At 40.9% G+C, this 72,089-nt stretch overlaps 2 protein-coding genes across 7 annotated transcripts in view; both read right to left on the bottom strand.

The window, feature by feature from the left end:
• Positions 1-18,956: 18,956 nt before the first annotated feature.
• Positions 18,957-43,763, bottom strand: FBXO30 (F-box protein 30). Of its 5 annotated transcripts, none has more exons than XM_034765479.1 (4): positions 42,289-43,674; positions 38,011-38,116; positions 22,384-24,481; positions 18,957-21,383 (listed from the first exon to the last, which is right to left on the bottom strand). In XM_034765479.1, the coding sequence occupies exons 3-4, from the start codon at positions 24,463-24,465 to the stop codon at positions 21,180-21,182; spliced, it is 2,286 nt and encodes a 761-aa protein (XP_034621370.1). In that variant the 5' UTR covers positions 24,466-24,481; positions 38,011-38,116; positions 42,289-43,674; the 3' UTR covers positions 18,957-21,179. The 5 variants fall into 5 exon arrangements, with proteins under 5 accessions (XP_034621370.1, XP_034621371.1, XP_034621373.1 ...); XM_034765480.1 differs by lacking the exon at positions 42,289-43,674 and adding an exon at positions 41,825-41,896; XM_034765478.1 differs by lacking the exon at positions 42,289-43,674 and adding an exon at positions 43,715-43,763 and having other exon boundaries at positions 19,460-21,383.
• Positions 43,764-47,870: 4,107 nt separating this feature from the next.
• Positions 47,871-72,089, bottom strand: part of LOC117874865 (alpha-tectorin-like) — a 35,750-nt gene continuing 11,531 nt past the window's right edge. The window contains exons 3-10 of one of the 2 annotated variants that reach the window (XM_034765483.1): positions 64,694-64,782; positions 62,515-62,619; positions 61,296-61,456; positions 58,826-58,961; positions 57,255-57,349; positions 54,816-54,984; positions 50,154-50,274; positions 47,871-48,245 (exon numbers count right to left, since the gene is read on the bottom strand). In XM_034765483.1, the coding sequence (XP_034621374.1) occupies positions 48,073-48,245; positions 50,154-50,274; positions 54,816-54,984; positions 57,255-57,349; positions 58,826-58,961; positions 61,296-61,456; positions 62,515-62,619; positions 64,694-64,782 (1,049 nt within the window). In that variant the 3' untranslated portion in view covers positions 47,871-48,072. The remainder of the gene's footprint in view (positions 48,246-50,153; positions 50,275-54,815; positions 54,985-57,254; positions 57,350-58,825; positions 58,962-61,295; positions 61,457-62,514; positions 62,620-64,693; positions 64,783-72,089) is intronic. The other variant, XM_034765484.1, reaches the window with a different exon arrangement.

The following is a 72,089-nucleotide window of genomic DNA, read 5'->3' as shown; positions in this document are numbered from 1 at the left end:
CAAATTGTGTGTGTCACATAGCCACAGTATATCACCTGTAGCAAAAAATAAATAAAAAAAATCTCCATCATCTAGAAACAACCATAGATAAGTTTGTGATAAGAACCAGCAGATTACAAAAAGAGGTAATTGATGAAAAAATTGCCCGGTTTGTTTATGCAACAAACTCTCCTTACCGTATGATTGAGGAACCATACTTCATTAACGTAGTTCAGTCATTAAGACCAGGATACAGTCCACCCAACAGAGCAGATGTTGCAGGCAGATTGCTGGATAAAGTCTATGAAAGAGAAATTGAGCAGTGCGCAAAAAGTCTAGAGGATAAAATTGTTAACCTGAGTCTCGATGGGTGGAACAATGTCCACAATGATGCTGTTGTATGTGCTTGTGTGACAACAGAAGAAGGGAATGTCTTCCTTACAGAAACAATTGATACATCAGGAAATGCACACACAGTAGAATACTTACAAGAAGTAGCAGTAAAAGCTATAACAAACTGTGAAAAAAAATTCAAATGTCTGGTACGCAGCTTGGTCAGAGACAATGCTGCAAATGTATCCAAGATGAGAAGAAATTATTTTGAAGAGAGTCCCAAGCTAATAACATAAGGTTGCAGTGCTCATTTGATGCACCTCCTAGCCAAAGACTTCAGTGTTCCAGAAATAAAGGCTAATGTTGTTGAAATTGCAAAATACTTCCGGAACCACCACCCTGCAGCAGCTACTCTGAAAAAAAGTGGGAGGAACCAAGCTAACTCTCCCACAAGCCTGCGATGGAACTCAGTAGTGGACTGACAAGAGTTAAATTACAAGCATTAAAAAAACGAATGGGACAAGCATGATCTCCAGCTCATTTTCTTGCAAATATTCTCAATACTCAGTACTGCTGAAGAAGAGGAGTTGGCTATGACATGGACATCCAGCAATCATCCCTCCATAATGCCAACTGTAATAAACTTCAGAGCTAAGGGTGAACCATTCAAGAAATATGTTTGCTGATGATGTTTTAAAGAAAGTCACACCCGTGAACTGGTGGAAGTCACATAAGCACTTGGATTCAGAGACTATTGAAGTGATAATCTCACTTTTAACAGCAGTAGCTTCTTCTGCCAGTGTAGAAAGAATATTTATTCCTATGGACTAATTCATTCCAAATTGAGAAATTGTTTGGGACCTGAAAAAGCAGGAAAGCTTGTTTTTCTTTTCCGGATTATGAACAAACAGGAAAATGAAGGTGAAGAAAACTGAGTTAGCTGCAGAAGCCAATATTTTAAGTTTCTTGTGTTGACCTGGCTGACATAGTTGATTTAATTTTGGGGTTTTTTAAAAAAAATATTTCATTTAACTATTTGAGTTAAAAACAGTTTTAACAAAAACAGATCTGATTTTAAAAATCTTGAATGTTTAACTAAATTCAAAAATTCATATACTTGTTTTGTTAAATTATTATATGTTTGCTATTGAAGAAAAAAATCCAGAATACATAACGTTGTTGTTTTAGTTAAATAAAACAATTTAAATGCCTGTCTGGTGATGGTCTCCTCCTAATACAGCATGGCAAGAAAATCCTCCAAATATTAATGATTTACCTGTGGAATTGGAGATAGTTCACCTTCCAATGACTTCATAAATATCTGCTTCAATTACCTTTGGTAAATGAAATAACCAATCAGTAATTCATTTTCTGATATAGCTGTAAACCTAATCTGAAAAGTTTTCAAAATAAATCACAAAAAAAAATGTATAGTGTGTACCATCTAAAAATGAAACCTACATCTATCTTTGAGTTGTGAAGACTATGTATTAAGGTTATAGCAACCAAGAAGAATGCACTTTTATGTAGAAATCCATAACTGACTAGTGATTTAAATCAAATCCACCCTGGTGTTGAGACTTAATTAGTGTTTGCAAAGTACTTTGAGATCCTCAGGTGAAAAGTGCTGCAGAACAATAAGTGCAAATTATTATTACAAAGTCAATCTAATTATAACAATTGGGGTCTTAAATTAACCTATTACCACACCTGGAATGTCAAGCTTCCCATTAAACATGAATCTTAGAAGAAAAAAAAGATTCAGTTGTTTGAAATGAGGCACAAAACAAAAGAACAACATATTTGGCTGTATGTGACATCAAAACACTATTCCATTAGTTAGAGGAGGGAGTGGGTGACCCAAAGTTCATGTGACACACACCGTATGAGTGTTTACAAAGAAAAAATGTTTCCTTTGTAGAAACAAACCTAATATAAACCTTTCATTTTTCAAAAGCAAACACTCACAAACCATAGTAACAGACCCACAATGGTACCCAATTAATGTAGTATCTGTAACAGTGCATAGTTGCAGTGTCCTTAGGAATGAATGCACTTTAGCAACTTCTACCAGTTGGCAGAAAATTCCTATATTTTACCTTCCTGTCACTTGCTTTAAGAAAGAGTTACTGCTTAGTTTTCACTATTATGTGGGGTTCTCTGTTGTAAATGCATTATGCATGACTAACAACACTTCAAGAAGTCCAAGCAGCAGAGGGCAAAACATTAGGCACTGAATCATCTGGAAGATCTGAGTTTCACTTAAGTAATATTAATTGTGCTTCATTTGCCTTCTTTAGAATAATGGTGGCCGCAATTTTTTGTCTTGAATTCAGGAACAAACCAAAATCCCCACTGTTGTATAAAAGGGGATGAGGGGCATGGGAGTGCCATGGTCAGTTTCCAAGCAACCATGGGAAACAGAGTGAAATTAGAAAAAGAAGATTTTCACTATGCTCTCCAGCACCCGATGTTATGCTTTTAGCATAGCTACAGCTCCATAGTTTTATTGGAAGTTATAATTGTATCAGAAAAATGAAAGGGATTATGTATAGAATGGGAATATGCTTGAGACTAGATCCAGCTGACCACATTGTAACAATTAATATAGCAGCTGTAACCCATTTCCTGTTCAAAAATTAAAGTTAATAATGGTAATAGCAGGAGGGGGAGAAGAGTCAGGCTTTTCATAACCCTGTACTTCTTGGATCACTTAACTGTATTTCCATCAATCCTTGGAAATGGTGTGGAGGAGGGAAATATAGTTGGACTGGTTTAGCATCATTGTTATTAAACATACAGTGCCCAGGTGCTCTTTGGTGTGCAGCATAAAAAAATCAAATCATGTTTGGAGGTGGTGCAGGTGGACTCTCATTTCACCCCTTGACAACCTCCTCCAGTTCTGTAAAAATCCAAGCTTCTAATCTTCTCCTGTTGTTGTTGCCTTTATATTGACACAGGAGAGTGACCAAGCAGCTTGTAGCATTGATCACCATGGAAGGAGAAAAAGGCAAAATAGAAGAAAATTGGATGTGTGATTAAAAACTGGGATTAGAAAGCACCCATCACACCTGAAAAGCAAATCTAATTAGCATCCATTCAGAAGTGAACAGATAGGTACCCTGAATACACTCTTATCCTTAGAAGGTTATTCCTGTGTCAATACAAAGGTCACTGGAGGGGCATCCAGAGAAGTTATGGAGTCCATGAAAGACATCATACTGTATCCTGAATCTTTTATTTCCATAGTTAAACAGCAGGCCACGACCACACTAAGGCTGATTACATGTTTCTCTAGAGTCAAGCCGTCAAAGATGAGGCCTAAAGGAATTGGATATAGCTTCTGCTAATTTGAGTATTTCACGACAGTTATCAAAATAAGACTATACATTGATGATAAGTATCCAATAGCATTTAATATTTCTGTATTTTAAAAAATCACAAGTTTTATTCCATAATCTAGAGGTGAATGGAATTATATAATATTATATATTTAAATAAACTTTAATATTATTTCTGTACCTGTCTACTGAACACATTCCTTCATCATCTTCTTGGCTCCGTGTATTCAGTAATTCTGCAGCCACAGAATTGTGCTCCAGAATTTCATCTTTCATTTAAACAAAAATTCTGGAGCATATCCTCAGCAGGGATAAATCAGCATGACTCTTTTTTAACTCAATGGACTTACATAGACTAATACCTGCTGAGGATTCTATTCAACATGGCTGCAAAGAAAAGCCTGAAAATATGAACCAAGTGTAAATCAAGCAGTGATGTCTGATGGAATTTGCTAACAGCCTGAAACAATAGTTCTGGAGAGGTGTGACTCGTCCCATTTATATCAATAGACCGTTAACACTGAAATTTAAATATGACAATCTGTGGTATACTGAAAAATGAAAATGTAGGAAGAGTGTAAAGTAAACTGAATAACAAAAACAAACAACACAGGAGCTACTGCACTGACTATATTATTCTTTTTCATATTTAATTCAATACAAAACCTATATTATAGGTTTATCTGAAGCAGTCACAGATGGAATCTAGCAATCTTGCGACTGAATTTAGGCAGCAACCCTTTCAGAAATTATGACTCGGTGCAGGAAGTATTGTTTGAAATTTTTGGTCTGTATTATGCAGGAGAACAGATTGGATTAACACAATAGTTCCTAATGTCTTTAAAACCCATTAATTTAAGTCCACTTGTCAGAGAGAACCTATGGCTTTGGTTATCATACTAAAAGCATTAATGACATCTCATAGCTGATATTCTGATTTTGAAGTCCTTTATGCACAGGTTACTCTGAATTCCCCAGAAAAGTCCTTACAGCTTCAAATTTAACATGAGTGGTTTGTGGCAGTGGACAATTTTTTAATCAAATCAGAGGTTGTTCAAACATGCCACTGAGAAGGGGCGATGGAAACTAGCAATAAAGGGCCAGAGAGTCAGTAAAACTGCATGGCTCTTTCAGGGAAGTTGAGGGAGTGATGTGGAGGAGATCCACAGGAACAGGATATAAATATGCATGACTATAGAAACAGGAGCCACTGGTGTGGACTTACTCTGCATTACTCTGCTAATTCCCCTTTTTTGCTTGCCTGGTTCCATCAGGGCAAGTGGCTGTGTTCCCAATAATAGCCACCAAGGATACCATCTTTGTAGCTGGTAATCCCGCTGGAAAGTAGCAACAGGAGCTACTTGTCCCATTTAAAGTTGCCTTTTCAGTTTATCTACATACATCAATTAAAATCATTCACATATCCACATAGTTATCCACAGAAGAAGATTGTCATGTGTTATGGAACACAAATTCCCAAAGTCTTTTTGAATCTGGGGTAAACTGAAGTTGAAGAATTTAGGGATTTGAAGATCTAGTGCGAGACACTAATCTGACCAACATTGGCATAATCGAGAACCATGTAGTTATTACCTCAAGTACATTTTTATAGTTATGTGGTTTTCTGAAACCCCCTTAATCCCACTCCCTACATATAACTGAAAATCAGTAGAGTTGCTTTCTTGAACTAGCAGTTCATCAGTTTCCCAGACCAGGTAACTTTTGATCTGATCTTTCTCCCTTCAAGAATTTCTACCAGTAGAATTTATTTAATTTGACTGAGGTAAATCTCTTGCTTATTTAGTAAGATATTTTGCTTGCATGGGTATAATTGTATGTAAATTGTTACAGCTATTTTTATTTACCCCTGCAAGGGTTTTGAATACCAGCCAACCATTCTTCTACTTAGTTCTTAATGAATTCTTGTAGTGGAACATTGAAATTGCTTAGTAGTATTTTGAGTACTTAGCTTCATTTTCATTGTAGTCCATTTTCTTATGCTACATGTACTTAATACAATTCCAAAATTAGTCATTCACAATTACAGCTAATCTAGTGACTAAACAAAATATTAAGGAGGAAGGAGTGTGAATGTAGTATTCATGAAAAGTGATATTCTGACAGCCAGAATTGGGCTCGTAGAGGACATCAAGACTGAATGCTAACTATGGAGCAGCTATTATTGTTCCATAATAAATATCATCATTTGAAATAATTTTAACAAACAAGCAACCAAAACCAGCCATCTTATTTACCATTTGTGAAGTTCCCCTCCAGTGTTATCTGGACCGTGATCTGCTAGGTCACTCCAATCTTGACTCTGGGAGCCAGCCTTACCCTGCTCTGCTGTGAGAACTCCCACTCCCTTGTTGTTCCCCCACAGCCTCTAGCATGTAAGCTGCTCCTTGGATTGTGCAATCGAACGACACTAGCCAATATCTCTGGTCCCAGGCACAACCCTAGGAACTTCCGTCTTTCAGTGTCCCATTATGCCCGCTGGACGCTGCAAGCTTATATGAGTTCATCAATTTAACAAAGAAATTTATATGCACCAGGCTTGTTATCTCAAGGGGAGTTTCTGACATGCTTCAAACCAAACGCACTGCTTCAGGTAGAATAAACAAATTTATTAACTACAAAAGATAGATTTTAAGTGATTATAAGTTAAAGCACAACAAGTCATATTTGGTCACATGAAGTAAAAGCAAAACACATTCTAAGCTGATCTTAACAGTTTCAGTGCCCTTACAAACTTAGATGCTTCTCACCACAGGCTGACTGGTTGCTCTTCAGCCAGGCTTTCCCCTTTGATCAGCGCTTCAGTTGCTTGGTGTGGTGTCTGTAGATGTAGATGGAAGAGAGAGAGGAAGAACATGGCAAACATCTCTCCCTTTTATCATGTTCTTTCTTCCCTCTTGGCTTTGCTCCCCACCTCCTTCAGGGTCAGGTGAGCATTACCTCATCATAGTCTCAAACTGACCAAGAGTAGGGGGGTAACTCACTTGAGAGTCCAACAGATCCTTTGTTGCTGCCTAGGCCAGTGTCCTTTGTTCCTGTGAGGCTGGGCTGGGTTTGTCCCATACATGCCCTGATGAGGAGTGAACTGCCCCTCTGCTCTTGGAGAGTTTTTGCCTGGGCTTGTTTTAAGTCGTGAGGACACATTTTCAGCCTCATAACTACTTACATGAAATTACAACCTATAACATCACTATAACATTACTATAACATAACTATAACAACAATGCTCAGTGCATCATGAGCCTTCTGAAACATGACAAACTTTGCATTAGATACCACACAATGATATTATAAGGATGAACATGGGCGTGTAGGGTGTTCCCCTGAGGTACAGAGTGTCACACCATTATACCCTAATTTTTTGAGTTTGAGAATGTAAATTAGAGTAAAACTCTCTCATTTCTACATTATCAACGACTCAGCAATACTAGTAATATCTACATTCACAGCCCTAATGATTGGTGTAAATAGTTGCAATAAAACAAGTTTACCCGATGTATATCTGAACCTACAGGCACTCCCAAATATCTAAGTGTCCCAAACAGGCCCCCTAGGACTTTATTTCAAGAAGCAGAACTTCTAAGAATATCAGTGCCAACCAATGAATGCTTCCAGTGCTATTACTGCAGAATTAGATGAGGAACAATAAAGAAAAGAGCAATGCTGACCACATGATTTAAGTGTAAAGAACACTTGCTTTAGCATGGGCTTCTGATGGGGCCATGCTGGAGCCATGAGGATGACTCTTACTCCATCCTGTTTGATTTTCACCAGGATCAATGGATCAATGGCACTGGTGGAAAGGCATACAAGACCTCGATAGGGGCAGCCGGAACGGCTTATGTGCCAACTGTGGATACCCAACGAATGGAGGGTCACCTTGGTGTCCTTCACCCTGTACAGCCTCGCATCAGTCTGCTCAGAAAACAAACCATTCCCATCAAAGGGAAGGTCTTGGATTGAGGTCTGCATCTCCTGGGAGAGACCAGTGACCTGAAGCCAGGAGCTGTGCCTCATAACCACCGCAGATGCCACCACCCTGGCTTCTGAGTCCACTGTGTCCCATGCCATCTGAAGAGCATTTTGGACCACTGAGGTACACCAGAATACTCAACCAGAGTAACAAACTCCTGAGCTCAGGCCTGTGGGAGGGAGTCCTTGAATTTATGGAGAGAGTCCCATAAATTTAAGTTGTAGTGGTCCCGGAGGGCCTGGTGGTTCACCACCCAAAATTGTAGATTTGCAGTGGAATAAATTTTTCTTCCAAACAAGTCAAGTTTTTTGGCCTCCTTATTTTGGGGGGGGGTTGGTGCCTCTGCTTCTCTTTTTCATTGGCCGTGAAGACCACCAGTGAGCCAGGAGGAGGGTGAGTATAGATGTATTCAAAACTTTTGGCCAACATGAAGTACTTCTTCTTAGCCCGTTTTGAGGTGGGAGGGATGGAGGAGGGCATCCGCCAGATTCCTCTGGCAATTTTCAGGACCCCTTCATGCACGGGTAGTGCAATATGGGTAGAGGTGGAGGCTGACAGGATGCTGAAGAGAGTGCACAGCCATCTCCTCCACTTGCAGGCCCAGGTTTTCAGCCACCCACTGGAGCAAGGCCTGGTGGTCCTTTAAGTTGTCAGGTGGGCTGGCAATGGAGGGCCGCCTCATTAGGGGACAAGGAGGAGTGAACCGTAGAGGGGGGCTTGGTCCTCCTCCTCCATTGGGGAGGATGGCTTAGGCATAGGTGCAGCCTCCTGAACCTTGGACACTGGGTGTGCCTCTGGCGCCAGACCTGGTGCCGACAATTGCTGCTCCATGGCTGCGGCCGACGATTGAGCTGAGGGAAGACAACGCCATGACCAGATCCCCCCAGGTGTTCCAACATGGCCACTGAGCAGGCCACTGTCCTGGTTGCCACTATCTCGATGCTGCCACTGGCTTGGATGCCCAGTCTCGCTGCTGAGGTTGGGGCAACAGGCTGAAATGCCCCTCTGTTCTGGAGGAGCCCCCTTCCAGAGACCACGGAGCGGCTGTCAAGGCCTGAGTTTGCCTCGAGACCACCAACACCAGAGACCGGAGTCCCACCTGAGGGGATTGGTACGGATGGCATGGTGAGCGAGTGCGGTGCCGAGGAGATCGGAATCAGGAGGGAGATTGTTCCCATGGTGTTGGTGACCGGGAACGGCATTGGGACAAGGACCTCTGGGACTGTGATCAATGTTGATAATAGGGGGACCAGTGCCTTTCCCTCGGTGAATCACATCGCAATGGCGGTGACTGTAATGCTGAAGACCAACGGTAAGTTCACAATGATCTAGACGATGGTACGGTTTGTCAGTGTGGAGGTGGAGAGCGCGCCATTGTCTTGAGCAATTGGTGGCACTCCACCACTCCCTGGGAAGCCTTATCGACTGGCTTGCCCTCTTGGAGAGCCTTCATCAAGACCTGCGGCACTGGTTGTGCTGTCAGCACGGGCAGCGGCCTGAGCTCCTTTGGCACCTGAGTTTGCAAAGGAGTTGGTGCCAGCAGGAGAGTCGGTCCCATACAGCTCGTTGGAGTTGGACCTTTCCCCGGGCTAACGGTTCCAGCAAGAGATGGTCGACTGGGGCTCCAGTGTGGGTGCGTGACTTGGGGCAAGCTCCTTGCTCACTGCCGCCTTCTTTGTCGGTGCCAGGGAGTTGTGTTTTTTAGCCCTCTTCTTAGGAACCAGCGATGAAGAATGGTGCACTTTGCACTGGTGTCGAGGTGCTGGGCGACTCATGCCGGACCGGCTCGGAAGCCGGGTGGAGGGCAGATTCTATAAGAAGATCCTGAGCCTGATAACCCTCTCCTTCTGGGTGCAAGGCTGAAAGTTCTTACAAATCTGGCACCTCTCTTTAACGTGCACTTCCCCCAGGCACTTGACGTAGCTGCCATGGGGGTCACTAACAGGCATAGGCCTGTTACAGGAATCGCAGGGCTTAAAGCCCGGAGATTGGGGTGTGCCCCGCTGGGGGCAAAATCCCCGCTGTGACCTAACTCTAACTACGACACTTAACAGGTACTAAAGATAACTATGTACAAGCCTAACGGCACAAAGTCCAAGATAAGGAAAACTGCAAATCCATGACGAGCAAAGAAAGTGACCACCACGGGCAGTAAGGAGGAGCTGTAAGGGCATAGGGCTGGCAGCACCTGATATACCAGTGTGTGAGCGCGGCACTCAAGGGGGCGACACAGCCCCTACGATACCACTAAGGCAAAAATCTCCGATGACCGCGCATGTGGGCATGTGCACACCTACAATGGAATCGACGTGAGCAAGCACTTGAAGAAGAATCAACCTGTCAAGTTTCTAATAGTCTAATTAAATTCCAGATACTGATGTGAATATTGTATAAATGTAATTCTTGACTGCTTTTCTGAAAGTATGGCAAATATTGTAACTTTTCCTTTAGGGACATACCATCCCTCACGATTCCAAATCAAAATATAAAAGGGAAAACTATTGAACTATTTATTACCTGTCAGCTAACAAGAGTGATGGATGGATTGCACATTATTACCTATCGGAATTCATTTCAGATTTTCAGAACCACTTAATGGCTTTTTAATTGAGAAACATTCTGAGCAGCAAACAGTTTGACTTTGATTAGCAAATTTTGAAAATTGCATGACAAACCATTTGAATCCACTTTAAATAAAAGCTCTACTAATTTCTTCCAAACAACTTTATTATTATTATTATTTAATATTCTACTGTTGTCATCACACAGCTGTCTGAACATGGAAGTGAACAACAAACACATTTCTTTAACTGCCATTTTTAAAAAGCTGCTCTTCTCCTAATATAGTTCTTGGTGCTAAGAGAGGTTATAAAGGTTAATTTATGTAATAAATCCAAGAGACCTCACCTTTCACTCAGGAATGTTCTAGTTAATAAAATAATTCAGTCATTAACAAGGTTTCTAACTGTGAACAAGTTTATTATTAATAAGAGATTTGTCCATGTTGCTGGAGAATAAATGTCTTTGTCCTAGACAGCTTTATTATTCTATGAAGCATTCATTTATATATGCTGCACTATCCCACAACTTGTTTTTAACATTGTTGCCAACATAAATTCAAGGAAACAAAGCATCTTTGATGTATTGATCAAACCAAGGCTTGAATGAACTCTAAATGAACTCCACATGATTAATCTATTCACACTAATTGTTTAGCATCTCACTTCACTGATTTTAATGTGATTATTTCTATAGGATCCATGCTGAACAATAAATAAATAAATAAAACAGTGATTTTTCTCATACAACTTGTATTATGGATGAGGTTGCCAAGGCAACCCCCCCCCAAAGCATGATAATAGCTTTAAAGATCATTATGGTTGGCTTATGAAGCAGTATTTTGAAAAATGATAATTTTTGCCCCAGTGGAATTATTCCTGGTTTACACTGGTACGAGATCAGAATCAGGTCCAGATAGAGGAACTGCAGAGTAAAGAGTGACAATGACAAGCCAGGGACTAGTGCCAGCAGGTGGAAACAGAAATGGCTGAGCAAGCTAGGGGAAGCCATAAACAGCTGATCAGTTTGACACTAAGGGATAGATCCTGGTTTATGCTATGTCCCCCTCAAACTACCACTAGCTGGGATCTGAGATTACCCTGGCACCAGGGAATCTCTGCATGATGTGGAGCCTCTCATGTTCATCCTGCTTATTTCCGCCTTGGAACAATAATAATTTAGTAACAAATTCTAAGGATGAATCAGACAAATGATAAACAATATCCACAGGTCTAGTCTTATTATGGAAGAGATAAGGGACTTCAGCAGTAAAGCCCTGGATGAAGCAGGTACTACCTGCTCCTAAAAGGGATGATCCTCTCACACAGGAGAGTTGGGGCAGGAGAAGAGGGGCTTTTATACTCAGTTCTAGAACACTAGACTGAGAAACAGTCTTGCCCCACTAATGGTAAACCACTGAAAATAATTCTGTGGCTCATGTTGCCAGCCATCACTCTTCCAGTACAGATTGGCAGAGTGAAGGAAAACATAAGTTTCCAGTCTGCTCTGACCTTTAGACCAACGCTGTCTCCAACACTATTAGCCATGTATCATTTAATTTATGTAATTTCATCTCTTTGGGATTCTTAGAATTTTGAATACAAATATAATATTGAATCTACATTTCAGGGGAAAATGTAAACTAGAGGTAGAAAACTTATTTCACTTCTGGCTCTAGAAAGAATTTAATGAACAATAGTACAGGTGGGAGGGATAACTCAGTGGTTTGAGCATTGGCCTGCTAAACCCAGGATTGTGAGTTCAATCCTTAAGGGGGCCACTTGGGGATCTGGGGCAAAATCAGTACTTGGGCCTGCTAGTGAAGGCAGGGGGCTGGATTCAATGACCTTTCAAGGTCCCTTCCAGTTCTAGGAGATGGGATATCTCCATTAATTTCAATTTCATTACTTGTAATTCCTGATTCTTTGATCCAAATAGTTATCAGGAATGCCATATTCAGATGCAAATTAAAAAAAAAAAAAATACAAAGGCCAGATTGATGTTATCTGCATAGTTTACTATGCAAAGGAAGTTCAAACTTTTACATGAAGTCTATTGCTAGGTCTCTAAAAATGCTGCATAGTAATTACAGACCCATCATGTTTATGCCTGACAGCCCCACATGCGATTATCAGTACCCTATAATTGAATTATTTTACCAAGCCCTCCAAAAGAAATGCCAGGAGATCCAGTAACAATGAAAGCATGAACTCTGAACTACATAGGAAATATTTTTTTGCTGTTTTCAACTGAAAATTGTTTGGAGATGGAATAGGCCAGATTCTCAGCTGGTGTAACGCTATCATAGAATCAAAGAAGATTAGGGATGGAAAAGCCTTCAGGAGGTCATCTAGTCCAACCCTTTGCTCAAAGCAGGACCAACCCCAACTAAATCATCCCAGCCAGGGCTTTGTCAAGCCAGACGTTAAAAACCTCTAAGGATGGAGATTCCACCACCTCCCTAGGTAACCCATTCCTGTGCTTCACCACCTTCCTAGTGAAATAGTTTTTCCTAATATCCAACCTAGACCTCCCCCACTGCAACTTGAGACCATTGCTCCTTGTTCTGTCACCTGCCACCACTGAGAACAGCCTAGCTCCATCCTCTTTGGCACCTCCCTTCAGGTAGTTGAAGGCTGCTATTAAATCCCCTCTCACCCTTCTCTTCTGCAGACTAAACAAGCCCAGTTCCCTCAGCCTCTCCTCATAAGTCATGTACCCCAGCCCCCTAATCATTTCCGTTGGACTCTTTCCAATTTGTCCACATCCTTTCTGTAGTGGGGGCCCCAAAACTGGATGCAGTTCTCCAGATGTGGCCTCACCAGTGCCGAATAGAGGGGAATAATCACTTCCCTCCATCTGCAGGCAATGCTCCTACTAATGCAGTCCAATATGCCGCTATCCCTCTTGGCAACAAGGACACACTATTGACTCATATCCCCCCTCACATCCACTGTAATCCCTAAGTCCTTTTCTGCAGAACTGCCGCTTAACCAGTCAGTCCCCAGCCTGTAGCAGTAAATGGGATTCTTCCATTCTAAGTGCAGGACTCTGCACTTGTCCTTGTTAAACCTCATCAGATATCTTTTGGCCCAATCCTCCAATTTGTCTAGGTCACTGTGGACCCTATCCGTACCATCCAGTGTATCTACCTCTCCCCACAGCTTAGTGTCATCCACAAACTTGCTGAGGGTGTGATCCATCCCATCATCCAGATCATTAATGAAGATGTTGAACAAAACTGGCCCCAGCAACAATCCCTGGGGCTCTCTGCTTGATACCGGCTCCCAACTAGACATCGAGCCGTTGATCACTACCCGTGGAGCCCGACGATCTAGCCAGCTTTCTGTCCACCTTATAGTCCACTCATCCAATCCATACTTCTTTAACTTGCTAGCAAGAATACTGTGAATATCAAAAGCTTTGCTAAAGTCAAGGTATATCACGTCCTCCGCTTTCCCTAGATCCACAGAGCCAGTTATCTCATCATAGAAGGCAATCAGGTTGGTCAAGCATGACTTGCCCTTGGTGAATCCATGTTGACTGTTCCTGATCACCTTCCTCTCCTCAAAGTGCTTCAAAATGGATTCCTCGAGGACCTACTCCATGATTTTTCTGGGGACTGAGGTGAGGCTGACCCGTCTGTAGTTCCAGGGATGATGATTCTTCCTTTTTTAAAAGATGGGCACTATATTTGTCTTTTTCCAGTCATCCCGAGACCTCCCCTGATCACCACGAGTTTTCAAAGATAATGGCCAATGGTTCTGCAACCACATCAGCCAACTCCCTCAGCACCCTCGGATGCATTGCATCCGGCCCCATGGACTTGTGCATGTCCAGCTTTTCTAAATAGTCCTTAACCTGTTCTTTCACCACTGAGGGCAGCTCACCTCCCCATACTGTGCTGTCCAGTGCAGCAGTCTGGGAGCTGACCTTGTCTGTGAAGACCAAGGCAAAAAAAGCATTGAGTACTTCAGCTTTTTCCACATCAGCTGTCACTAGGTTGCCTCCCCATTCAGTAAGGGTCACACACTTTCCCTGACCTTCTTCTTGCTGCTAACATACCTGTAGAAACCCTTCTTGTTACCCTTCACATTTCTTGCTAGCTGCAACTCCAATTGTGGTTTGGCCTTCCTGATTACAGCCCTGCATGCTCGAGCAATATTTTTATACTCCTCCCTAGTCATCTGTCCAAGGGCAGATGTGAATAACGTAGCTGAAGTCGAAGAACCTTGGTTCAAACTTACCACGGGTCCAGACGCGGCAGGCAGGCTCCCCCGTCGACTCCGCGTACTCCTCTCGCTGAGCAGGAGTACTGGCGTCGATGGCGAGCACTTCTGGTATCAATCCGGGATTGATTTATCGCGTCTAGACAAGACGCGATAAATCGATCCCAGAAGATCGATTGCTTACCGCCAGACCTGGAGGTAAGTATAGACCTACCCCAAGTTTCCACTTCTTGTAAGCTTCCTTTTTGTGTTTAAGCTCACAGGAGATTTCTCTGTTAAGCCAAGCTTGTTGCCTGCCATATTTGCTATTCTTTCTGCACATTGGGATAGTTTGTTCCTGCGCCCTCAAGCAGGCTTCTTTAAAATACAGCCAGCTCTCCTGGACTCCTTTCCCCCTCATATTCGTCTCCCAGGGGATCCTGCCCATCAATTCCCCGAGGGAGTCAAAGTCTGCTTTTCTGAAGTCCAGGGTCCATATTCTGCTGCTCTCCTTTCTTCCTTTTGTCAGAATCCTGAACTCGACTATCTCATGATCACTGCTACAATTTACAGCAGCTGAGAATCTGGCAGATCCTCTTCACAGGATGTTATTGCCTTCTTAATATTAGAGATTCAGCACACATTTTCAAAAGCCAAGTTACCACGGGCAGACAAGATTCATTTAGATCAATGTGCCACACCATCTCTGGTCCCAAGTGACTAGATGCTTCTGCAGACATAGCAAAATATAATGTCCTACTACAAGAATGAACCATGAGCTACTGGGACAATATTTCAGTATTATCATCACTTCCACACTCCCTGGATCCAATTGGGCAACTGTCACTCAGACTGGCAAGCACATACCTACACAGTCTTACTGTAGTCAATGGGACTACTTGGGTTAGTACTTCACTCAACTGTGGAAGGGTTGCAAAATTGGGCCTTTTAGGTCAGCCTTATTTAAAACTCAAGGAAAGAGGATGGGCAAAAAATAAATATATTATCTCTTTGAACAAAGATTTCTTAACAGATTCTCTCAGAAAAAGCCATAATCTATGAAAAAGGAAAGTTCTGCTCAGCTCCCGGGAGGCTGACAAAGGTAGCCTCACAGCTGCTTTTTTTCCTCAAGAGAATTTTAAGATTTTGAATATTTTTCCTACAGTTATATTGCGTAACTGTACATACTGAGTTACACCCATCTATGTAGCTCACGTAGTGAATAGTATTTACTCATTGACAGTTAGTATGAATGCTAAGGTTGAGAAAACCACTTCAGTTCTAAATACTTTTAGTATCTCCTAACTTTTTGAGTGAGTGGGATAATTTTTAGGACAAAATTTTACACATATGGTCTTAAACAAAACAAACAAACAAAAGACCATGTTTGAATCACGGTTGACCTCTTGAATAAACGGAAAATGGGAATCCTCACTTTCCCTGCTTGATAGATTTGACTCAGGTGTTTGTTCAAACAGACTGGGACTAGCAAGTGGCTAGACTTCCAAGATGAAGTCATTATAGTGTCTGAAGAAATCTTTTTCAGTGATTTTAAATATAATGATTTAAGCTTTTTTCTGCATGGATTATTTTTAAAAATACTTTGAAGATTAAAAGCATGAGAAAGTGATTATGATGTCCATCCTGGAACTTCATTTCTTAATCATGGACAAGTGGAATCCGATGCACATGTAGCAGAGGTGATTGCTACTTTTGTGCAATAGCATCACCATTTCCCATCATCCGTTAGCTCTACAATTCCACTACAAGAGTCTGTGGACACATGCTTCTCACACAGAAGCAGAATGGTGTTCTGTCTATATAACTACTAGTATTTTTACCCTTATTTTAGTTTTTGCCCAAAATGGCATCCACTGGAACAGATTTGATCAAAATGTACTACTAAAGTTAAGTCCTTCTGGTGTCATTTTGCGCACACCTGCTTTAGCACAAAAGCAGAACTGCTTTTCCATGCTGTATAAAATACTATTTGCTGTCAGATTTCTTTAACTGCATGGCTAAATCATGAACATCTTACTTGTCTGTGTGTCAAGACTCACTGTGTGCATAATGCAACCTAAATCTGTAACACTGCCATGCTTGAGAACTAAGATTAGCCAGCAGAGTTTTGATTCTACTTGGCTGGACAGATGGAGTTCTTATAAAAGGATTATTCACATACAGAATGGCATAGACACCTCTGACTAAACGTAGTCATGACAACCCTTTGTTAATGTATCCCTGAATGGAAAGTAAAAGCTCGCAGTAAGAGAAGTCTGTGAAAATATACACATAGAAAACAGGTTAACTGCATATTTTATCCAACAGCAGCCAAAATTTTCAAACCTGGGGGTAAATTTTTCAAAAAAAATGCAGTAGTAGCAAGAGTTTTTGCCATCATTGAAGGATGGATCCAGTGGCACATCCCCCCCTCCCCCCCATCTCACACAATACATAAATGAGGAACCATGGCTCTATCCCAACCCTGTCCATGCCATAAATTCACTGCACTCTTACAAACAATATCTGAAGTGGGAAGGTCCTCAACTTGTGGCTAGACCACTTCATCAGCACTGTCATTGCTCTCCTCCTCAGTTTGTATTACCCACCTGTCCATGAGATTAACTAACTCCACAGCAGGCCTGTGAAAACTCAAACCAGCTCCTTGAAATAGTGACAGGGCACTGGTTATCAGAGCCTTTTCAACATCTTTCACCTGACCATACTGCACTATCATAAACATTATTTTCTCTCCATTCTGCATAAGTTCACTGGATCCTGCTCTCCAGGAGATAAGAGATGCTCCAATACACCTTCTGACTGTGATTGGAAGAATTCAGTTAAGCCTGAATGATCTCTTGTCAGAGTAACCAAAGTCCCCATTAGGCCAAATTGTCCAAACAGCCAGTCACAGCTGTTAACAATTTGCCCAGCAAAATAGGTAAAACATTTAAAATCTGCCTGTGGCTTCCTGTTAACTTAATCAGGTATGTCCTCTGGAATACCTTATACACACACAGGAAGAGTCCCCAGAGGAAAGAAAGTGACATCCTCCACATTGTGAGATGTTCAATGTGGAGAAAGGAAAATTTGATTTACTTAACAAAATAGCCACATATGCCTATATACTGATAGGAACCAAGCTATGAGTCAGAGTAGGCTGCTGTGGTTTAAATGATGAATAATCATGTACTGTGTGGACACAACCTTTTTATTTTTAAAGCTATCTCCCCATACCAGTCTGTAGCATAGTAAAAAGCTGCTGTGTGGATGGAGTCCTACTGTTTCATGAATAATCCTAGTATACGTTAAAAAAAATTCCCAAGAGTTTTATTTACATTTTTCCTAACATTCCTAGTATAAAGCCTACCTCCGCTATAGTTTTTCCTCACAGCCTAGTTGCTCTGCATTGTTGCTACTATTATTTTAAGCAACGGCCTTCTCCATATGTCCAAAAACTTTAGTCATAGGCCCAGAAGACTAGATATTGAACAGTGTTCTTTATGGCCATTGGGAGCATTACAACCAATAAAATATACCCTTTTGGTCAGTTTAATTTTTCCTTATTACAACTTCCAGTTGGAGCTTTTTGAGTGAGTTATAAAGATAACTGATAGTGGTTTTGATTAATCTAGTTCCATCTTTAATGGTGGAGGAAAACCTACATAACAGCATCTGCCAGCTTCAAAAGCAAAACATCAAAGTCTATCATTGTTTTAATTATGTGGAAATCAACATACTCAGAGGAAATTTATATTCTTCAGGAGTATAAGGTGAATTTGGGTTTAGAGAGTAAGTATATTTATAGATTATGTATCTTCCAGTTTTCAGAAGTCTGATTTGACAGTGAAATTCCCTTGTGTTAATGTGATTTTAAAAATATTCCTAACTGCAATCAAACAGCCAGCCATAGAGTGCCACATTTAAATACTGAAAGCAGTGTTCAGAAGCTTGACAAAAAAAAAATAAGGTAAATTCATACCAAATAAAGGGAAACTCCAAATGTATTTTATTAGAATTTTAACAGACATTGCAAAAAAATTGCATAATGATTGAAAACATAACATTTTAAAAAGGTAGCAATGCAGCATCAAGACAAAGAATGCAACAGCTGTGTACATTTGCTGTAAAGGAGATTGCAACAGGGGAGTCAGGATTTGGGGAAAATGAGAAAGATGATATTTTTAAAGTCCCAGGACAAATATGAACAAAAACAGCCATGTTCTGATAGACTGATTACATATTACCGATGTTTTACAGACTGCATAGCAGTGTAAAATAAATGTTGTTATACTAATTACATAATGTATTCCTGCATCTGAAACAATTTACAAGCAGAAATTTTGTTTACAGCATTGATATTTTAATAGCTCTGGATTTTCATAAAAATAGAAACTTATATTTAACAAAAAAGTCAGTATCTAATATTTGAGAACAAAAGTGCATGTGTTGAGAATGTAGTGTTATCTGTCAAGATGAAAATATCTAGTATTTAAAATGCCTATTTTAACAAAGCAGCATAACCAATTTTACTTTAGCTGCATATTTGCACTGAACTACAGCCTAGATTCTGTCAATATAAGCCCTTGCAGTACCCTCTTCTCTCTAGAGAAACACCTCTGCCCAGCCCAGTTATTCCATAGGAAGCAGGATCCTGGTAGTTACAAAGAATACTAAGTACCAAAGTCACAGCAGTCCTTGGCTAAGTGAATATCTACTACCTTGGAGGCAGCTTTAAAGATGGAGCCTGAATTGTCTGAGTTCTTCCAGTATGACAGCTACTTCTGGATGTCAGGGAAAGGCAGCAAGGGTCCATTACAGCTAAGAGATACAGTGCTGAAACGGAAACTGTCCCTGCATGGGACTGGAGGTTTCTTTCTCTTGGTTTTGAGAGTAAACAGCATTGCAACACACTAGAGGGAAGGGAGGTAGGGATCCTTCTACCTACAGCTAAAACCTAATTTGTATGTCCAAATTAGTATATCATCCATGTTCCCTGCAGCCACCACCATGGATATGTATGGAAACTTACCGAAAACAGATTAACCTTTTTTTTTTTTTTTTGCAGAGGGTTCTTCCCCCATTTGCTCCCATCCAAGGTGGGAGGAAGAAGTGTCAAAAAGACACATGATCCAGAGATTCAGACATTCTAGAGAATGGGATGCAGAGAGCTTGTTTTGCTTGAGCTCTTCAACAGTTTTGTCATATGGCACTGAAGAACTGGGTTTTGTTTCTTTCTGGAGCACCTTCAGCATTCTGAACAGAAAAAGGCAATGACTGTTTAGCTGGATTGGACCCGGAATGGACATTACACAGATGCTGTAATTGTGAACTGAAGCCAGGTTAGCCATAAACAAGTATCTCTTCTAGAAGTTACAAGCTTTAAATGTAACCATTTCTGTAGCATTCTCTCCTTAAGAGTACCTTGTTTTACCTAAAATTGAAATACATACTGTATTTTATCATTCCAAACTCTGGTCTGTTTCTGTTTTAGTGTGTGGCACAGTTACCAAGTGCAACAGTCCATGGTCACCAACACAAAAGTCTGAAAGTCATTTTGAATTAAGCTAGTGTACTTTTGCTATTACCAGGGCATTTCTCATAGTACATACTTCCTATTCACAAAATGCTATGCAAGTTTCTACATTACAGGAGACTGTGGAAACAATTTAGAGTTGTTCATTTAATCAAAGATGTGGCTGAACAGAACATTTTGGATATGCCTCATGCAACTCATGGAAACTGTCTCATCTTATGAAGATGATACATTTTGATGCACGTAGGCAATTAAAATGCCCTCAACCAGTGTAGCATTTTTATAGACAAATTAACAGAAACGAAAGACAATACATGTTACAATACCATAAAACAATTTAAGTCCTTTCGTTAGCTGCATTTTAAAATCCACAGTTGTGCATCCCATATTCCAATTTATGACAAGAAATAAGATTTTGTTCAAGCATTTTCTCCTTTAATCAACTATAGGATTGGCGAATGGGATTAAAAAAATGATTATAAACTCAAATGCCAACCTAACAGCTAATAAATATTTCATGGTTTTAACTTCAAGAGGTTTGCTCTCAAAAGTGAAATAACTGTTAGTTCGCAAGAAAAATAACCATTGCTGACTGTTCAAAAGAAAGTTGTGCTAAAATTAATCTGCCATAAATCAGAGTTCACTTAGCTCATTGCTACATATTTTTAAAAATGCATATCCTAGGTCACATGTATATTAACTAGGATGAGCACTAGAACACTGATTAAACTAAGAAATTCGCACACGTGTACTTAAAAAGTCAAGGGTTTGTCTGAGACATCTACTTCAAAGTTTTGAATAATGTTCAGCTTTTGAATGTTTAGTCATTTATAACATTACAATGACTTGTCTCACTACAACTCAAAGTATCCTATTTGAATGTGCATACCTTTAGAAGTTCATTTCTGAAAATTTATTAATTCAGCAAAAATATGGGCACCAGTGAATCAGAAAAAAAAACATACATTAGAGATTTTTTTTAAAAATTATATAAGTTAGATAAAACTACCCTGTCCAGCAAGTTCCAAATTTTTCAAACATTAAGGCAACTTTCAATACTTTCAACTAAACAGTATTATAAAAAATAAATGTCACTTCAAAACATTATATACATAGTGACAGAGTAGATTTAACTAGAAATTATCTTTAGTACATTAATAAAGTGTCACATAATATTACACAGAGGTTATATCAGGTGCTTGAGTGTATGTGCAAGTGGAGTGACATCGCATTTAAAGTACAGGTTTCAAGACAGAGCGGAGTGAACGTCCTTCTTTAGTGAGTTCTCGTGTTACACACATACATGGCAGCGGGACAGCCTCCTCCCTTCTCTCTACAGCATTATAATTACATTTCTTCAAGTGGTCAGCCATGCTTACGATGTCAGCAAATTTCCACTCATTTACAGTACAAAAAGCTGTACTGAACCGCCACACCTGGAAAACAAGTACATGCTTAGCATCAAACTGGTTCTTTGTAAACAGAGAATCAAACTAGTACTACCCTGAACACTTCATTTTGTAACTAATTCGGGTCCACCACTAATTACAGCTAAATCAATATTACCAGCTTGTACTATTTACTAAGTTCCAGTCAGTAATATCCAGCCTGACTTTCAGATTCTAGGCTGACTTTACAGGATGGAAGTTTGGGGCAGGAGCTGAGGTGGGGAAGAGAATCATTTTACTTTTAAACTGAGCACATTTGATCAGGAAGTTACATGTCAGGCAAAAACATTGTGCAGTTTTAAGTCAGTGTGGTTCTAGTTTGAAAAGTAAGGTTCTGGTTGCCAGTCGTGGTGAGTATCTGCAAGTCCAACTGAAGAGAAAGGAGATGCAGGTATTCAGCTCTTCTTCAGGTAATGTGTAACTTAGAGCCTGATTTTTCAAAAATTATTTACTTGATGAAGACACTCAATACCATGGCAAGAGACATGATATAAACACCTGAATAGAACTTAGAATTCTATGCTTTCATTTCTTATCTTTATACTATTTAAAACTAGACAAAATTCCCACTTTCAGATATATATAGTATTAAATAAAGTTATGGAAGCATAACTATGCTATGATTTCTAGATAAATATTTCAATTTTTCCTAGTATTACAGAATTACTACTCTACATATTACGACAGAAAACAATGGAAAGGTCTACCTCAAATCCCATTCCCCAAACTATTGGGGATACGTTGAATGTGCTAGGTAGGGGACAACCAAACTACTTACTGTAGCACTTTTTTTTTCAAATTGGCTCTCAGAATAGCATTGGGTTCCAGAGAAGATGGTCTTTTTCAAGAGACACCATGATGTCAATTAACCAGGGGTGAGTGGGGGGTGAGGGGGGGAGAAAGGGTTAGGGAAAACACTCATCCTCAGGACAAGCGCAGATATGTCCCATACCTTCCTTCCTATCTCCAAGAAACAAAATCATCTTACCTTTTCTTTTATTTGCCATGAAGAACTTCCATCTGGGTACTTTCTCTTTTCCCAAAGCAGAATGACCATTCCACGTGCTTGAAGCAAGCTTCCACATACATCTCTCATTAATCGTGACACTCTTGAAAGCTGACACAAACTAAAACCATCTAGAAAACCAGCAATATGTTGTAGAACCTCAAAAGGAAGACTACTCAGATGATCACTACATGGACCAATGAGGCAGCTTTTAGCTGGTTCTACTAATACTGTAGATATACAAGGCTGAACTCCAAATGACCTCAGATGGCGATCATGAATAATCTTTGCTCCTTGTGTTGAAGGACAAAACCTACGTTGAGAGTATGTACACCCATAGTATGCCAAGGGACACCTCTGCTCCATCCAGCCATTGAGGCCAGCATGAATGTCACCATGCACATTCTTAAAATGTGAAGAAAATTCATTTCGCCTAAACAATTGTCCACAAACAAATGTAAACATTGAACGCTGTTTTGTTTGGTATCTAGCCACACATTCCAATACCAAGTCCAGACCAAGTGTCTGAAAAGGACTTGGATTTGAGAGCTGTGGGTTGGCATGATCACATGCTGAAGCTGAAGCTATTTCCCCTACCATTGTATTTGTGGCCAATATCGCAGATGGGAGGGAAAATGTTTGAGTCCCAAAATCAATGCGATATCCATCAACAATGCGACTATCTGATATCCCCCTACCACCCGGAGAGTCTCCTAGACAGAATAGCAAAGCTGCTGTGATTAGATCTATCCCCTGAAGACCCATAGGGTCTTCTGTAATCTCCAAATCTGATGTATCAACAGCTTTGTCTTCCTTTGGTGTAGACCAACAGTGGTTAACAAGAAAATTGTATGATCGATGATGAATTAGAGAAAACACATCTACATTTCTCAACCTTTCTTGTTCCAATTGCCTCTCTAACACTTCCTCTCCACTGGAGACATGTGGCAGTTGTATATGGTTAGCAGCGCCATTAAATAAACTGTGGGGTGTTATTACTTCTCTAAGTTGTTGTGCTGCTACAGGAAAGGAGCTGCAAGACTTCAATGCTCCATCATCAGGAGATGCAATACATTCACCATTTGCTACATTAGATGGTTTTGAATCACATACATCTAGATCTTCATTCTGGTCCAATGCCTCTGTACCTATATTTTCTGCATGAAAACCATTACAAAGAGCAGAAGCATTACCAAGATTCACATTCAAGTCACGTTTTTGCACTATATCATAACAAAAATCACTTGAACCATTTTGTTCCGATTGTGAATTTTGGCTCAAGACATCAAAGTCAATTCCACCAACTGCTCCCATGTTATCTTCATCTGGATATTCATGGTCTGGCAATTTACTTTGAATACATCCATTAGTAGTTTGTTCTTTGATCTGAAAATCTTCATTCATCTCATATGGCAAAATACATAGTCTTGAACTTAACATGCTTATGTCTCTTGTAGCAGTGTTCAGTATATCTAATGCAGCAGCTAAACTCTTAGTAGTTTCTACAGTAGCTTGATAAAGTGCACTGTAGGAATCTCCATCTGCAGGTATCAACCCATTTGAAAGCATTGTGTCAGGAGCACTTGACTTAACAGAAGTCTGCTCTCTAGGTTCGGATATCTGATCAGCTGCTTTTGACATCATAGTTGCTACTTTGAGGGATTCTAATAGCATGCGCTGGTCTTGAAGGGCTAAAGCCATGTCTAACTGCTCTACTTCATCAACATCTTTACTTAGATTTTCATAAGATTTCCGGTCTGCATAACTGACTGGCCATCTATTCCATTCCATAGTGCAGCAAACCACACTTGCAGGACAAGTTTCTAGATGTTCAGCGATTTTGTTTCGGGCTACATTAAAGGGACATCCAAAGCCACTATTCAAACAAGGCACTCTTTCAAATGGACACAAAATGCGATGCTCCTCAGCTTTGCATGAATGAAAGACTGCGCCACAAACCAGTGGGCAGCCAATCAAGTCACAGGAAATTCCAGTCTCTGGTCTGGTCATGCAACGCCGACTGACACAATTGACACAGTGTAAATGCTGCTGATGTTCCTCCATGATTGCAAGTCCAGCTCTGGGCAGGAAGAGAAAGGAGATAAAACAATCTTAATTTTTAACTCAGTATCTGTTAAAGTTTACTAATAAAACAAATAACTACATATTCTTGGTCTATAGAGTTATAAATGAACACTACACTAATTGATCACAAACCACAAGTACAGTAATAAGTGACATTTTACCCCCACCTCAAAAAAATAAAAACAAAACAAAAAAAAACGAGCTTGAGTAATACAGAGAAATGAAGGTATCAGAGTAGCAGCCGTGTTAGTCCGAAGAAGTGGGCTGTAGTCCACGAAAGCTTATGCTCTAATAAATTTGTTAGTCTCTAAGGTGCCACAAGTACTCCTGTTCTTTTTTTAGAGAAATGAAGGTTACTCAACTGTAACCTAGACTTTTTCAAGCTGGAGAACACAGCAGGACAAGAGGCAAACCTCTTAAATGCTGGTCTCTTCCTCTCTGAATCAACCATAGGATCAGTAAGCCCGAAGCAAGGTGCAGGAACTAATTAAAAATACATTTATAAAGAAAATGAATGAGCTAAAATTTCTAATATTAATCCTAACTAAGAAATCTTACTAAGGCACTGAATCTTTAAAGAACATGGATAAGTCTGGAGAGGTTCCTAGTCCATCTGCTGCCACAGTTGGAAGGTAATAAGGTAGTTGGAGTGTCATGGTGCCTTTTACAATTTTACCCATAAAACTTTGAGGAACAGAGAGTGGAAGACAGTAGGGTGGCACTCCAATGGCCACCAGCAGAGCTGCACTGTTAGTGCCACCCTATGAGTGGGAATGTGGAATGGTCACTCAAAGAAGAAATCAAGTTACACTGTTTTAAAGTGACCTTAAACAAGACCACGGACACTTCTTAAATTTTTAAAATAGTTTCACACCTTTATGAAAAATGTTTGCTCAAAGCTATAGTGTGCAGCAGTTTTACTATCCTTTCTAATCTGCTAACCCCCTCCCCCCAGAACATCAGTAAAAACAAAAAGGCACATTTCCAGGTGTCCTAAAATGGCTTTTACTCCTCCCTATTTGGTTATGCTAATGCTAGTGAGAAGATGGGGGAGCAATAAAGAAACTCCACATAATTGGAGTCATGTGATCAGTTTTATTGTGAAGCAGGCACAACTGTAAAGCACTTTGGCACTAGAAAGTTGGATTCCTTGTTCTGATTCGGAGGGCAGAGTAAACACGGCATTCCATGTTTCACCACTGCAAACATTTGTATTTGAAAGTACATTGCATTACTATGTTTCAAAGTCAGTTTATCTTCCCCTCCCCCACACATTTTTAAGATACGGGGAGGAATACATTAAAAATTAGAGGGCAGGGAAAAGAGGACAATCACTCAACAATATTTTCTTACTGCTGTTTACATTCAGTCCATGTTTACCCCAAACCCTTGTGGTTAAACTCTATTAATCTTGGAAAAAATAAATGTACAGGTTGATCATTTATGCTTTAACCCCCTGCTTTAGCACAATTAGCAATCTCACAATATCACAAGCATCATACTGCATCACTCCATGATTCTCCTGACAAGTTTTACTGAAAGACTAAACCAATGAAGTACAGAAAATATTCTTAAATCATTAATTTTTTGTAGAGATTTAAAGGAACAGAACAAATTTACAGCCCTCTGCCCACCAAAATAACTAAATAAATAAATAGGTTTTCTAAAAATAAGCTGAATATAAAACTTGAAGTTAATAGAACAGAAATGTTTCCATGTTTGATTTTATTTCCAATGGCAAACAAATATACCCTGCAATGTTTTCAACTCAAGCAATGCAGCAGTATGCTATCGCAGAAAAATTCTGAAATGAAACTGACTGTAAATAGAAATGAAAGTGATTAGAATTTTTTTCATTGTGTAAACTGACAAATGTAAGTAACCAACCAACCAACTAACAAGTTTTTATATTTTTTACTTTTAGTAATTCAAGGTGTTATTTGTCACAGAAAGTTATTCATGGGATTTTAAATCTATGCTCCTCTGATACTTCACATTTTGAAATTCAAGCCAACTTTAAGTATCAGCCCCTAAATTTGAATAATTCAAATGTTTTGGCCACCCACTTTTCTGAACTCTACTAACAAAGAAGCATATGTGCTGCACTTGATAGGCACAACACAGCTGGTTTATTTTTCCCTACTATGAAGAGTTCCTTTTTATTTACATGTAGCAAATTAGCTTTTCATCGTATGTTGTAAATACAGGTTTCAGAGCAGCAGCTGTGTTAGTCTGTATCCGCAAAAAGAACAGGAGTACTTGTGGCACCTTAGAGATTAACAAATTTATTTGAGCTAAGCTTTCGTGGGCTACACCCCACTTCATCAGGTGCATAAAATGGAACATATAGTAAGAAGATTTATACATACAGAGAATATGAAAAGGTGGAAGTTGCCATACCGACTCTAAGAGGCTAATTAATTAAGATGAGCTATTATCAGTTTACCAATCACTAAAGTTACGCAATTTGTCAAAGGCTTCTTGCATACATTGTACAGATTAAGTCAATAGTGTCTAAGGCAATTCTTCATTGAAGTTTTAAAATGTTTTGACTGTAAATAATTAAAAGGAGGGTGGGGGAAGAAAGGTCCATAACAGAATTTTCCATAAGCTATTCTGCCAGGAGTTCCTTTTAAGTTGACTCATGCACAAATTTCTAAACTGAACAGAAATAGTTTACAAGTTACCTCTTTACAGCTATGGAAAAATATCTCCCCTCCCCCCCCGCCTTCGGATTCTATTCGTTAAAAAGGAACATCGAGCAGGTTACTCAAAGGAAGCATTCCTTCCACCATATTAGAATTAGTTTCTCTGATAGGACCTGCACACACATACACAGGCAGTTTGCAACCTTTATTGCAAGTTTATTGAAGGGGATATTACAAATTATTACAAAATTCCCCATCACAAAGTGACCTAGTCATTTAATGTATGGTTGAAAGGCTAACTGATGAGACTTTTGTTGTAGGAGCAAATTGCCAGCAGTCCTCAAATACAAATTGGGTTTGTTTAGGCTTTGTCTACACTACAGCCATGTCACTAAAAGTTGGGCAGTGTAAACACTGTTTGTTGGCATTTCTGAGACAAAATACTTCCACCCCCCATGAATGGGGTTCCCGTTGTGGACAGGAGAGCACTCCTGCCTACAATGAGCCGTTTACACTGCCACTTGCCATGGCAAAACTTTTGTCTTTCAGGGGGAGGCTTTTTTAAGCACCTATGTCCTTCAATTGGTAGCGTAGACAAAGCCTTAGTCTGGAAAAGAGAAGGCTGAGAGGGGAAGTGATAACAGTTTTCAAGTACATAAAAGGTTGTTACAAGGAGGAGGGAGGGAAAACTGTTCTCCTTACTGAGGATAGGACAAGAAGCAATGGGCTTAAATTGCAGTAAGAGCGGTCTAGGCTGGACATTAGGAAAAACTTCCTAACTGTTAGGGTGGTTAAACACTGGAATAAATTGCCTGGAGAGGTTGTGGAATCTCCAGCACTGGAAATTTTTAAGAGCAGGTCAGACAAACACCTGTCAGGGATGGTCTAGAGAATTCTTAGCCCTGTCATGAGTGCAGGGGACTAGACGAGAAGACCACTCGAGGTCCCTTCCAGTCCTACGATTCTATGATTTTTAGTAACTGTTTCCTAAAATCTAGTCACCCAAACTTGATGTTCAAAACTTGTCTCATAAATATTAGAGCTGGTCAGGAATATTTTGAAACATTTTTGTTTGAAAATGCTGATTTGTCAAAACCAAACCTATTTTCAGGAAAGGGTCAGTTATGCCAAGTTTCTTGGTCTGAAAAGCTTTTGGAAAGTTTCAAAACTATGAAGCATTCTTGTTTTTGGTTCTAAATGTCTGTAACATTTAAGTTAGTTATAATAAAACAATTTAAAAAAAGTCAACATCAAAATGTTTTAACAAACCCAAACCAACATATTTTTCAGACGGTCAGTTTATCAAAATTTTTGTTCTACTAAACATGCAAACTATGGCAGCCAATTAACACTGGTGTACATTAACATATATTCCCTAAAGAGATACATGTAATAAGAATGTAGGATCTTTAAAATGCCAAGAACTGGGTGCACGTACTCTGGGTGCCTCCCAACCATGACCCTTTGTGTATCTCCTGCCCCTTCCTGTCATCCTTTCCCCCTCTATATGCTCAAATACCCTCCTGAGATTTGGGGGTGAGGTGGGGGGGGGAGGAGTGTGTGTGGGGGCAGGGGAGAAATAGCCCTGTAGCAACAAGGCCTGGTTTATTCAAATTCCCATAGTTATTTTTCAAGAGAACTACAAACATTATTAAAAGTAATCAGTGACTTCACTAACTCAGCTGCAGCCCAGATCAAACAATGATGCACATCATCGAGAAGTGCCCGCTAACCAAATTCGGCGGTGGCTCCAAGAGCTCCACCTGGCCACTAAGAACGCTATTGCTTGGCTCTCTGAATACAAAAATGTGAAACAAATAAAGAAGTCAATGTAGCCAACATGAAACACTACCTTTAAATAGACTATACAAGTTTACACAAGAGCACGCTACTATAGCACTAATGCACCCTAGCAAGCTATATTGGTCTTTAAAGTCAGTTTGTGTGAAATTTGAGCTCTGTGATTAGTAACTCATCTTTTGTTAAGTTTCCAGCCTCCTCTCCCAGCCACTAGCTGGCATTCACTAGTACTGAGTCAAGTATTGATCACATACATGCAGACAAAATTTTTAAAATGTCTGGGGGAGGGAGAAACAACAAGGAGTCCTTGTGGCACCTCAGAGACTAACAAATTTATTTGGGCGGGAGGGAGGGATGACATGGTGGAGACCTTTCAAATAAACTTAATGGGCACTATATTAATGCCAGGTCCGACACTAAAATTTAATCATTTATACTAGGCAGACTCAACTAATTTAGCCCAGTATTAACTAGGTGTTTGTGTTTGCACTGAATGGATATCTGCTTCTTAATAAAAATGTTTTAAAAAAAACACTTTAGAAATGGATTTACATTTTAGTAGGCAATTAGTACTTCAAATTCACCAACATTCTGCAGGCTGCACAGTTAGGACTTCAGAACACCAGTTGAAGAAGTGTAATTTTGTCAGCAGAGTGTTTTATTCATATCTTATTCCCAAACACCAAATCTTTTTGGATGTTCTTTTCATGAATTTGTTATTTTAACCCCTACTAATCAACACTGAACATCTACAGTGGACTTTCACTAGTTTAAACCAACCATGAACTCACCGATACTTTGAAACACTGTCAGTGTAACCCAAAATCAATTGACCATAACTAGGGCTATGATTATGTCATGGAGGTCATGGAATCAGTGACTTCCAGAGACCTCCGTGACGTTTTCTGCCTCGGGGCTGAACTGCTGTCAGCAAGAAACCCCGCAGCTCTCAGCTGCTGCTGGAGGAGGCCCCCAGCAGCTCCTAGCCACAGGGCAGCAGTGGTCCCCCAAAGCTCACTCACCACATGCAGCTGGGCGCACCGCAGCTGTCTCCCCACAGTAGCCCAGCCAATATGGGTGCTAGACCTTCCTCCCTACCCATTTTGTCAGAGATATTTTTAGTAGAAATCACAGACAAGTCACGGGCTTCCGTGAATTTTTGTTTATTGCCCATGACCTGTCCATGATTTTCACTAAAAATATCCGAGACAAAATCTGAGCCTTACCAATAACACAAAATGTTTAAGTCTACATCAAAATCTGTACATTTTCCAATTGGGAAATTTAAGTAGTATTCATTTGTTCTAGGAATAATCAAATACAAGAATGACAAGTTAGTTGCCATTACTACATTTAATTTTTCAAGCTAGCACACCTACTGAAGTTCCTCATTTTTATTTTGCCATTTTCATTAGTTACAATATCCCTCATGTCTAAGCTTCTAAGTGATCCAGCAAGTAAAGAAATCTTTATTACTCAAATTTAAGGCTACAATCTTTTAAATGAAAAATGAGTGATTATTATGTCACTGAAAAGAGGGAGCAAGAATCTTGAAACATTAATGTATGTGTTAGCTTCAAAAGAAGAAAAACTTTGGTAAAAAAAGGATTTAGGTTTGAAGATACCTTAATTAATGTTTAACACTGTGTGAAAGCTGTTCTTTAAAAACAGTAATATAAAACTCTAAGAGTAAACAGATCAAGTAGTTGTGTTGCAATAATGAGAAGTGACAAGGGAAAATATAAACATTATTTGCAGATAAAATAAGTCAGTTCTTTTCAGGGCATGTTCTATGTTACCCTACATACTAGTTTCTTACCATAATTTATGTCAAATTAGTGACTATACAAAGAACGAACAGCTGTACTTTTCTGATTATGTAATGTCAGCAACTAGGTTCAGTTCATCTGAGATGCTGAAGTATTTACGCTTGACTGTTACTAGCAGAGAAACCTAAAAATACATCCAGTTCCAGTGAGGTGACCACCGCTCTCAGAATTTGAAGGATCACTTGATGTTATTGTACATACAATATAGTCAGCTGACCAGATCAGCCAGAACATGCTTTGAAAACCTGCCATAATGAAAAGGATTAAAATTCCAGCTGTTATGAACAACCTCATGATTATAGCTGTTGTGCTAATACAAATATTAAGACAAAGTTTAAATAATGGCTTCAAATTGTGGGCATACAATATTCCAGATGCAGTGAAGGCAACCTTCTCTCTCTGCCTCTTCCATCATATAAATAAGCTGCTGTACTGACACAATATCAAACTCTAAGAGTGAATAGTTGCATGCCCCCACACTCTCCTCAGATATAAATGCTTGCCTTTTTTGTTTCATGTATTTGGGAAGCACAAATTTCACAAGATTAAGTTGAGGTATCTTCTAGACCTTGTAGCAAGGCACCTTCTTCACCTCACTGGGCTCAACGTTTCCCCCTCTGGCAGTTGGGGGCCCAGAGCAAATCAGTCCCACTTTGGAGAATTTTTATTCCTCACTCAGGTTTAATTTTGAATATTTACAAGGTGGGCCTCAGAGTAGGCCCAAGGAGTACTCTGCAGCCAAACGAAGAGAAACAAGTTCATAACATAAAAAGGAAATTTACTTCTCTCTGTCCCCTCTCTGGGATGTTGCCTTGTTATGCTGCTCTGGAGTGCCAGTCCTTCCCCAAACAGTCTGTTAGCTGGCTTGCTTCCCTTATAAGCAAGAAAGCAGTCTTCCATCCAGGAAAAGATTTTTTCCCCTGCTGCAGCTTGTCTCTCATCTCTCCTTCTCTCTCATACACGCACACCAGAAAAGGGGTTTTTAAAGGTCACAGGGAGCCCTTAATTGAACTGAGGTGTTCCTAAGTTGACCTGAAGTAACCTCTTTCAGTTCATGGGGAAAAGAGCCTTTACCATTCTAGGGCTGATATATTCCTTTTCCACCACTCTCTGGTAGCTGTATGTCCTGTCTCATTTTGTCATAACTTGCATAGTCATGCATAGGATGCTAAAAAGGCCACTTTCCTACTTGCTTTCACTTTTAAAAAAAGTTTCTAGCCCGTAAGATTTTGAAGGGAACCTTTCCAATGTGAATCAAGTATAAACTGATGTTCTAGCATCTGCCTGAATGCAGACTGACCAATCTCTGTGCCTCTACTGCTCCTCAGCATCTTCTACACTATGAGTTTAGGTCGAATTTAGCAGCGTTAAATCGAATTAACCCTGCACCCGTCCACACAATGAAGCCATTTTTGTCGACATAAAGGGCTCTTAAAATCGATTTCTGTACTCCTCCCCGATGAGGGGAGTAGCGCTGAAATCGACATTGCTGGTTTGAATTAGGGTTAGCGTGGACACAATTCGACGGTATTGGCCTCCAGGAGCTATCCCTCAGTGCACCATTGTGACCACTCTGGACAGCAATCTGAACTTGGATGCACTGACCAGGTAGACAGGAAAAGCCCCGTGAACTTTTGAATTTCATTTCTTGTTTGCCCAGCGTGGAACGCTGATCAGCACAGGTGACCATGCAGTCCCAGAATCAAAAAAGAGCTCCAGCATGGACCATACGGGAGATATTGAATCTGATCTCTGTATGGGGAGATGAATCTGTTCTATAAGAACTCTGTTCCAAAAGACGAAATGCCAAAACATTTGGAAAAAATCTCCAAAGCCATGATGGACAGAGGCCACAACATGGACTCAACACAGTGCTGCGTGAAACTTAAGGAGCTGAGACAAGCTAACCAGAATGCCAAAGAATCAAATAGACGCTCACGGAGGGAGGGGCGACTGACGACTGTAGCTATCCCACAGTTCCCGCATTCTCCAAAAACCTTTTGAATTCTGAGTTGAGCTCCCAATGCCTGAAGAGTCATTGTCGCGGGTGGTTCAGGGTATATGTTGTAACCCCTCCTCCCCCTCGTGAAAGCAAAGGGGAAAAAATCGTTTCTCGCCTTTTTTCACTGTCACCGTATGTCTACTGGATGCTGCTGGCAGACGCAGTGCTGCAGCGCTACACAGCAGCATCCCCTTCCCTTGCCCTGCGGACGGCAGATGGTGCAGTATGACTGGTAACCGTCATCGTCGTCCTGTGGGTGCTCCTGGCTGGCCTCGGTGAGGTCGGTGGCGCCTGGACAAAAATGGGAATGACTCCAGGTCATTCTCTTCTTTAAGTTTTGTGTAATGGAGATTCAGTCCTGCCTGGAATATCATGCCATCTGGAGGCTTCTGGCTCAGGCTGCTCTCCCAGTCAGCAGCACCGCGCAGTCGCACCTACCCCAGCCTACCCCTTGCTCCCAGGGCTCACAATTAGATACTTGAACCTCTACATTTTGCTGCAAATAAAAAAATAAAGCTGCCGTTTAGAACTGTCCCCCAACATACATATCCTGGGACATTTTGTATTTTGTCAGTGTCAACCAAAGACCCACACACAAATGGAGATTCAGTCCTGCCTGTGCTTCTATCCTAGTGCTTATCACAGATTCCCATTTTCAACTATAGGCTGAGCAAGTGCAGAATGGTGATTCACTCTACTTCGCTGTAAGCCAACCACCCTCCCCTCCCCTTCTCCCCCCCTTTGAGCTCTGCTTGCAGAGGCAATAAAGTCAGTGTTGTTTCAAATTCATGCATTGTTTATTACTTCATCACTCAAATGGGAGGATAACTGCCAAGGTAGCCCAGGAGGGGTGAGGGAGGAGGGAAGCAACGGGTGGCCTTGTTGTAGGGGCACCCCCTAGAATGGCATGCAGCTCATCATTTCTGCGGGATGTCTGGGGTTCTGACCCGGAGCGGTCGTTTCCCTCTCTGGTTCTTTAGTAGGCTTGCCTGATATTCTAGGCAGGACTGACTCTCCATTAGACAAAAATGTAAGGAAGAGAATGACCTGGGGAGTCATTCCCATTTCTGTCCAGGCGCCCCCGACTGACCTCACCAAGGCCGGCCAGGAGCACCCATGACAGCAGCAGACAGGGTACAGTATGACTGGTAACAGTCTTTGCCAACTTGCAAAGCAGCAGACGGTATGGTATGGCTGGTAACGGTCTTTGCTAACTTGCAAAGGCAAGGGGATGCTGCTGTGTAGCGCTGCAGTGCCGCGTCTGTCAGCAGCATCCAGTAGACATATGGTGACGGTGAAAAAAGGCTGAACGGGCTCCATGGTTGCCGTGCTATGGCATCTGCCTGGGCAATCCAGGGAAAAGGGTGCGAAATGATTGTCTGCCGTTGCTTTCACGGAGGGAGGATTGACTGACGACATTTACCCATAGCCACCCATGACAAATTTTTGGCCCCATCAGGCATTGGGATCTCAACCCAGAATTCCAATGGGCAGGGGAGACTGCGGGAACTATGGGATAGCTACCCACAGTGCAACGCTCTGGAAGTCGATGCTAGCCTCGGTACATGGCCGCACACCGCCGAATTAATGTGCTTAGTGTGGCCTCATGCACCCGACTTTATACAATTGGTTGCCAAAAATCGAATTCTGTAAATTCGGAGTAATCCCGTAGTGTAGACATACCCTAAGGCCTGGTCCACACTAACCCCCCACTTCGAACTAAGATACGCAACTTCAGCTACGTGAATAACTTAGCTAAAGTCGAAGTATCTTAGTTCGAACTTACCGCGGTCCAGACGCGGCAGGCAGCCTCCCCCATCAACTCCGCGTACTCCTCTCGCGGAGCAGGAGTACTGGCATTGACTGCAAGCACTTCCGGGATTGATCCAGGATCGATTGCTTACCGCCGGACCCAGAGGTAAGTATAGACGTACCCTAAGCTGCAACAGAATGAAAATTGACCAGTCTATTCAGAATCCTTTGAAATTGATAGTTACATTCTAACTTTTGCTTCGGAAAAACGAGCAGAAATAGGCAATGCAGCTAGTCACTGAAGAAGAGGGCTCAAAAAATGAAGACAGACATTTCCTTTTAGCAGCCAGACTGTTAATACAAAGGGCAGAATCCAGAAAGAGCACCCAGAAGGGAATCCTGGTAGTTTGGGGAGGGTGTGGAAAGATTTGGCATCTCACCTGGAATGGCTCCTGGACACTGCCACCCTACTGACCCTTCCATCTTTCATACTGGTTTTTCACTAGCATATTTAGTCCTCTGTCTATTGTGTCTGGTAAAAATTTCACACCCTATATTTGAGAGGGTGGACTTATGTGTTGAGTGTAGGTGGGCAGGAGAGAGAGATGGGGAAGATTTATGATATCTGTTAGAAAACAATTGGATGAAAGATTCTGGAGAAGAAAGGAGAAAAAATACTGGAGAAGATAAAGAACACAGTGTAGATAAAAAGATAAGTACATGGAAGCAGGAGAAAGAAAAACTGAAGACAACTCAGGAAAATATTCATCAGGATTCATCACAGGAGATAGGTAGTGAACCAACCCCACCCTCCCAATGAAATGCAAGTTTAAAGTGCATTACAGAAAATGGATCAACAATGTTACAGTTAGATACAGAACACAGATAGACCTATTTTAAACCACACGATGCATGCTTGGATAGAAATTTTACATTTGAACTAGTAAATTTAGTTCTCAGGTTAGTAAAGCGTTGGGTAAATTTTTTAAGCTCTTACATAATCTTCTCCAGCCCATCCTCCCCACCTTCAAAAGTTTAAAATAATTTACAACTTAGAAAAAAAGTGAGATAAGAACTCATTCTCTACTATTGCAGGACAATTACACTAACATTTCAAGTATGCATATTATTTGTAGCACTGGTTTTTTCAGTTTTATTAAGTTTCCAATAATGGGTCAGATTTATTGAACTGGTAGAGGGACATGCAAGTTCTATATCCTTGCTTCAACTAGAACTCTTCTGCTAAAGGAAGTTTTACCCTAAAAGAAGGCAGATGGTATCCCACAACCTGTCATCCCTATGGTTTTTGACCAAAGGAGGGTAGCTTTTAATGCCTACTGAGGGCTTCAGAGGAACAAAGGTGTTCAGATAAGCTGAATACAGCCATCCCCTGGCCATGACCTCTTCAAAGCCAATGTAGCCTCTGTCACCACAAAACACGGGGTTCAGCCTCAACTTCCTGCTCAAACTTCCCTTCCCACTTCTGCACTGCTGGAAGCAAGTGCAGACTGTGAAGTGAGGGGAATTTAACCCAGCATTAGTTTCTTTATTGTAAATTAAAATCTTTAGTTGTAAATGCATACTATTTTATTAAAAATTAGTTATTAATCAAGTTCATCACATCTAGTGTTATTTGGTAATCATTCATAAGAAATAATTATCTAAACCAAGTAGATGGCCATATATAATGCTGTATATATAATCACATGGTACATTTAGACACTGATCTCAGTATGTATTTAATACACATGTGTAAGCCCTTTGATTGGAACTTTATTTTATGATGTACAGCAATTATGCAATTTTTAATTGTTTCCTGGATAAAGAAATATGTGGTTATTATAGCTACAGCACCAAGTGGTATTAGGCACTTCAAATAAATACACAATATAGCACTTCCCTGATGAGTTTATAATCTAATTTTAAATTTATAAAACTACAGCAGTAAGGAGGATGAATTAGCAAGGGTAAGGGCTATAGTTTCAAGATTAAGCAGCTACTCAGCCGAGATATGTGCACGTCTTGATTCCATAAAAAAAAATTTTAAAGGGCAAATTAACACTTCCTGTAGCAAGAGTCAAGTGAGTTTTAGGAGATACTAGAACAAAGAGGTTTTGTGCAGAAAAAAGGAATTGAGAAGGCATGACTTGTCTGAAAGCAGCATAAAAAAGAGATCAGATAAATTGTCAAAGCATATACAATAAACAGGATTTTGTATTTTATATGGATTTATAATCCCATAGTCAGTTTTCAGAAAAAAAAAAAAACTACTGTAAAGGCAGCTTCATGGACTTGCATGTTTCTCTCAGAATTAGGTCAAATCATATGTATTCAGTCTACAAGAGGTTTTCCCCATAGCATTTAGAAGTCATGCAGCGTTCTTTTCTTCTCACATACCATCATCATCATAAGGTTCCGCAGGCCAGTTACATGTTCAGCAATACCTGTGCAAAGCAACTGCCCTCAATGCATTTGCACAGGTAAATACAACTAGAACTTAGTAAACAAGGCTTTTGATGCCCAGGAAGGAACAAAATTCCACTCCCTTTCTTAAAGTGCTGGCTCTCCATGGCTACCACAAATAAAAAGCAGCAAACTTACTTGAATCACTACATTCAGTAGAGAGAGTTCTGAAAACACACAAGGAACATACTACTAACTTTACTGTCATAAAGCATGACTATTTAGAATCACTGTAAGATAGAAAGCAGAAAAACGACATTCACAACACTGTTTCCTGGTATCTTATGGGGAAAAAAAACACTAAGAGATTCAGTTAGCATCTTACAGTTCTATGCATCAACAAACTATTTCCGATGAATGATCAAAACAAATACTATAATGCTTCGAAAGGCAAATGACCTAAAATCATGTCTGACGCAAAATTATACCTGCTTCTAAGTACGGCAATGAGACTGAGTGGAAGAAATAAAAATCCTCAGCACTTATTCCTTTTTAGATTTTAATATTAGAGAGAAAGTTGTATATATTTTACTAGCTCTAGGAGTTATAAGCCTGTCTATAGGCATCTTATGCCTCCGTTTTCTTGTCCTAAAACTATCTCCCCACTCTTCAGAGTATTTATTAAGGCATACTTCCTTCGGAAAGCCTTCTGACTATAGTCCAGAAATAGAATAATTTAAAGAAAAAACCCTTAAGATCATTCTACCACTTCTAGATTGGACCTCCCCAGTTGATGCCTTAGTCTGCAAGACACCTGTCTTATTTTAGAATGCAAGCCTCTCTCAGGTGGAACTCAGCCCTCTCTCCAACAACTTTAAATAAATTATTTAACATATTGTCATTTTAAAAAGAACCACCAGGATTTCCGTTTTGTGTTTTGTGAAGGTCTGCCGTGCTTTCTTGGTGTCTTGCCCCATTCCCCAATTAACAGTCCAAAACTTTGATTAACCTTGGGCAATAGACTACTACATGACAACTACACCTGGAGCAGCTATACTTAGTGCATGGCTCAGGCACAAAAGAACTCTACCTGCTGAGATGGTGACAGAGGGAAGTCAGCTAGCGAACCAGTTTGGCTTCATGTGTAAAGCACTTCTGAACTTGAACTCAGTACAACTGCTTGATTGTTGCAGACTCTGCAAAAGATGAAATAAAAAAAGATAAAAGGCTACATTTTTTACTGTAAGGACTACTCCCTACTTGTGCAATCCTCTAAAAAGAGTTGTGTGCTTGCTATCTGGGAATGCAGGTATGTTTGTATGACTAACATTTTTCAAAATTCTATATTCCACAAAGAACAAATAAAATGTAATTAGTTTTATTATTAATCTTAATAAAGAATAGGGCAAACAGGCTTAGCACCAAAGATGGTAAGTTTTGAAACACTTGTCTGATGCCAGTTATCAGTCACGCGAGATTGCTACTTCATAGATTTTACGGCCAGAAGCAATCATTAAGTTTATCTAGTCTGACCTCCAGCATAACAACCAATACTGATTTCACACAGCGATTCCTGCATCTAGTTCAAAAACTTGAATAAGAACATATCTTTTAGTAAGATTTCCAATCATGAATAAAAGATTCCAAGTTATGAAGAATTTACCACAGCCCATGGGTACATGTTCTAGTGGTTAATTACTCTTAAAAATTTGCATTGCATTTCCAGTTTGAATTTGTGTAGTTTCAATTTCCAGACACTGGACTTTGTTAAGCATTTATCTGCAGCATTAAAGAGCCTTCAAGTGCCCTATCTTTGCCCTGCATATGCAGGTAGCCACGCACTGCTTGTGACTGCTAGGGGATATGGAGCACAGGGATGGTAAAAACGAAGGGGGAAAACGTATCCTTTAAGATGGTACCCTCTCTCATAAAAGTTCTGTCAAGCTAAATCAGAGGTTAAGAAACAAGGATGAGAGGGAAGCAGTCTGACCTAGAGAAGTAATGAGACAGTGCACAAGCATAAGAATAATTATGCACCTGTGTTTATAAATGCAAAGATCTACATTAATGCATGATGGTTGACATTTTTAGCTGCACAACCAAAACCACAACTACACACACCCTCTTGCATATATGATATACATTATTTCTGCAGAGGGTGTTAAGTTTAATACTTTAATTCATGCATGTTGTGACAATTTCGCTGGAAAAACATCTAAATTTGTGACCTTTGCCTAATACAGATGCCAATCAGAACATCTTGTTGAAACTTTGTTTCTGTGGTTTCTACACATGCATTTGTAGGTGCCCATATTGGAATGAATAAGCATATTTAAATGCAAACTGAACAGATGAAATTCTGTATCTAGTGATCAAGCACTGAAGTGCAGGTGCAATGCATTGTTTAATTTTACACATATGCATGCATATCTGGGGATCTGATCATTATTTTGTACTATTGTAGCACCTAGAGACCCCAACTGGGCCCCCATTTTTCAATGCACTATGACAGTCTCTGTCCCAAAAGAGCTTCCAATCTAAATAAACAAGACATACAACAGAGAGGAGAAGGATACACCATACATATGTGCAAACAGCAGGATGATCAGTCCCCTTAAGTCCATCCTATGTGTTAAAAGTTAAGAAAATTAACCTCACTTTTACTTTCAGGCACTTAACTTCAGTATCATTAAACCATGCTTCATTAAACAATCAAAAACATTCAGACTCATTGGAGTCTAGCGTGTTTTTTCCCTATTTTCCCCTCTATTTGAGTTTTAAAGCACCAGAAATCATAGGCCTTTTTTACCAGGTAACTGAGTAATACAAAGCAGGGAGGAAAAAGAATTCAATGCTTTTCATTAACCTTTAAAAAGCCACTTTTGAGCTAGAAGTAACAATGAGACATCTAAGCCCCCAAGTAACTTTCAGAATGTTATAAGGACATGTAAACCAGGGCTTAAATTTGAAGAGCTATCTCAAATAGTTGCCAGAATGTACCTTTTAGCAACACAAAAGCAAATGTGTACTGATAACTGCCCAATGATCATATCTGTCAATATACTAGCTGTTTTATAGTTATTGAATTTGAATGAAGAAGACTGTGTAAAGAAAAAAAGACTGGCTCTTCAAGATTGTCCTCTACAAATTATCTCAAAACAATGAATCACCAATTTCTCATCTATATTTGCCAGTTAAAAACAGAAGTATTTTCCAAATGTCAGCACACATGAAACTAAGATATATAATCCATGGGCTCCAAACGAGTATGCTTGTCAAAAACCCTCTCAAGGGCTGATGACAATAGTGACTCAGCTAAAACAGAGTGTTTTGAATATTGCAATGCACTGTGGTTGTGGTAAACAAAGCATACTTTAAAAAAAACTACCTCATTTGTTACTGAGCTGTCACTCAAAACCGTTATGTTTCTCCACAGCACATAAACATACCCACCTTTGGGGTGGGGGGGAGGGGACAGACGGACTACTGATTCTGTAAGAGACATACTTCTAAGCCACTCAAATTTACCTTAACTGTAAGTATGATTGGCAAAACTAAAGATAATTTTAGCACCTACATGAAGGTTTTTTTTTCTTTAAATGTTGCAACAGATACCAGTAGTTTGATGAACAACTTGAACCAAGATATTTTGTTAAATATTTTTGTACTGACCATTACTTCTGCTAAGATTTTGTACTAAAAAGCAGCAAGCTTACTAATTAGAAATGTAGCCAACAATATACCTTATATTTGCTTTAAAAAAAAAAAAACACATTTGACAGGATTTATTTTATAGTAATGCTTAGAACAATTGTTTTGCCTTTGGCAAACAAAAAAATTGTTAAAAGCAACAGAGGGTCCTGTGGCACCTTTGAGACTAACAGAAGTACTGGGAGCATAAGCTTTCGTGGTTAAGAACCTCACTTCTTCAGATGCAAGTAATGGAAATCTCCAGAGGCAGGTATAAATCAGTGTGGAGATAACGAGGTTAGTTCAGTCAGGGAGGGTGAGGTGCTCTGCTAGCAGTTGAGGTGTGAACACCAAGGGAAGAGAAACAAAAAAATTGTTTTCTATTGATTATATTCCCGCCACTTATCCATAAATGTTTGTTGCATACTCTTTATATACACGTGGTACTGAGAGGTATTTCAACACAAAAATATTCAGACATACTATATATCAGTCATAGGTACTTTCTTAATTACAGCGTATACACAAAAAAGGTTAAAGACATTAGTTTTCAAAGTCAAGTTAGAAAATCTAAGAATTTAGGTTGCCCATGCAACCTTAATTCTGCCCTCTTATGTGAATGCATTACAATACAGTCTTTGATTACATGATCACATACTATTTTTAACAGGACCATTGCCTCATTCAGTGCAGAGAGGATGGACTATGCTCACAGAATGAGGCAGCTGTTCAATACTTCTTTTTATCCTGTAGTAGTGGCTCCTGCATACCATCCAAAGCCTTCAATGAACACAGAATTATTCATTTCCTCATGGTCTTTTCTAGGATATTCATCATTGTAGTATCTGACTGACTGCCTCACTAACAAATTAATTTATCTCCACTGTGAGATAAGAGCATTATCCCCAGATAGGGAAAATAAGACAGAGATTTGCCTAACGCCAGACAGACAGAATTAGGATTCCTAACCCTATACTCATACCTCCAGACCACACTGTATTACTGACAGAGTGCAAAGCATCCACTTTATTTGCAGTGTGAGCACTCAACACTTCTGCTTATCGGGCTCCAAGTTTTTCAAGTTGAGCACCCAGAATATAAGAAACACATAAGAACCCCCCTGCCAAAATTTTGGTTTGTGTGACTTGTGTAACATCACATAGTAAGTTTGAAACAGAGGCAGTGAGAAAACTGTGCTTTCATGCGGCATTCACCTGCCTTGAACATGAGACCATCCTCTTTCTTCTTGCAGTCTCTTCCTTTCTTCTCTAAATACCTTTCCTCTTCTGCAACAAATGAGGCAGAGATCACACAAAAAACCTTACACAAGCCTGATTCATTCTTGTACACTGAATAAAGGAATGCTCTTGTAAAAAAAATAGTATGTGATCATGTAATTAAAGACTATCATAATGCATACACACAAGAAGGTGGAATTAAAATTGCACACGCAGCCTAAATTTAGACATTTTTTAACTTTCAGCTGTTTGACTTCACAACCTAAATAATATTCTTTTAACAGTTTTGTGTGTGTAATTTCTTATGACTTTTTTTTTTACAGTAAAAACAAAAGTATATGCAAATATGACAATCCCACTATTGTACATCATCTGCAGAGTTTGAACCCTAAACCTTCAAATCTGCAACACAGGTTGAGTTACAGGCTTAGTTATATTACCTGGCGGTGACAGAAGGTAGTTATCCTGGGTGATGTGGGGGATTGGGCTATGTTCTGGGCCCAGAGAAAGTGAAGGGAACCCAGCCCAGCCCACCTCTCCTTTTCCACACTTCCTGGGGGAGGTTATCTGCTCCCTGGGCTCCCAATGCAGGATGTGCTGTTGCTGCTTATTTGACGTGTTAATAATACAAACAACAGAAGAGAACTGAGGATTTGAAAAGTTTCTCAGACAAATCTGAATGGAATTTCAGGGGACAAAGAAAAAACACTTCTCCAGCCCTACACCTTTCTCCCTACCAAATTTCAAAGGTGTTACAGCATCTCAAAAATAGACTGCATGATTTTTTTTTACAGCTAAAAGTTTTAGGCAAAGTCACTGCCCGCCCCCCTATATTTATGTTTGTTATTCTTTATCATCATAGAATTGTAGGACTGGAAGAGGTCATCTAGTCCAGTTCCCTGCACTCATGGCAAGACTAAATATTACCAGTGTTCAGCTATACCATCTCCTTTATGTTTATATAGGAACAAGTTGCCTCCTCTTTTTATTTCAATGGATTAAGCAACTCAGGGACCAAGTCCCCTCTTAGACAGTTGGAACTGTGACTTACAATACACACATAGGATCAGAGAAACCTTTCAGCAATAACTAGGAATTATTTGCTCCCCTTGTCTATGAATAAAAGAGCAAGACTGCACTGTGGGGCAGGAGCTGACTTGTTGTATCTGGATCACACCTAGCGAAATAGGATCCTGACCTTACTCTTTCGGGGCCACTGTAATGCATATGTTTATTAATATTAACAATAACAGCAACGCGGAGGCTAAACAGAGAGGGAAAGCGGCCATATGGTGAACGTCTCCTCCACATAGCCATTGCGTGCTCCGCAAGAAACCTACCCAGGCAGCGGCCCATAAAGGGAAAAGGGGTGGGGAACTAGAGAGCAGGGGTGGAGCTGGTTCGCCAGCCACCCTAAATGGCATGTTACCACCACAGACACCCAGCCGCAGGCTGAGATCGGTATTAAAACCCAGTAGCCAAGGGAGGGGTGACACGATCGCCGCCCCCCCTCCCCGGGCGGGCCTGCGCGGGCCGGGCTAGGAGAACCCCTCTGTGCAGCGAGAGAGCCCCCGCTCCGGGGCAGCCGGGAAGGGCGGCGAGCAGCCAGGACCCGGGTTATTCCTCACCCGGATCGTGGGGAGAAGGGGAAACACTCACCACCCGGACTCTCCTATGGGTCGCCGAGCTTCTCGCGGCTGCGGCCTCTCACCCCACAGCACCTGAACTTTCACCGCTTCCTAGCCAGCGAGCGGCTGCTCCCGGCCCCAGGCCCGGACTAGAGACCCCGCCCCCCTCTGACCCTGGCGCCGCCGACCGGGAAGATGCGGACTGAGGAGAAACCCCCTCCCGGCCCCGGTCACTCACCGTCCGCGCGGCGGCTCTGCCTCGGGCAGGGCTCCTGCCTCCAACCGCCGCGCGAGCGGGCGGGCACGCGCGCGGGGAGGGAGGGGAGAGCGAGTCCCTCCGGATTCAGTCCGGTTCCGGGCTGGCAGGAGGAGAGAGTGCGCGCGCCGACTCCCCCCGGGACTGACGCTGCCAGCGGCGTCTTTCTCCCCCGGGTTCCATGCAGTGGGGGCGGGTCGGAGCGGGTCGCCGGTGACGCTATGACGCACGCCGGAGGAGGGGCGGGGAAGAAAGGGACGGATGGAACTTCCCACTGGATAAGGTGAGCGTGTGTGTGTCAAGTACCCGGATGTTAGGCCACCCCCTTTGTGGGGCGCTCTGGGGTCGCTGAGCTCAGTCCCCGCCCCGGCTCTGGCTGGGACTTGGGACAGCCCCAGACTAGGGCGGTTTGCGCTGGGATTGATGGCAGTGGGGGTGGGGCAGGCTTAGGTTCGTCACAACGGGGGGGGCTCAGTCCCCGCCCCGGGCCGTTGTCACCCCGCGAGGGCGCTGCTCCCCGCGGTGCCGAGCGCAGCGGGCCCCGGGTTCTTCCGGAGCCGGACGCCGGCTGCAGAGGGGCGGGGCCCCCCGGGCTGTGTGCGTGGGGCCGGCCCGCTGGAGAGAGCTGTGTGCGTGTTAAATGCTGGCTCGTGTTTTACACGGGCACGTTGGTCGGTATGACCGTGTCTGAGCCCTGGGAAAAGAAAACGTTTTAAAAATAACTTATTGTCACTTTAAATCAGTTCCAAAAGTAGGAGGAGAAGTAGTTGGAATGAATTAAATTCTGCCCCCAGGGGGAGCAGAGGGGGCCTGTAATCCGCTACCAAAGGCACACTTACCTCATGCCTAACTTCTGCCTGTGTTTGTCAAAACCGTTCTTCAAATTCTCTGGTCATCACTCAGGCCAACTTTTACTGAAGGGTCAAATCCAGAGAAATTCTGAACGCCTGCAATGAGCTGTGGATGCTGAGTATTTCTCAGGCTTTAGCCCATAGCTCATAAGTGGACCCATTGATTTTTATTTAGAACATAAGGACTTCTTAAAAAACAACAGAGGATCCTGTGGCACCTTTAAGACTAACAGAAGTACTGGGAGCATAAGCTTTCATGGGTAAGAACCTCACTTCTTCAGATGCAAGATGATTTGGCATCAGACCCTTGCATCTGAAGAAGTGAGGTTCTTACCCATGAAAGCTTATGCTCCCAATACTTCTGTTAGTCTTAAAGGTGCCACAGGACCCTCTGTTGTTTTTTACAGATTCAGACTAACACGGCTACCCCTCTGATAAGGACTTCTTACTTTTTCTCGTTCTAAGAATAACACACAGAGAAGACATGAAACTGAAAACAGGATCTAATAATAGGAAGCACTGCCAGCTTTACCTATAATGAATATTTTCAAGTTTGCCAATGTTTACAAAAAGCCTTGATCCTGCATTCAGATTCCTGTGGAGAGATCTTTGTTCCTGCATAGATCTGATTACAGGATCAGGACACAAGTATGCTGCATATTAAGCTCAAGAAGACAGGCATGGAGCCAGCACTTGCTCTCTACAAAAGCAAAAAAAAAAAAAAATCCTTGAAACTATGCAGCAGACAACTAGAGATTCCCAAGGAGTTGAAGAAGTCCAACTCTCACTTATTGGCCCTGTATCTTTATTTGGGCTGGTGCACCCGATGGGAGGTTTTGTAGTCCTACTATCTCCAACTGGGAATGTGAACTGAATTCCATGTCCAGTTTGAGATCAACCTGGCTAAACATTGTTAATTCTTTAGTACTGTGTACATTTGTGCACAGCTGTGATTTTCAACCTTTTTTCATTTGCAGACCCCTAAAAAATTTCAAATGGAGTTGCAGCCCACTTTTGAAATCCTGGACATAGACTGCAGACACCAGGTTGAAAACCACTGTTACATGGGAACAACTTTTTGCGAACCTCTTAGACAAAGTCTGTAGACCCTCAGGCCTCCACAGACCACAGCTTGAAAAACACTGGTGTACAGAACTTATGCTTCCAATTTCCAGTGTGCTATGGCAGGACTTTTATTGTGATAGTGGGCCTCCTTATTCTAATTACTTTTTTTGAGTAGGGAGAATAATTTTCAAGTACATGGACTTTTTTGTTCATGCCCTTGGCTGATCTCACCCGTAGATGTTAAGTCCCCGAGGGGAGAATCCACCCTTATATCAATACATTAGTAGACTTGCTCATACACAGTGAGCTCTCGTCCTTCGCTACACCAATCAACATAATTTCCATGAGCATGGCTGCCATTTAGGGTGATCAGGCTGGGTGGAATCACACAGTTGGCATTCTGTGGTTACTAAAGAAGAGGTGGTACTCTGTCAGCACAGTATGCAGTGGACACCACTGCTTCATGGTCCAAAAGGCCCGTGAGGGTTCTGTGAGTAAGCAACTGTGGAGGCAATTTTCTGCTGGCTCAGATCCAAAATGAATGAAACTTCATTCTGGTTACTTATAAAGGGAAACTGTGTATCTATGTTTACGCCAGTATTGTTTTGCATGTGGAACTCCTATTAAAGTCAGTGGGAGGTTGGGGTGTGAATTATGCAAAATCTAATTGAGTCTCAGGCCAAATGCCATCCAGTTCTTTCTACAAGTCTGAAATAAAAACTCTGATCAAGTGTCAAGCTGTTCAGTTGTGTGTGCAGGCTCTGAGAAACTCCTGCAAATTAGTAATTGTGAGTAAAATGTTAGAAGTTTCCAAGTCTACAAATAGGTTCAAATTATTTGCCAAGAACCAGTCTTCTTACATGTCAATTGTTCCCATAAATTTTAAAACTCTATCTCAAGTTGCAAGTAGATATAAATACCCAAGTTCAGAATAGTTTTTATCTTGCAAGAAGTTGTGCATGGGAATTGTGTGTACACCAAAAATATTTAAAGTTTTGGTGAGTACTGTAAATATGAAAATAAGTACAAATGCTTTCAACATACATTTACAACAGATTTACAAGTATGTAAGCATTTCTATTTAGCAGGATGTAAAAATTAAAAGTTTTGGTATCGAATTCTGCCTGCAGATCGGTACATGCAAATTCCACTGTTTGTATGCACAGATCTCAGAGAGGAATATATATATAAACAACAGAGACCTCATACCAAGTTCAAAATACACATCGAGGGCCAACTTTTCAAACAAAGGCACACTGGAAGATTTGCCCCTTCCCCACATTTTTTTTAAATCCCACATGGTGGCACTTCATAATCCTTTCCAGCAAGGATTATTAAAAACATCAAACAGTAAAATGGGGGTTCATTTTGTAATGTCATAGGATAGCAACAATACTAATACTAAGCCTCACAGCATTTGGCATACTGACATTATAAGAGAAGTGGTTTGAGACGCTCTCATGACCTGTTAGATTTCTCTTACTGTTGCCTCAATGCATTCTGCCTTTAATCATGAAAGACCTGTTTGCTTATAGGAAAAAATGGTATTTTAACCCTCTTCTACATTACCATTATGACTGAGTCAAGGTCCCTGCTTTCAACACAATTATTCCCATACCCAGTTATAATAGTTAAAACTTTTAATGTAGACAGCAAACTGCCAACTGGGTTTCTATAGCAAATCATGGCCTGTCCAGTGTTTTAACATTGTTACAGGGATGGGATTAGGTCTAGACTACTAATTTTGATCATGATGTAACCATATCTCTTGAGTCTGTCAAGTAGCAAGATACAAAGGATTAATGCTCATCTCAAAGAATGCAGAAATTTAGTTTCTTCATGTACTTCAAAATAAAATGTGCCAATGAATAAAACTTGTCTATTGAATTGGAAGAGTAGAACATTGATGACTTTGATGATCCTGCAAATTGTACTTTTGATACCATCATAGTCACTGAAACAGTAGTAGTTTAAGTGTCCGTTCCATGACTTCTACCAGTGACTCAGAATCAACTTCAGTCAGAAAGAAGAACAGGAGTACTTGTGGCACCTTAGAGACTAACAAATTTATTCTTTGAGGCACTAGCCCATTGGTGATTATGCCAAAACAATTGGAGTGGCCTTTTTTGGTGGAGTAGGAGGGTTTTTTAGGTTGGGGAAAATGACAAGTCTGTGGTAAATTAAAATACTCCAGAAAACATAAGTTCTCAGCATGCATTATTTTACCAATCCATAATAAACAGTACTGTTTATTATGCTGAACAGAAAAGTGTAACCTCATTAATCTGTGGCCTTCAATTGAATCAAAAATAAAAATCATAAACATGTATAAAATAAATGTTAATCTGAGATCGGCACCCTATTAGGCCTCATGACCCTTGCTGTGACTCGGATCAAATATTGTAAGATGCGGGAATCAGCTAATCATGATGCTACTTCTGAGTTCTGAAAATGTGACATAGTCAGCTGAGCTTGCATAGGAGGATATGCTCTTCTTGACTGAAGCAAAAGTGTTCCAAAGACTCCAGTTATAACTAAAAATGCCATTAGCAATCCTCCAAGGATCAAGGTTTCAACTGGTGGAAGTTTTCCTTTATCTGGGGGGAAAAAAAACAGGATTTACAAAGGAATTACCTGTCATCAAATCCATCTGACGATATTGTTACTTGGGACAGAAGGTGTTTTTACAGTCTTAACGGTATAAGAATTCATTAGGATCCAATTCTGAACAAAGTTTACATAGCTCTATCGAATGCATAAGCTCCAGAAGGCAGCAAAAGTGAGGGGCACCAGATTCACTTATTTTGGGGACCATTAGTTTGATGTGCATTGTCAGAAAGAAGGAAATCACACCTGAAACTCTGGTTCAAGCAGCTTGTTGGGGGTGAAGCGTGAATTCATGTAAATGATCTCCCTATCTTCTACATTGCATATCGTCAACCTTCACTGTCCCGTCTACTTGCAGGTAGCATATGGAAGCAGCAAGGGAGGCATAGGGTGTGTTTAGTGGAGGTGAGGAAAGGAACAGGTTTCTGGTCTTGTTTTTAAATAAAACAAGAAAAAGTCTGCCCTGCAAGATGTGGATGTCCTCCTCCTCCTCCTCCATTTACTGATTGCTATAGTGGGGAGGTGATTATCTTGATCCCAGCAGGTCATTTGTACTACTGTTTCAGACCTGTCAGCTACTTGAACTCTTCAGACCACTAGGCCCTTTCTGAATTTTTCTCTGTCAATTGGGAAAGAATTTATCTCTTTGCTGAGAGGTTGGGGAGACGATTAAAATGGTAGAATCCTCTGATATAATCCCATGTGTGGCAACTGTGCTGGGCAGAGTGTTAGGGCTGGATTCTCCTTTCAGTTACACAACTTCTACAATGGTGTAACTATGGTAACTGTAGTGACTTTGATGGAGTTACTCCTGATTTACAACAGTGTCAGTGACAGAAGAATCAGGCCCTCCAACTCCACCACTCTGAGGAGCTGGATGGATGACCGAATTGGACATCACTGTTTCCAGGGGACTTCTCCAGCTCAGGACAAAGATTAGCTTCTAAGGGTATGTCTACACAGAAAAAAAAAAAAAAAACAGACAAAATCATGGCACTGTCAGAGCCCAGGTGTAGACTTGGGCTCATGCTACAGCACGAAAAATAGCCATTCTGACTCGGGCTCTGACACGGGAAGGAGGGTGAGTTTCAGAGCCTGAGCTCCAGTCCGAGCTGGAACATCTACATGGCTATATTTAACACCATAGTGCAAACCCCACAAACCAAAGCCTGTAGACCGGGGCTCTGAGACTTGCTGCTGCAAATTCTGTAGACTCAGAATTCTGCTGTGTAGACATGCCCTCAAGCTACAGAACAGTCAGATCCCTACAGTGGGCTGACCGCAATCCTGCTCCTGTGGTGGGGGCTGACCGCCACTGGTGGTTAACCTGGCCCTGTTGTTTCTACTCCAACCCCAAGCTCCTGGTCTGACGGTGGCGGCGGCTGCTTCTGCTTCAGTGGCCCCAGCCACTACTCCAGCCCCCACCATTGCTTCTGAGTGGGGGCTGAGAGCTGCTCCAGCCTCGCCACTGTAGCAGGCTAAAGCCAAATAAGTCACGGAGGTCCTCTGAAATCACGGAAGTAAGGTAAAGTATAGATTGACATAAAACATAGATTTACTTCATCACATAAATAAGAAAACTCATATTTATGGTTTCCATCGCAGCTCCCACATAATAAGGCATAATCATATATGGGTGATTGACTTCTCTGTGAGTTTAAGGTTTCCAGACCCATCCAGGGACTGGCACATAATAAAAATTAATATGCATTGGGCAAGGAAGCTAAGTTGTCTGTGATATACATGAGTTTGAATGTCCTGGATTTTGTGTGTTTAAAAAAATTTCTCCTGTTAATGGAATATTTATGACATTTTTAAAATTTAAAATATACCAAAATGGATCACACCAGGCTACATAAAACATTATTTTTTGAAACACAGCTTTATGAATCACTTACTTATCTTAGTTTCTCCATCATCTGCCAGCTTTCGCTTGATGGGACCAAAAGAGACTGTGTGAGTAGGAAATGGTGTGGTTTCTCTTTTATTCCTCGTTATTCTTCCATAATTACTACAGTTCTGATAAAAAAGAAATTGCAAACAGTAAGTATCCGAGCCTATATGCATACATGCTCCTCAAAGGGAGATAAAGAAATTCACACTTAAAACTGCTTGCCTGATAAACACAGGCCTCTGATTAGATGAAGGAGCAACAGAATAGAGCAATGCTGTGAATAGAGCAATGTTTGAGATGAGCAGAGTCATCTTGCTCCAAGAGAGGGCAGTGATAACCATACACACACATATCATATACTCAGTACTTAAGACAGAGGTTGTCCTGAAGTCCAAAGCTGGAGTATCTGCTATTCAGAAAAGTCATAGTGGAACACAAACCCTTATCATGTAGGTCACTGGCTCAAATTCGGGTCAGGTCAGTAGTGACCTGATCTTGCAGACACATACATGTGCTTCTCTTTGCTGAACAGTAGTGTCATTAAGCAAAGTGGGGTTACCTGGGAGCAAAGCTAAATTGTTACCATCTGGTTGCTGTTCAGTGACCTGTTAGAAATGAATTTGGTAGGTTCCATTTTAGTGGACAAGAGTCCATATTACAAGAAAAAAAATCCCTCACCTGCACAATGGTACTAACTGGCACCTTTTATGCCTTTCTCAGCAAAAAGACAAAGGATTGATTAGACTTGGAGATGGAACTGCCCTCTCATCCCCCACAATTTAGTGTTAGGAAAGCATGGGAAAGTTTGCCAGTTGCTGATCATTCTGTACTTATTCTGTGGATAAATTTGGGTGCATTTTCCTCTGCTGCCAAACTTTTACAAGCACCAAAATCATTTAGAAAAACAAAAGGCTCTCTTAAATCTATGTGTTCAAGACAAGCTATCATCTAAGAATGAATTTGCAATGATCTGCTCATATGTATGTGTATATGTATATGTGTGTGTGTATTTATATGAACAAATCATTACAAATAGATATATTCAGTAACAACAATAGAGAGAGGAAGTAATAGAATTCAAACCAGGACATTTGATCACAAACTACAGGGTTCTTGCCTGATACCTTAATGCATAATTTCTAGCTGTACTTATATTTCAGGTCTGGTACCAGGTCCTCTAACAAAGTACTGGATACAGAAGTAAATTGAAATGTAGTTTCTAGACTGCAGAACACTAAGTATTGGGGTAATAGCTAAAAGTTTGGGGGGGTTGCGACAAGCCCTTGAACCCACTTAGGCTTCTATTCACTTTGCAGACTTATGTTCTTATTTCTTTCTCTCAAATATTAACGGGTATGGCTAAAGGAAAAGGTTCCTATTAGCTCATCCAGTGCAAAGAAATGCTATTCTTTAGCAGAGCCTAATCCCATGGAGGGCAATTTTATATACACACCAAGAAAGCACAGCTGTGGTTTAACTTTTGGTGCATTGCAGATGCAAAGGATAGTTGCTGTTATAGTAAGAATGGGTAGCACCCTGTTGGCACTGCAGTAAGAAGTGGATAAATCAGGGGTACTTCTGCCAGCTTTATAAAAGACACAGGGCTCTCAGTACAAAACACTGACAAACTCCAGAAGTGAGTAATACTTCTGGGAAGGAGACGTGGCCGGGGTAGCAATAGCACAATGATGCACATATTTAAAAATATTGTTTTGGAAGGTCCTGCACATCCAGAAGGGACAATTTTCAGATACTAATACATTTGGCCGTTCTCATTTTATACCCCAAAATAAACAATGAGCTTGAGCCAGCCAAAATGATCCTTCATGGCTGCTGTACTGGTCCTTTAGTCTCTGCAATCATGGAAGATAATCTCTAGTCTGAGGAAGAAATGTCCCCTTTCCTGTAGTCACAGGTCAAATCAGTCATCCTGTACTTTCCCCTTTCCAAGGTCAAAATTAGAGGCTTCTCCCAGCCCAAGTACTATATTGGCATTCTAGTTCTTGGGGATGATGTTGGGGAATTCCACTTAGCAATGAGGGGGAATCTCTCACATTCTTGTGGGAGACAGGGTTCTTCCCCAGCGCTCAGTAATCTGGAGGGCGGGGATGGGAGGAGGGCTTAAAAGGTTTATATATCTGAATAGCTGTACAGTTTGGGAGACAAAAATTTTAAAAACAAGGATCAGGATTCAAGAAACCCTCTGCATCCATAACAAAACAAAGATCAGGAGACAGAAATTCTACCCTTTCACTCCCTTGCAACACACTGGGGACTGGACATCCAGGTCAGCTGCAGAGACAAAAATAAAACTCTGTTCATTGGTTGGGCTCTGAGCCCATCAATCCCTCCACTCACAGCTGTGCAGGGAAGTTACTAGGGCTGTAGTTATCCACGTGGTGCTGTGGGAGTTTTGTGAATGTCCTGAGTAGTGGGAGTTGTACAGACTTATAGAAAGAGGGCTGGTTCATTTACAGAAGTCCGCTGCCTCCTGGGTAGATCTGCAATGTGCAGCCACAAAGCCTTTACTTAAAGGCTTCTATTGCAAGCTGACCTTTCTACTGAGGAACTGGGATCCACATCCTCCCAACTTTTGGGGTCCCAGCTAGGGTGACCAGATGTCCCAATTTTATAGGGACAGTCCTGATATTTGGAGCTTTGTCTTATATAGGCTCCTATTACCCCCCACCCCCTGTCCTGATTTTTCACAGTTGCTGTCTGGTCACCCTAGTCCCAGCCCACATAGGCATTTTCATCTCCGTCAGGCTTTAAAAGGTCCCAATCCATATATTGGCCTACCAGCACGCACAATTTCATCCTGTTCCAAAACCTGAAAAAAAATGGTTAGCAGTAAAGGACTGCAAAAATCTACCCTACACCAGAGGCCAAATTCAGGCTTGGTGTAAAGGGATTCAACCGCAATGGAGGTTGAACTATGCTATTTCCCTATGGAATTGCACTTTGTTTTACTGGGTCTGAATTTGGTCCCAGATATTTAAGGCCTGATTCTCTTCTCACTTACATCAGCTTTACTTGTAGTAAGGCTATTGACTGCAATAGATTTACTCCAATTTACACCAGTATACGTGAAAAGAGATTACAGGTTGAAAGAGGTGTTTTTTTTGTTTTTTTTTTTTAAAGGGAAGTGTACATTATTTTCTGGGCATCTTATAAAAATCAGTCTACATAACTAGGTGCATAGCAACAAATGACACATGTATCAAGAAAATACCCTAAATTGTCTATGGCAGATTTTACTTATGCTGAGCTACTGTCTTGTGTGACTTTCAGACAAAGCATCTGGTTTTATTTGAGTCAATTTCCAAAATGTCATACTGACTTCTTCCTTGATTTCTTTTCTTGCTTAATATGTCTTCCTGGTAGCTTTTCAGATGTAATTCTTGAGGAAACAAAGCCTTGTTATCATTATGCAGCTGCTGTTAATGCCTAAACATCTACCATCAAAAATCATTCACGCTGATATTGCATTCTGTGCCATAATGTCGGACAAGTACTGAGCAAACTGTACTGTATCTTCCTTTCTGATGTCAAAAAGGTTTCGCTCCTGTTCTGTGTTGCGAACAAAGATATAATCAATCTCCTTGCTAATATATAAAATTCAACTGCATGGGACAGTTTTAAGGAACAGTGTGGTTCTGAGGTGGAATATTATATTGCTCCCCTTTGAAAACTTATCTTCTGTGTCACCAGCCCATAAATTGTCAGCTGAATGCTGGTAAATGTCACTTAGTTATAGCTCCTCTAGGATCAACTAATATTTCATGCTTTTTCCTACCACATTATATTATCTGATGAAAGGATGCAAACTCTGCTATGTGTTTTGCTACCATACTGACATGTCTGAATTAAGCTGCAAGCTTCCAGCAGCAGGGCCCTCATCTTCCATATGTGTTTGTACAATATTGGTTACATTGATGGTGCTCTAAAAATAATATTATAAATCAGTCCAAACTATGTGACCTTGCTCAGGCAAAACACTCTTTGGTGTCAATGGGAATTTTGCCTCTGGAAGGTCTGAACAAGGACCACAGGACAACAGTAATTAATATAGCACTTCACATTTGCAAATTGCTATACAAACATTAATTTCTCATGACAATGCTGAGAGTTGGGCAAGTGTGATGGTGTGCAGGGACACGACGTTGTCCTTAGGGAGCAAGGAGGTAAGCTCAGCTCCCCCTCCCTTGGCACAGGGGGGGGAAGGACTTGGGAGATTGGAGGGCGGGGGAGTGATGCCAGTGGGAAAGGAGTCCACAACCAGAGTTGGAGAACTTGGCTGAAACTCTGGTGGAGGGAGTTTTCTGTTACTCTTTTTTACTTGGTTAACTTGATTTGATTTCTGGTTATAAACATTATCCTTAAATAAAAACTACGTTGACTGCTCCTGGGTTTGCTGTTTAATCATTCTACCAATTTACACTAAGGATTACTATTCTAAGTTTGCAGGTGGGGAAGCAGAGGGCTGGGTGTCTTGCTCAAGGCCACACATCAAGTAAGTGATAGAGATTAGAATTTAGGAGCTCCTGATTTCCAGACCTGTACTCAGTCTACTAGACCACATAGTTTCTCCAGTTTGGCCCACTAATAATAATAATAATAACCCCACCCCAATCCTCATATACACATGGATATATAAAAAACTTACTGGCTTGCAAACAGCTGCTGTACTGTGACAAATCTGAACTGTGCAGTGTAGGAAAATGTCATTGTAAGAGATGCCAACAAACTTGAACATCTGGATCCTAAACATTGCTTCTGCACCTCCACCATTCATTATTACTGACAGTGTTTCATCTTTGACAACTTGGGGGCAGCTATGTAGGATAAAAGATATAAAATAATTAGATCTCAAAGGTCAAAAATCTTTGGCATTCATCTGTGTTATATCAGACGCTAAAGGAGATTTAGCCAAACAGCAGTGTCAGTCTGATGGCTGGTCTTGTTTGTGAATCCCTCACATTACTCAAGGTTAGAGCTGGTCAGAAAAATGGTAGCAATATTTGATGACTAAAAATGTCTTTGCCACCAAAATAAAAAAAATTACAGAAAAAATTGTTTTGATACACATTTTTGAATTTTTTTTGTTACAAAATTTTTAAAAAAATGTAGAAAAAGCTTCAGATCTCTGGGTTTTCTACGCTCCCCTTCTCTCATCTCTAAAACTATTTTTCCCTACTTTCCCCTCCACTTTTCCAGTGGGAAAAAAGTAAGAAAATGTGAGTAAAAAACCCATTCTTCCACTTTTTACTCTCCTCCCCCTTTTCAAGTGCATAAAAGAGGGAAACACATAAAAGTAAGAGAAAAAGAAAAAATCTAAATGATTTTTTAAAAATTCAAAATGAATTGAAACATTTAATTGCATTTAAAAAGTTTTAATTGAAAAAATGCCTCAAGCCTAATCAAAATTGTTGCAGGTAGTTGGCTTCAATATAAACACCTTCACAATGTGAATGTATCAGTCTCAGAGGGTAGGAGAATAAGGCACCTAAACTACAACCTTAATGATGCACAGTAGTGCCATTTTGAATTGAAATATTTTGGGTTTTGGCCAAAATATTTTGTTTTTTCAGGTATTAAAGTTTTTCAATGCAACATTGAAATTACCCAAGGATAGCCAAAACTTTTATTAAATATTTTGTTTAGTTGAAAACCCAGTTTTCCATTGAAAAACAGTTTTGATAGGCAATATTCAACTAGCACTAATGTGGGATTCTTTTTATTTGCCTTCTGGTTTCTGAGACATTAGGGTACACTTGAGTCATGTTTTAAAGCCTTTTTCTGCAACCATGAGGGCTAGAAACTTTCTCTTTTTTTAATGATAGCTGAGATTTTAACTTTGTCCCTTCATTTCAGGAACTGCAGTTTTAAGAAAAATACCAAATAGAGCAAGACTAACAATAAAACTGCAAAAGTTGGCAACACTGAGATTCCTGAAATGCAAACTATGAACTTTGAAATTTGAGTATTCACACCAGAACCTTGTTACTAAGAGTTGCTCTCATCCAGTCTAGGAACAGAACTAATAACATGTGATCTACATGTCTTTTCAAAGTCTTGTCAAAACTAAACAACACAATTTTAATTTCAAATATCAAATAATTGCATGAATGGCTTGCAAGCCAATCTGCAGATCAAGAATTATTTGTAGAAATATAGAAAATCCTGTATCCTATGCAGCAGACAGACCTAAATTGTGTGTGAAGGAGCCCAGAGTTGTGTTGTACTATCCTCCAACCTCGTTCCCCTCCAAGGCCTCTCCAACCACCACAGTGTTCCTTGATAGTGTTTCAGATAGAGAGAGAGTCATTTTATTTTACACTTCCTCCACGTATTTAATTTTCAGTGTGCTGTAGATTTTTGTATTGAAAATAAGTAAGTGCATTATATATATAGTTGTCAGGTTGTGTTAGGAGATAGTTGGGGCTTTCACCATTTCAGGAAGGCGTGGTTTTGTACCTAGGAGGCAGTTGAAACTTTTGGTAATGGGGAAAGGATATATCTCCTCTGTTCCTTCCCCATCTGAGAAGAGGCAAAAATACTTTAATGTGTGAGGAGAGGAGGGTTTGAATTCGTTATTCCCCATCCCAACAACTCATGACAGCAAATAGTTACCCCACTGCACCTTATCCCAGCATCTGCCATTCCACCCAACAATGGAAAATAAACACATTATCTTGCTATTTCTGCTAAAATTATCATCAGTAAAAAAGCTACGGTATTTAAACTGTTCTGAATCTTCACTGTCACCACCCCACAGAGATGAATTACAGAAGTTTATGCTACTTACGTTACAAGCTGTGTGCAGACTCAAGGCAGATCTCACATTATTGGTTTACATTACCTCACACTTGAAAAGGTTTTCCTTCCCAACTGTATGGTATAGTGTGACATTTTGGGGCCCACCCAGACTGGTAAGATTGTGTTTTGTTTTTGTTTTTAAACGAAATCTTAGATTCTGGAATATAATTGCATGGGAATTTAAAATTATGTAACAATTTACATGTCTGCATAATCACATTATACACTGGGTCCAGCTAATGTATTTTTAGAATGATGCATCTACTATGTATGCTGGGATACAAACCTATCTTCTATAAAGGAATATTGAACAGCATGAGAAGGATCCTTCGTTGGTGTAGACCAGCAGTTTTCAAGTTGGATTATTAAATGACCTGGGACCTGCCAGAGGACAGAAAAAAATGAATCTGATAAGAATGTAGATTTCGATCGTCAACATATAATATTCTCACCATCTCTTAGGTGCTTGTGACAAGTCCAAAATATGTTAAGGATGAAACCAATAGTTAGATCAAATTGGTTACACTATGTCATGATTCAAACTCTCCAACAGATGGTTGTGTTGTTGAGACCCCCTTGCATCCACTTGAAGCATTTCCACATCGACTTTCAAACTTCACTGAACTATGAGGGCGGCCAAGGAAATTATGTGTGTGTGTGTGGGGGGGGGGGGAAAGGTGAGTAGAAGAAAAGTGGGAGACATAAAAGGACACACTGGAATGTCTTAATCCATCCCCGCAGGTTCTCCAGTTTAACAGGCCTTCTCAGGTCCACCAGAATGAGAACTCCCCTCCTAAATGAAGTTCTCCAGAAGGAGCTATCTCCAGAGTGAAACTTGTCACTCCTCCTTGAGACATCCCAAGCTGCAAGCATCCCCATCTCCATGATCCCCTGCCTGTAATAAGGGCTGGGACATGGTGGGAGGGGACAAGGTGAGGGGGAGCTTTGCAGCTGAACAATGCTACCAGCTCCAATCCTTTCTTCTGGCAGATTATTTCTCTGGTGAACTTGTGCCCATGATTCACTGTTGAAGAAGGTCTGATAGACCCTTGGTCAAACTGGGCCTCTGTATGCTTCACAGCCACAAAAGGGTGGGGATAGATTATGGGGGCATTATACATAAAGGGGGGGGATGTAGTTGTAAGCAGGGAGCATGGATGGTGAGGGGTATGGATGGGGGCGGATATGGCAAGGGGCTCAGAGGTTGTTGAAGGAGCTGAGGAGCTAAGTTGAGTGGAAGAGCTCTTTGTTGACTCTCACCCCCGTCTCTTCTGCCCGCTGGTTCCTAGCGCTGCTGAAGAGACCAGTTCCCTGGCCCCAGCGGGCAGCCTTGCTCCCTAGTTCCATAGGCCTCTGTCCAACCACACTGTCCAAATCTATCCCAGCCAGAATTTTTTTTTCTTGCTACCCCTTTATTTTATTATCTGTTTTAAAAGATCAAAATAAATTATCATAAAAATGCCTAATGACTGAAATGTTTCCTTTTCTGTTTTGCGTACCTTCTCTCCCATGTTTTGTTAAATATCAGAAGGTCTCTGTTATACTCACTGTGAAGACCAATGGTTGTATAGATGCTTGCCTTCACTTTCTAGGCCCGGGGTCGGCAACGTTCGGCACGCGGCTCGCCAGGGTAAGCACCCTAGCGGGCCGGGCCAGTTTATTTACCTGCTGACACGGCAGGTTCGGCCGATCGCGGCCCCCACTGGCTGCGGTTCGCCGTCCCGGGCCAATGGGGGCGGTGAGAAGCGACGCAGGTGAGGGATGTGCTGGCCGCGTGCCGAATGTTGCCGACCCCTGTTCTAGGCACTGTACCTTCACCTGAAAGGATTTAATCAAGAAATCAAGTGTATTAGGTACCATATTGACTTTGACAAAGATGTTATCCTCTAGGGTTAGAAAGGGAACGGTAGTCCACATATCCTCAAAATTTGGGTCCTTGTACAGCATCATTGAGACAGAAAAATTCCCATCTTCTGTGTTCAGTGTAATGGTTCTGTAAACAACAGTTCAGATCAATCAAGCAATTAAAGTGGCATACACATTATCATGAGTGTATACAAAAATAAAGCTAAAACATTTTTAACTGCCATGGTTGAAGTGTTTAATAAAGCCTGCACTACAGAGAAGCAGCAAGGCGCCTGGTGATCAGGCGTAACCAGTTAGATTACCTACACTCAATGGCTTGACTCACCATGGGGCAGACCCTGTCCCACACCCTTTGGCTGCTTAACATCATGACAGTAGTGCTGGTTGGAAAATCTTTGACAGAGCCATTTTCCATCAGAGAATGCATTTGACAATGTTGCAACATTCCATTTTGAGATTTTCAGAATGAAACATTTCAATTTTCCATTTGGAAATGACTTTTCATTTCATTTTGTATTGTATTATAATGGCAAATAAAAATAATGGCAAAATGAAAACCAAATGAAATGATTTTTTTTCAGAATTTTCTTTCACTGAGAATTTTGAAGAATTTATGGATTTCCTTCCTAATTAGAATGAAGACACAAAATCCTTCACAAAATGGAATTTGCTTTCTGCCATACAGCTCTACTTTCCAGTGATGCAAAACAGCTATAAAGCCAATGGATCTAACCCACTAAGGATTTCCCCAGATGGGCTGAGCTGCTATACTGGTTCCTATGCCACTATCCTTCTCCTCAGTGCAAGGGGTGTATCTGGAGGAAAGCGGGTAACCCCAATTATCTCTGACTGCCACAATGATTCTTTGGGGCCACTGATAGCCAGGCGTAAGTTTGAGCAGCCTCTGATCTTCTTCAGTTTATGACAGAATCTGGTCCATCCCATGGTTGTCTCCGGGATCGGGTTAGCATAGAGGTGATTTAAAGCTACCTTTGCATCCCCACTCCAATGGTCTTGCCCTGATAGGGTGACCAGATGTTCCAATTTTATAGGGACAGTCCCGATATTTGGGTCTTTTTCTTATATAGGCACCTATTACCCCCCACCCCTGCCCCAATTTTTAACACTATCTGGTCACTCTAGGCCCTGAAAACAGGTTAGTCAGATTTGGGGATCTGGGCCCATTAGCTAAGACTCAAATCATGGCTATCATAGTATGAGCCAAACCAATATGAGTTGTGAAAGTGTGTCTGAGCTAGAAATAATTCTTAGTGTCTCTTCCAGGGATTCCTCTATTTTTTCACGCTAGTGTTTCTGGATTTTTCCCTTTTGCCTTCAGAGATCCTCTTGTTTCAGGAAACAGAATCAGTTATTTCAAAATAACCAAAAACAGGCTGAAAGAGAACATTAGTAAAAAAAGTATTCTTTTGTACTGATGCTGCTGCTGTCTTTCAGAAGACACACAAAACTGAGGCCCTAAGTGTCGAGCCTCTAATGCAGCAAAACACTCATTACAAGCTCAAGTCCGACTGAAGTCAATGGGACTTGAACACAAGTTAAAAATTTGCTATATGTTTAAGTGCTTTGCTGAACTGGGGTCCTATCATGGTCATTTTTCACAAGAATAGGCTGTTAGCCCCAGTGTCCTGTCCAGTTTCCATCTCTAGTATTTAGGGGTGAAGTGATTAATCTAGGCCCAGATCCACTTACACGCTGGGGTTACCCTGACAACTGGGAGTGTGTTTATGCATGCCAGCTGACTCAGTCATGCCTCCCATCTGTTGCTGGTACTTCCCCTATCTTGGCTGACATTGTGCCTTGTGGCCCCAGAATTCATTTCTTCTTCTCTGAGTTCTGGGCTGGGAGCAGATGGGTGACCAGCAGCAATCAGCTGTGCACCTTGATGTCAGTAGCATACTGAAGCAATGATTCAAGAGCTCCTCCATCGGTGAGGCCTAGATCGCCAAAATCCCAATTAATTTAGTAATGATTTGTATTACTGTAGTACCCAGAGGCTCCATTGTATAGACGTAAAGAAAGACAGCCCCAGCTCTGAAGAGCTTACTGTGTGAAACAGACAAGACAAAGGAAGTATTATTAGTCCCATATTTTAGTTTAACAGATGGGCAACTGAGGCACCGAGAGATTAAGTGATTTGCCTTATATCACCCAGGAAGTCCATTACAGAGCCTGGGACTGGGCAGAAATCTCTGAGCCCCAGTCCAATCTCCTAGCCAAAAGAGCGTCCTTCCTCTCAGTAAATGTGCCCCAGCCAATATTACTATATATTATGCAGCCTACAAAAGATTGGCTCTGGTTCTTCTGGATGAAACAAGCTATGTGAAACTAGACAAATGAGAAGTGTGTACACCTTCTGGCTTAATTTGCCTTTGTTCTCAATGGAACTTTATGCAGGGCAATTTAATAGTACAAGCTAGAAAACAAAAACAAAAGGAGTTACCTGATGTCAACACTGATTTTATTCTCTCCCTTAGGCTGTTGTACCATGTAATTAACAGGGTATCGGCAAGCAAATGTGATATTGATAAAGGTCCTTGTAATTATATCAGAGAAGTTGCTTTGTATAGTGTTGATGAAAACAATGTGTGCACCATCAGAAGCCTGAAAGATAATACAAAATATAGAGAGTTGTTGCTATTTCTGTATAAAAAGCCTAATTTGCATAATATGCATGTATTGGGATGCATGTATCACTGTACATTCTGGAACTCCATTAAAAGTAATTATTATTATTAGTTAATTAAGTTTATGGCACCGTACAAACAGATACCACTCGATAGCTCCTGCCCAGAAGACCTTCCAATCTAAAGGTATGGTCCTGCCTCTGCATTCAGATATGGTAGTAGGTGTGTGGTAATGGATATGCAGGACTTGGAGACATGATTGTCATCATACAAGGAGACCCCGTAATAGACTTGTAAAAGACAAATGTGCAGATGGAGTCATGGCAAGCTGTGTATAGATATATGATAAAGAATGTTCATGGAGGTGGAGCGCTAGGCGTGTGTGAAGATATTGTAATGCCTGGAAGCAAACCAAGATTGTAAGCATGGGAGTGCATGTGCTCCCAGAGGCAAATTAATGAGCATGGAGGTTCCCATGCATTTTCCTAATACAATTCTGTTGATGTCTAAGGGGTTGCATGGGATTTGATTCATGGCAGAATTTGGCATTTTATTATTGCTGGGGCTTTCCAACCTAAACTGCATATGTACAGCAAATCTTTGCAATTGCCTGTAATAAGACCTGCTCAGATGCACCTCTGGCAATATGAGCTTTTTGATCAGTGACAGTTAATGTCTGACAGGGAAGTTATATTTTAACACATTAAGCGTTAGTAATATTTTTACTAGTGAGCCCACATTAGTAATATTCATAATTCAGACAACATGTATGATTGGTGTTAGTGCTACAATGTTCTAGGAACTCTTTGTGGCAGCATCAGTCTTGCTGAATGTCTGAGAGAATAACAAGAAACTACGACTGAGTAGCAGCAATGGAACATACAGAGAAAATACCAAATTCTTTGATTCAGAGTTAAACATTTGAGTTATTCTGCAGTTGTAATCTACCACAGCTGTAGCACACAGAGAAACAAACATGCTATTCAAAGAAAGTAATACAACTACTTCGCAACAACAGCATCTTGTGCATATTACCATTCTAGTCCCACAGTCTGTGAAATTGGTTTTAATGCTGAATACGTAGAAGCTTCCTGTCTCAGTGCCATGGCATTCTGGGTCATTGAGGTGTAAATCAGAGATCTGGAATGAAATCATCATTTTTTGTACAGTTTATCACACTTTTAGCACCAGTTTATTTCCTCACCACCTAATCCATACAACATTCTGGGTTTTAAGACATAATGTTTCACCATCAAATAGTAAAACAAAGGGGAGACTTAATCTTAACTACTCAGAGTAAATAAACAAAAACAACCCTCCCTCCCCTCCCCACAACCAGATGACCAGACTCTCTAGAAAAAAGAGCCTGATTCTGTTCTCACACCAACGTAGGTGAGATCAACATCAGGGTCTAAAATACTATGGGCCAAATTATGGCTCTGAGGACCCGTGGAGCACACGACTTTCAGCATGTTACAGTGTGACTGTGTAATGCTTTCAGGGTGCTGGGGGGAGAGAGACCTGAGCAGCAGCAGTTATTCTATCTGTCCTAAAGGTGGGGCAAGTGATCCCTCAGCATTGCTCTGCCGGCCTAGGGTCCCGATCCACCGTTGTTCTGACAACACAGGGCCATGACCACAATCTCTCTGGGGTGTACAGCACTGCAGGAAGTCAGGCAGTAGCATTGTGGCTGTTTCCCACAATATTGTACTGGAGAGCTGTGGGGGATCCGTTTCTTATGTTTTCTCCTCTCTAATTTTCCACCCCTGTCCAGGGCAGGCATAACAAAACCCTGCGAGTTTGATTTAGATGACTCCAATATAAACTTTGCTCCTTTTTTGTTATTGCTTGTGCTGCCAACACTGCTTTCTAATGTAATGCCAGCATGCTTGACTTTTCATGGCAATTTGTGTTGTCAGCTGAAGGCAGGCGGGTAAGTCTCACAGGTCTCAGAGCAGCTCCAGGAAAACGGTGGCAAAGAATACAGCAAGACATTACCATACATATCTTCTTTTCACACCTCCCCCATCCCAGTCACCAAGTAGACCAATCCATCAACAAGCAATAAAAAGCAACAAATGTGAACAGAGTTCTCGTAATAACTCAGCAAATTATGCAGTAAACTGAAAATATCTTAACTGCCATCAAATTTCCCCTCTAGTGTAGCTGAAAAATGCAAGCATTCTGCCTGAATAATGATGAAAGGGACTCTTTAAAATGGTAACCTGAATCTTAAGCAAATGTCTCTCTCATGCGATACAGGACATAATGTTAAGTACGTGATGGTTTATGTAAAAGCTTAAGGGAACAGCTACATGACATATCCCTGTGCATAAACTGCATGCAAAGCAGAACTTCACTCTGTTAAAAATATTGATAGACACACAATAGGGCCAAGTGTTCATTTCAAGCTCTCGTTTCTGAGTGTTTGTGACATTTGATCGTAGGGCATGCCCCCACCAAAGTACACAGTGAATCAGCAATAAAACCCCTGGATTGCAAACAGTTGAAACTCCGGGAAAGACATATGCTCTCTTGATAGAGGGAACAGCCAGAAACTCCTGCCAATCCCTCCTGACATTTCAGGAATCACAATTTGAAAAGAGAAATAATTGCTCTTTCTGGCAAGAGCCATACAGACAAACTTTCCACTTTTGTCTTCACTAGAGATGGGCTGTCTATACCTGCTGAGGATCTGGCCTATTATGCTTTATTAAGGCCCCTTAACTAAGTCAAATAAAATGTATTTAAAGGGGCTTAATACTTGAATGCAATTTCACAAATTTTGGTCTAATCTGCACTGTCCCTTCCATGCAGGTGCCTACCTGGACCATAGTGTCCACCCATGGGATATTACAACTTAATATCTGATTGAGTCAAGGGGGAAAAGTACTAGGAGGAATCAAGGAGAAAAAGGCTCATTGTTTCCTCTTGGTCACTGCTAGATTATATAGCTTATAGGGTCACATATGGTGCATGGGTGGATTGTGTTGACCTCAACAGTAGCCATGATGATAGAATTTGGACCATCATTTGTTGTCTATCCAAATTCAGGAGCTTGCAAAATATCATGAGGATATGAACTACAGGTATGAATAATAGTCACTGAGATCAGAGGAAACCATATTGGATACCGGAAAAAACAATTACCATATGTGAACACAGTATTTTTTTTAAAAAGCATCTGAGCTGTTTAACACATGAGAGTACTTACTAGGGTTGGAGGGTTCTTTGTTAGAAAGAATTTACTTGGAATCTCCACCTCAATCAGGTCTTTGGTACAGATGATGGTTTCATTGATTTCTGTATAAACATGAAAGTTGCTGCATGTTAAAGGGCGAGGACTTTCACCATTAAATTAGATCAAACAAATTATCTACCTTGGTTTTTCTATATCACAGCAATGGGCATGAAACAAGTACCTTGGACATGAATGGCATGTTGCACAGATCTGAGTACCAAGTTGTATGCATTTAGTACTCTGAGTGCCAAAAATTAATTCTTCAATGAAATTTTTTTTATATCAGTTACTTTCTAATAGCTACATCCTCATTTTACTGTTGCCCCCACCTGCATTTAAAGTACAATAAGAAATGTCTTTGCCTCTGTAAGGAATGTTATTTCTTCCTTTTCCTGTAGCTAAACGCTCCTAGCTGCCTTGCTGAGCTCTGCAAGTGGACAAGACTCCAGCTTATTTGTCCAGTTGGCATTCGTTGAAGTGGGATTTTTCCTCCAAAACTGTGGAGTATGTTGACACTGAAGCTTCATCTGGGTTGAGGATTTGTCAGCTACCTCAGTGAAAATGGCTACGTTCCTAGTCTAAACTAGTGGCTTGTGTTGGTGACAGTTAAATAACTAGAAAAGGATCCTAGAGAGAAAGGAGGAGCCATTTGTTAGGGTGCTGGCATGAAGCCTGAGTGATTTCTCTGGCCCACCACAAACTTCCTGTGTGATCCTTGGCAAGTCACAGTCTGTCTGTGGCTCAGTTCCCAATCTGTAAAATGGGGACAATAGCACTTCCCTACCTCACAAGGGCATTTTAAGGCTAAGTATTTAAAGATTGTGAGGCACTCAGATACTGTGGTGATCGGGTCCGTATTAATATCACAGATAGTTATGGCCTCAGAGCAGGTTCATTGAAAGGCTTTTAAACCTGAGCAACTGAGCCTAGGCCAATTTATGGTTTCAATGCACAGTCAAATGAAACCTGGCAATTGCATCTGAGTTTTGTTTTAAGATTTTGGGTTCATTTACACCACTAATTGCATATGAATTGCTGTACAATGCATGATGCAGGGTAAAACTTTTATAGAGGCCAGGTGTAATCCTTATGAAAGATCTTATGATTTAGATATGTGGCTCTTATGTTTGCTTTCTAGTCTTGGAGATTAACTATTTCCCAAAGTGCTTTTCTTTAGACATATGTAGATATCATGGACAGGTACCATCTATTTCTCCACAGTGAATTGCTTAATGTAGTATGGTGGATGGAACATGAAGCTTGAAGGCATTTTATGTAAGTGAAGTAAAGCTATGTAGCCTGACTCAAGAGGAGTCTGCATCCAATATGTATTTAACAAAAAGCCTACTGCTTAAAGCTGAGTAATAGATTCCGTGGTTGAAACTTCTTCAATGACAATACATACAAAGAACAAAAAAATGCTATAATAAAAATCAGGGAACAAGCACAGCTGAGCAAAAATCAGAATTCCATCCCATCGGAAATTCTGATATTTTGACATCCTGACCAAAAAATCAAAATATTAAGGGGGGCAGGGGAGGGATAGCTCAGTGGTTTGAGTATTGGCCTGCTAAACCCAGGGTTGTGAGTTCAAGCCTTGAGGGGGCCACTTGGGGATCTGGGGCAAAATCAGTACTTGATCCTGCTAGTGAAGGCAGGGGGCTGGACTCAATGACCTTTCAAGGTCCCTTCCAGTTCTAGGATATCTCCATTTATTATTATTATTATTTTTTGAAGAACAGAAAGTTCTGAAAAATTTCCATTCAGAAATGTCAAAACAAAATATTGACATTCCTTAATCAAAACATTTTGTTTTGAATAAGTATGACATTAAACTGCCTAAGGTGCCATGGTGGCTCCCAGGGGTTGTAGTTCAGGCACTTCATACCCTCATTCTTTTCTATGGACTGGGCTCCTGGCTGGACTATATCTCCCATGATGCATTGTAGACCTGTGACTTCCATGATGCACCACACAGTTCAGTCATACAAGAGACTGTGGTACATAATGAGAGAGGTAGTCTGGCCAAAGAACCTGGCCCACAGGAGAGAATGGGAGCATGAAGAACCTGACCTACAACTCCCATGAGGCATGGTGTCAACTTAGGCAAATACAATTTAATGTCAAACTGACTTGAAACAAATGTTTTGATTAAATTTAACAAACTGAAATAATTCAATTAAGGTTGAAACTTCCCAAAATGAAATTTTATTTCCATTTTTCCAACAGAAAAATGAAAGATTTCAGCAAAATTGAAATTTTCCCTTATAAAGTTTTGATTTTGCAGAAAGTAAATTTTCCATTGAAAATGATTTTGACAGGAAATTCCTGACCAGCTCTAGGAACAATACTATGGTTGCAACTCAGTTATCAGTTTACATAGTTATGCCCAGGGACTTCAGGAAACACAGCATGATGTGTGTGGTTTTGCATGCCATATGGTACAAGGCATAGACAAGTTGAACATCTATTAGTTTTATTTTTAAGACAAAATTCTCCTCTTTGTGCCACACTATGATTCTCTTATCCAACGTGCAGATTTCTTTTGTATACTCTGCATTGCTCTAGGTACAGAATCAGTATAAAATATGCTTTAGAGAGCCATACTTTGAATTGGATAGGAACATTTTGCTTTTAGTGTTAGTGTAATAGACATTCCTTTTGGAAAAATAATCTGCCATTTGTAGAGACACTTATATAGTATACATTTTGTTGTGCATTCATGCCAGTCTTTGTATTATACTGGAGAATCTTTAGAATGCAAAGTATTAATACAACAGATAGTAATGTCCCAGTGAGTCAAAGCTTACTTTGGAACCTTTAATCCATGGTTTCTGGTTGTTGTAAATTGTCATGTCTCTATCAAAACCTCTCATGTTAAGACTTAATTTAGCAATTCCCTCATTCACAGATCACTGGACCAATAAGCCACAAAGGTCATGTCAGAGTTCTTAAGGATCATTTAAATAATAAACCAACACAACTTCTTTCCCTCTGGTACTAAAAGGGATACAACAAATCTTTTATACATGATGACAAAAGACCTGCCGCACTACAACATTTCTATTATTTTTGCTTTTTCTTTAATAGAACCTTTTTTTTTTTAATTATACAGTAAATTTTCTGTGGGCTTGAGAAATTTTCATCTTGGATTAATTTTTAGGGACAAAAGTCCTCCTTTTCCTCTCTCTCTCTCCCTCTCTCTCTCTCACACACACACACACACACACTTCCTAATATATTAAATAATACATTACAATAATAATAATGGACCAAATCCTGAAGTTCTTACTCAGGAAAAATTCCTGTTGACTTAAATGGGAGTTTGCCCAGGAACTAGGCACTGAGCCGAGGTGTTTGTTCATGCTGTTTAATGCGAGACCAGTGATCAATAAAAGTTACCATCATCTATGATTTGACCAGGGATAAGAACCTTGATTTATGTATAACAGACATGTTAAGATGAGTCTGCAAAGCTAATGTTGTTCCAGCTGGTTCTGAATAGGTACTTGGCTCAGATCCAAGAGAGAAATGAGGAGGAAGAGTGGCATTGGGTTTTGCTACTGACTCCAAATTTGGAGTTGGGTGCTTATGCACTAATCTCAGGATGGAATTTATATTGTAAATAATCCATAAAAGTGTTTTCTGAGTTTCATCATTGTGGTGATGCTGGAGGTACTAAAACTGATACTCCTTGGTGACATCAGTGTCCACCTTTGATAGTGATTCTTCTGGGTTGAGTTCATGGCTACCATGGCCACAGAGTTCTCACAGGTTGTTGATGTCTTCACCCATATAGTTGGCCACACTCTGGATCCAGTGTTTGGAATGCAGATTGGAGAGGTAACAATGACAAGCTTATCGTAGACTGATAAGGTTTGAGGTTGGGGCAGTCTTAGCTCATTAGAGTGAGACATATTTTGATGGACTGCCCAAGGAGTTAGCCAGAACCAGAACCGTTTCAGAAGGCTCTGAGGAAGTGTACTCTTACCTAATGGCTTCTTGGCACTGCTGGTAGGGTAGCTATTATGAATATCTTTGTCCATGATTATTGATACAGTGGCTCTTAAACACTCTTCCCTCTCACAACTCACTGCAGTCCAGGTGACGCAAGAAGGAAGACAGCTAAAGTGCTAGCGGTAGAAGTCCTGATCTGAGTTTAACTGATTGTGACATAAAAAAGATTATGAAGTCTTACACCCTCGCTCTGTGGGAATCAGTGAAAGGTTTCTTTGCCGCTTTTAGTGCATATTTGAAGTCATAACCAGCAAGTGATAGAGAGCTTGATTAATCCAGAAGGCCTCTGCGTGGTTCCAGAATTTACTTTTTTCTCGCAATGACGAATATTTAAGTTACTTTGTGAGTAAAAATCAGAATGGAGCTTGCTGTGTCCATGCGGTCAGAGGAGTTAGGGAACACACACTCAGTCAGTTTCTACCAGTGTTACTTGCTAGGATTTTGGAGATGGATGGAGGACTTTAGGCCACTATCTGTGAACTAGATGCATGTCCCACCTGGCTGGCTAAGGCCAGCAGAAGAGATAGTGACTCAGTTTGGTGGACACTATCAACCAACAATCTTGTTGGCTATAGACTGGCATTAATTCTCCCGTCTTTAGGAAAGATTATTGAGGTGGTGGTTGCAGAGCAGGTATGGAAATATTTGATGTCTTTATATTCCCTTGCTCCTGCTCAATCTGTATTTAGACTTGGGTATGGGACAGAAACTGCGGTATTAGCACTTGTTGATGATTGGCTGCTCCTGGCTGTGGATGAAGACAATGAGCCTGACCAGAGTTGGTGTAAGTCAGTGCCACCAGCTGAAGGTCTGACCCAACAATGCCCTAGTTAGATTTGCCAGTTGCCTTTGATGCGGTTGATCACACGGTGTTGCTTACAAAGATGCAGTCCTTAGTGGGAGTGGATGCCTTGAACTCCTCCTGTGGAAGTATGCAGAGGATGATTATGGGCAATTATTCATCCATCTCAGTGGCTCTCTCATGTGGGGCACTATAGCCATAATTCCCAACATTTGCCATGCCAGGACACTCCCCCATCCCCTTTCTATTTAGCAATATGGGAAGGACAGGGCAAGTCATGATCCTCAGGATGAAAACTCCTCTGCTAGAGAAGGAATCTACTCTCTCACTCCTCCTTCAGTGTATGTATGAAGCCGCTAGGCAGGTTAGTATGGAAATACTGCTTATGGTGTCTATATCATGCAGATGATCTCCCGCTGTGTATCCTCATTATGGTCAGTCCTGCTGGTGAAGTGGAACAGTTGACCTAATGCTACTGGAGACTGTGGCTTGGATGAGGACTAGCTGCCTCAGGCTGTTTCAGGTAAGACAGAGATAACTTTGCTAGGGCTAGAGCAAGCAATAGAAAAAAAATAGAATTTTCACTATCATCCTCCTTCACTGAAGTTTTGTGTACTTGTGAATCAGATGTACAACATAGACTCAAGGCTGCTGCTGGATACCCAGGTAGCAGTCACGTCAGTAAGCACACACTCTCATTTGCACTAGATATGGTGAGGAAAACATTGTATTTAGGATGTGGCCCTTGCAATTGTCTGTCCCAGCCTTTCTTACCTGTCTGTTTGAAAGGATACAGGGAGGATTATTTGCTAAGCTTGTAGAGGTGCTATAAAGACACTCTCAGCTCTCATTTAGAATGCTTGCAGTTGAGTCACTCCTCTTGTACAAACTACCAATTCATGTCAGCTGCAGCTAGTTTATTCCACCTCAGTACAAACATTTCATTCTGTCTGCCAGTTAAGACTGGCACAATAAGCTACAAATATTTTTTCCATATTGCAGACAGCGAGTCCTTCAAGTTTTATGAGCAGTTCTTGCTTCAGTTGAAGCTGCTCATGAGCAACCTTTTGTGCTAATTGTCTTCCAAAATGTCACCGTGGTTATTGGTTTTTAATTTACATTCTGGAATGACTCATTAGCTGTGGGTACTTTCCACAGGCAGCTGATATTTATGAGGGGTCTAATTTCTGTATATAGTTGCTACCAGAGAGCATATCTAATTTAGAATAGCTCCTATTTCCAACAAGCTGAAGCAGGCGGGGGGAGAGGATAAGGAGATCCGAGAAGCAGTTTTCCTTTCCTCCCCTCTTTCCAATAAACCATCTCCTTTAGTCTCCATTTCTTAGCATCTCAGTTAGTGTTCCTTTTGGACTGAGGCCTAAGACTGCTTGCAGGAACCAAGGTATCAAACCATATATGTCCATGGTTTAGCAAAATGGAAGGCTGGGATTTTCAAAGGAGCCCATGGGCGTTAGGTGCCCAATACCCATTGAAATCTCAGCTAAAGTTAAGGGGGAATTAGAAAATAAATGTGAAAACAGAATTATCAAAACTTGACTCCTGCTTCATTAAAGGATCAAAGAAGATGGTGTGTGTCACTCTGGCTGTGATCTATGATTTCACAGGGGAACACTGGGAGAAGGGATGTCCTGAGCCCACACCAATCATCTTGTAAAAGAAACTTGTGCATGTTCTAATACTTCGCACTTTTGTAGCAGCTTCTGAGGACCTGAAACAGGGGCGGCTCAAGCTTTTTTGCCGCCCCAAGCACGGCAGGTAGGCTGCCTTTGGTGGCATGCCTGCGGGAGGTCCCTGGTCCCGTGGATTCGGTGGCATGCCTGTGGGAGGTCCGCCAGTCCCATGGCTTTGGCGTACTCATTGCCGAATTGCCGCTGAATTCGCGGGACCGGCAGACCTCCCACAGGCGTACCGCCGAAGGCTCCCTCACTGCTTATGCTTGGAGCGCTGGTGCCTGGAGCCACCGCTGACCTGAAAGTACTCTGAGCTAAGTCTCAAAATGCCTGTTACTGAGCTGGGCACCTCCAGTTCGCCCCCTCATGTCCTACGGTCAGGCTACAAACAGCCTGCCTAAGTTTCTGCTCTTGGACTGTTCAACACTTTTATCCATTCCTGTTCCTTCTTTATTAAATTAACAGACATTCAAAATAAAATTTTCCAGGCTATCCAAAAATAAACAAAGGTTTCTCTTCCTCCTCCCAGGCCTTCCCTGCTTCAGCAGACTACTCCCAGCCCCTACCTGGCTGGAGTTTCAGTCCTAACTTCCAGGACTCTTCGCTAGAGCCTGCTCATGCCTAGCAGTGTAATTCCTGAGCATTCCCCCCTTCTTTGCAGCCTCTTTCTTTTTCAATTCCTATTGTTCGAAAATAGAGTCATGGTTTGCTGCAAACCAAGGGAATAGCATTTTCGGGGGGCATTCCATGGGCCTTTGCTTCACTGGGATAGTTTTTCCAGGCAACCTCGTACTATTTTAAAATTGCTGTCCTCCAGCATGGACCCAGCAATTCTTCACACCACTACGGTGATAAGTGC

The sequence above is a fragment of the Trachemys scripta genome, chromosome 3 (genome assembly GCF_013100865.1).
Source record: "Trachemys scripta elegans isolate TJP31775 chromosome 3, CAS_Tse_1.0, whole genome shotgun sequence".
In the NCBI taxonomy this organism is placed as follows: Eukaryota; Metazoa; Chordata; order Testudines; family Emydidae; genus Trachemys; species Trachemys scripta.
The sequence above is the reverse complement of the archived record's forward strand: the minus strand, read 5'-3'. Positions and strand labels throughout refer to the sequence as shown.

What these genes read in the sequence shown, in the direction of transcription:
- FBXO30 (XM_034765478.1), bottom strand. Translation starts at nt 24,465, where the DNA reads ATGGAGGAACATCAGCAGCATTTACACTGTGTCAATTGTGTCAGTCGG. An exon ending in CATGGCAAATAAAAGAAAAG is followed by an intron (nt 21,384 to 22,383) that starts GTAAGATGATTT and finishes CTTGTTTTCCAG; the next exon opens with GTGTGGCGGTTCAGTACAGC.